General features: G+C 45.6%; 4 protein-coding genes across 4 annotated transcripts in view; 2 read left to right on the top strand and 2 right to left on the bottom strand.

Annotated features, from left to right (window-relative positions):
• The window catches only part of Fam53c (family with sequence similarity 53 member C), a 9733-nt gene extending 674 nt beyond the window's left edge, over nucleotides 1-9059 (bottom strand). Inside the window, exons 1-4 of the mRNA XM_051163183.1 lie at nucleotides 8977-9059; nucleotides 8589-8646; nucleotides 1642-2426; nucleotides 1-76 (exon numbers count right to left, since the gene is read on the bottom strand). The exon at nucleotides 1-76 is cut by the window's left edge and continues 674 nt beyond it. Of these exons, the coding sequence (XP_051019140.1) occupies nucleotides 1-76; nucleotides 1642-2426; nucleotides 8589-8646; nucleotides 8977-9054 (997 nt within the window). The 5' untranslated portion in view covers nucleotides 9055-9059. The remainder of the gene's footprint in view (nucleotides 77-1641; nucleotides 2427-8588; nucleotides 8647-8976) is intronic.
• A 4559-nt stretch (nucleotides 9060-13618) lies between these two features.
• Nucleotides 13619-17946, bottom strand: LOC127204232 (oocyte-specific histone RNA stem-loop-binding protein 2-like). Its single transcript, XM_051163184.1, has 5 exons — nucleotides 17906-17946; nucleotides 17711-17815; nucleotides 16382-16534; nucleotides 16112-16232; nucleotides 13619-13834 (listed from the first exon to the last, which is right to left on the bottom strand). The coding sequence occupies exons 1-5, from the start codon at nucleotides 17944-17946 to the stop codon at nucleotides 13784-13786; spliced, it is 471 nt and encodes a 156-aa protein (XP_051019141.1). The 3' UTR covers nucleotides 13619-13783.
• A 3422-nt stretch (nucleotides 17947-21368) lies between these two features.
• On the top strand, nucleotides 21369-33722 carry Cdc25c (cell division cycle 25C). The gene is given in 12 exon segments (XM_051163984.1): nucleotides 21369-21455; nucleotides 21457-21534; nucleotides 21536-21567; nucleotides 23555-23655; nucleotides 25155-25200; nucleotides 27709-27741; nucleotides 28006-28096; nucleotides 28628-28722; nucleotides 29546-29601; nucleotides 29604-29692; nucleotides 31178-31289; nucleotides 33604-33722. Coding segments are annotated over 12 exon segments (939 nt in total).
• A 106-nt stretch (nucleotides 33723-33828) lies between these two features.
• LOC127204763 (uncharacterized) lies at nucleotides 33829-38967 on the top strand. The gene is given in 6 exon segments (XM_051163983.1): nucleotides 33829-34209; nucleotides 34282-35411; nucleotides 35413-35815; nucleotides 35817-35871; nucleotides 35874-36950; nucleotides 36953-38967. Coding segments are annotated over 6 exon segments (5061 nt in total).
• Nucleotides 38968-70628: the final 31661 nt, after the last annotated feature.

The raw sequence follows: 70628 nt of genomic DNA, 5'->3' as shown, positions 1-70628 counted from the left end.
CCATGAACCACGGTGGGGAGATGCTGTTGCTTTCTCCAGCTGTTTCTTGGAGACAGAGACCTCCTGAGTACGGTTTCTGTCAACAAAGTTGAAACAAAGATATTGATTTCCCAAGTAACCTAAAAATATCATTTTAAAACATTTTATGTTTTCTAGTTTGTGTGTATGGGTGTTTTGCCTACATGTGTGTCTATGTAGCACATGCACAGTACAATGTCTGCAGAGAGCAGCAAATCCTCTGGAACTTACAGTTACCGAGTTACAGCTGTGCGCCACTATGGGGGTACTAGGAATCAAATTCAGGTCCTCTGGAAGAGCAGCCTGTGTGCTTAACCATTGACCCATCTCTCCTGGCTCTCCAAAAATAAATTTTAAAGTGGCCTTCTCAATTACACTTGAAAGCAGATATTCTGGTTGGTTGGTCTGTTTTTCTTTTTAAAACAGGGTTTCTCTGTGTAGCCTTGGGTGTCCTGGACTCGCTTCGTAGACCAGGCTGGCCTCGAATTCACAGAGATCCACCTGCCTCTGCCTCCCTGAGTGCTGGGATTAAAGGCGTGCTCTCCGACGCCATACTGAAAACTATTTTTTTAAATAATAATAAAAAAAGATTTATATACTTTATTTTGAGTGCTGGGATTACAGCCACCACAACCGGCTCAGAACTTCTAAGCTTTGGAGTGAAGTCCCAAGTCATAAACTTTGACACATGTGCATTCTCTGAGGACAGAACCCCGGTTCCCACTTTTAATCCTAGCACCTGGGAGGCAGAGGCAGGCAGATCTCTGCAAGTTCAAGGCCAGCTGGTCTACATAGTTCTGGGCTAGCTAGGGCTACAACAATGAGACCATGACTTGAAAAACTAAGCCAAACCAAACCAACAACCGAAGAACAGGAACTGGAGGGCTGAGCGTTCACTCAGCGGCAAAGCATTTACATAGCACGTCTAAAGACACAGGGTCACTCACAAGCACCACAAAAAAGAAAAGGAGCTGCGAATGATGCAGGCCATGGTGGGACCTGATATTTCATAGCTCAGGAAGCTGAAGCTAGCCTGGGCTAAACAGAAAGATGTCATCTAAAACAAAACAAAACTCTTTTATGAGCTTCATGCCGGCACCGCCACAATCTACTAATCTGGCCACTCTCACGTGCCAGTGCCTAAGCAGAACCAAGTCCACAGACTCCTGAGGGGCTGGATGGCCAAAGGAACCAATTCTCAGACACCTATGACCAAGTGATTTAGAAAGAAAAATAGGAAAAAGTGGACAAGTACATATGCAGCAACTGCTCGCAGATCAGGGCTTTAGAAAAGTGCTTGCTGAATTTGTGCAAGCCTCCAAAGGGTTACACAAAGCAAGAAGCCTGGGAGAAAAACCAACTCTGAGGACAAGCAGGCCCTGGTGACAGGAATTCTGTGCCTCTGGCAGGTCACTTAGATATCCCTGTCTGAAGGTTTACTGTCTCGGCCTAGTTTCCTTGAAACATCAGGGACTGATTTGACAGGGCAGAAAACCTGAAAGGTTAAAAAATAGTTCCAGAATGATCTTGTACAAACTCTATAGACAGACAAGTTCCCAGGGAGCCCCGCCAGGAAGGCATGGCGCTAGATGGTTAAACAGTCTTCCGGTTCACCAGTCCCACCTGATTCATCTTGTCAAAGTCCAAGGAAGGCCGCAGGCGCCGGGAGTCCTCTTCATGACGCCGCTTGACCCCAGTTTTGCGGGCGTCCAGATCACAAGGCTGAGAGCGGCTTCGGGGAAGGTTTCGGAGACCCCGGGGTCTCCAGGGCAGTTCTGGGGAAGATGCAGGGGAGCTCCGGGCAGAGGGCAGGAAGCGGCTTGCCTGTGGGCCCAGGCTGGGTGACAGGGAGAAGCGGCGCTGTGGTGGGCGGGGTGACAGGGACTCAGCATCACTCTCCCAAGAACCACTCTGAGGGGAGGTGGCACAGGGTTGAGAGGAATCCTGGGCCAGGGCCAGGCTGAAGAAAGGAGGGCTGTAGGGTCTGTGGGCTGGGGCACATTGAGAAGAGGCACTGGGAGCTTGGAGGAACCTGAGGCTGGAGACCCGCTTTGGGGGACTCTGGTGAGGCACCTGCGGCCCACCCCCTCCAGCATTGCCCCGGTGCTTGATGGGAGTCCACAGCTTGGAGGGGGCGGGCCGCCACACTGGCTGCCAGCGAGACAGGTCCACAGGCACCGAGAGTGAGCGGCAGTGCCTCTTGGATGGAGGGGCCGGGGGCACAGGAAGCTTCTCTGGGTCTGGGGGTTCAGGGCTCAGTACTTGGGAAAGGGGCTGCTCCTGTGGGGAGTTTCCCCGACTGGGTGGTCTGAGGTGCAGGCTTAGGCCTGAGGGATGGTAGCTGAAGTTGAGGCTGTCCTGGAACTCAGCACAGGAACAGTGGGGCAGGCCCCTCCAGGAAGCACCTTCTGAAAGGCATTCATAATAAAAAGTGTTAAGAGCTAACACTCTCTTAGAGCTTATGTACCACACGATATAGTGAAAATGCCTGCAGCTTCACAAAGGTCTCTATGAAGGAGGTACTATGATTTCCCTTTCCCAAGTGACCGTGGTCTGACTTGCTCCAAAGCATTGCTATTAAAGGAAGAAAAAGGATCCAAACTTTACTATGCTACCTTCATCCTAGGAACCCAACTGCAATAAAGAACATTTATACACTGTCTGCCACTTCCTCTCAAAGATGCAGTCGTCAAGAAACCTCTAAGAGCCAGGTGGTGGCCCACACCTCAAATCCCAGCACTCAGGAGGCAGAGGCGGGCAGATCTCTGGAGTTCCAGGCCAGACTGGTCTACTGAGAGAGTTCAAGCTTGGACTACACTGAGAAACCCTCTCTCAAAAAACAAAAAAACAAAGCCAAAACAAACAAACGAAAGAGAAGCCTGTATGTTTGTGGGCCCCAGTCTCCTAGACCAGCCCAATCTACAACCCAACCGCCCCTGCTCCCAGCCAGCTCCCAGCGGTCTTCCCTGGCCTCTCCCCCTTCCTATGCCGCACTGAGCAGAGGAAGTAATCAAGTAGGTAAGCAATCACTTTCATCCCTAGGAAAAGCAAACAAAATGGTATGTTTGTGGGTCTGACAGCACAACTGTGCTTGAGAAACCCTAAGATCCCGTGCTGCCTTTGTCCCTTCATATTTGTGTGCCCTTGGGCCTTCATTATAAATGTTTGAAAATTCTTTCTTTTTTTTTTTAGACAGGGTTTCTCTTCTAGTCCTGGCTATCCTAGAACTCAAAGCAATCCACCTACCTCTGCCTCCCCGAATGCTGGGATTAAAGGTGTACTCTACCACGTCCTACTGATAACTTTTTTTTTAATTAAAAAAAAAAAAGAAAGATGTATTTACTTTATGTATGAGTGCTCTATCTGCATGTACACATGCAGGCCAGAAAAGGGTATCAGATCCCAGTATAGATGGTTGTGAGCCACCATGTGGTTGCTAGGAATTGAACTCAGGACCTCTAGAAGAGCAGACAGTGCTCTTAACCATGGAGCCAACTCTCTATCCCTAAAAGTTATTTTTTGTTTATTTGTTTGTTGTTGTTTTTGGGTTTTCGAGACAGGGTTTCTCTGTGTAACAGCTCTAGCTGTCCTGGAACTTGCTCTGTAGACCAGGATGGTCTGGAACTCAGAGATCCGCCTGCCCCCTGCCTCCCAAGTGCTGGAGTTAAAGGTGTGTGCCACCATGCCTGGCCCTAAAACTTATTTTTTAAGACTAGGTTTTACAAGCTGGGTACATTGGTACATGCTGGTAATCCCAGCACTCTGAGAGACAGAAGCAAGCAGATCTCTGTGAGTTCAAGGCAGGACTGTTCAACAACGTGAGTCCAGGACAGCCAGGGCTACACAGAGAAACCCTGTCTCAAAACAAAACAAACCAAACAACAACAACAAAGAAGACTAGGTCTTACTATACAGCTTGTTGCCCTGAAACTTACTATGCAGACCAGGCTGGCCTGAAACTCACAGAGATCCATGTACCTATGCATAGCAAGTGCTGGGTTCAAAGGCGTGCACCGCCATGCCTATGCTTCTTTTAAAGCCAAACACACTGGAGGATCAAGATGGGCATAGTGGCTCAGGCCTATAAGCCAAGAATTCTGAAGATGAAGGTAGAAAAGCAGTTCACAGTAGCTGTCAATAACAGCTGAATTTGAGGCTGACCCAGGCTACATAAATAACGTGATGCAAAAAAAAAAAAAAAAAAAAAAAAAAAAAAAAAAAAAAAAAAAAATAACGTGATGCGCTCCCTGTGCCTGCCAAAGATAAAGAAACCAAAAGGAAAGGAAAAGGGCTAAACGGGTGGTCCTCACTGCCTGCATTCTAACCAAAATTGCAACTTTTGGTGAATGTTCATGTGTGTTTTCGTGTATGTGGGAACAGGCAAGAACCTACATGTTAAGCCCAGAGGTCAACATCTGATGTCTTGCTCAATCACTCTCTACCAAGTTTTATTTTATATTTTTTGGGGTTTTTTGTTTGTTTGTTTGTTTGTTTTGTTTTGTTTTTCGAGACAAGGTCTCTGTTAGCCTTGGCTGTCCTAGACTTGCTTTGTAGACCAGGTTGGCCTCAAACTCACAGAGATCCACCTGCCTTTGACTCCCGAGTGCTGGGATTAAAGGCATGCACCACCTTACTCGGCCAAAATTTTCTTTATTTGGTTTTTCGAGACAGGGTTTCTCTGTGTAATAGCTTTGGCTGTCATGAAACTCTCTTTGTAGACCAGGCTGGTCTTGAACTCACAGAGATCCACCTGCCTCTGCTTCCCAAGTGCTGGGATTAAAGGTGTGCACCACCATACCTGGCTAAAATTTTCCTTCTTTTTTTTTTTTTTTTTTTTTTTTTTTGGTTTTTTGAGACAGGGTTTCTCTGTGTAGTCTTGGCTGTCCTGGACTCGCTTTGTAGACCAGGCTGGCCTCGAACTCACAGTGATCCGCCTGCCTCTGCCTCCCGAGTGCTGGGATTAAAGGCGTGTGCCACCACGCCCGGCTAAATTTTCCTTCTTAAATTATATTTATTTATTGATATATGTGCACCAACACCACAATCACGCATGTGCTGGCAGTCAGAGCACAACTTGGGGAAGTCTCTCCTACCACGTGATCCAATGGATGAAACCGACGTCATCAAGTGTTTTGTGACAGCCCACCTACTCCCTCACATTTGTTTTGCATTTGTTGTTATGAGTAGGGGCTGTCAGTGAATCTGTTGCTCATCAATTTGGACAGGCTGACCGGCCAACCTATCTCTACCTCTCTAGGTACTACAATTATAGACTCTGCCACCACACCTAACTTTAATGGGGATGCTGGGGACCCTAACAGGTCCAAAGGCTTATAATGCAAGTACTTCACCACCTGAGCCATCTTCCTAGTCCCCTGAAATTGTGCCCTTTTTTGAGACAGGGTCTCATGTAATTCAAACTGGCCTCAAGCTTGCTATATAGCCAATGCTGATGTGGAACATCTTTTTATCCTCCTGCCTCTACCTCCCAAGTGCTGCTTCCACCTCTTGCCTCTATCTTTCCACATAAGACCAATTTAGGGGAAACAGCCTCAGGAGAATGGGCCTATTCCAAGTTTTTTTCAAGGATTCTCTAGAAAAGGCACAAATCCAAGTATATGAAGTCAGAAGTGATGACAGAAGTGTGTGGTCACCAGCTCCTCACCTACTAACCCTTCTAAAGCAGGGATTGTGGATCCTTATGGCACAACGCCTGGCTTTCAACAAGTGCTCCAGAGGAAGAGAATGAATGTAGCTGCTTTGCCCACTCACCTCCCTTGCCAGGCACCCCATGAAGGAAGCTGTGGAGCAGCCCAGCCATGCTTGTCTTAGCTGTGCTTGTGATCATAGGCCTTTGGGTTAAGTCATAATCAAGGGCTCTACATTTCCGAAGTCTTTTCACATATCAAAAGTGACCTAGGGACAAAGTGATTCACTATAGCTCTCCATAAATAAGAGAATTTGGGTCTGGAGAGGCGGCTAGAGAGGGAGGCAAGAAAACCTGCTGTGTAGACATAAGGACCCAACTTCGGATCCTAGCACAACCTGTCAGGCATCCATAGGTGAGTCTGCAAGGTGGAGACAGGGTGCTCACTGAGGTTTGCTGGCTGCCAGCTTATCTCCAGGTCCAGTGAAAGACTCTGCCTCAGAGGAACAAGGCAGAGGGACAGACCAGAGCACCAGGAGCATTCTCTGGCTTCAGTGCATGTTTTCATATCCACACATACAGGTGCATATATAATACATGCGCACACACCCCAAAGTTAGAAGCCTGCAACTGTCCGCACCCACACCAATAAGGATTTAAGTAAACTAACGTAGATCCAAAGTGCACTAAACTTTAATGAAACAGAGTAGCAGTGCCAAAGAGGTAACCATGAAAACAGACTTCTATCTGCTTCTACTTGTACATAGGTATCCAGGGTCTAGAGAGATGGCTGCCAAGCCTGATGACCCAGGTTCATCCCTGAGACCTGCACAGTAAAAGAATCAACCTGACCCCACAGGCCATGGCACACACACATCCCCACCCCTCCATAAGTATAATCTAAAGAACTAGAAATTCTGAGCTTGGCCTGGTGGCACAGACTTGTAATTCCAGAGGCTGAAGTAGGAGGTCACAAACTCAAAGCCAGTCTATGAAATTAAAAAACAAAACAAAAGAAAAAAACCCAACCCTATCTCAAAATAAAAAAACAGCTAAGCATGGTGGCACATGCCAGCACTCAGGAGGTGGAGGCAGAAGATCAGGAACTCAACACCAGCCTCAACTACATAACAAATTCAAAACAAAATAGAGTTGGAGATATAGTTCTGTAATAGAGTGCTTGCTTAGTATGTCTCAGGCCTAGGCGTAATCCCAAGCACTACCAAAAAAGGGGGAAACGTCTAGCTGGGTCTGTGGACAAGAAACTAGTTAGCAGGGCCTACGCAAGAAGGCACAACAGGCCGGGGTTAGTGCGGGATCTCTGTGAGTTCGAGGCCAGCCTGGTCTACAAAGTGAGTCCATGACAGCCAAGGCTACACAGAGACTCTGTCTCGAAAAAAAAGGAAAAAAAAAAAAAAAAGGTGCAACAGATAAATGTACTTGCTGCCAAGCCAGGTGCCCTGGGTTGGATCCCCAGTCCCCAGCTGCTACATGGTAGACAGAGAAAACTGCCTCCTGCAGGTTGTCCCCTATCTTCACATGTGTGTTGTGTACACAATTCCACCCCTCATGTGAAAAGGGGAACAAAAAACTTATAGGTCAACAAGATGGCTCAAGGGGTGAAGGTGCATCAGGCTGAACCTAATGACCTGAGTCCCAGGTGAGTCCCAATCATTCCTGGGACCCATGTGCTAGGAGAGAACCAATTGTTACAAATTGCCCTCTAAGCGCACACCTTTAATCCCAGCACTTGGGAGGCAGAGGCAGGCGGATCACTGTGAGTTCGAGGCCAGCCTGGTCTACAAAGTGAGAAACCCTGTCTCAAAAAACAAAAACACAGAGAAACCTTGTCTTGAAAAACCAAAAACCAAAACCAAAAAACAAATTGTCCTCTGACCTCCACATTCTGTAGCATACCTGTGCATGTTTTATATAATAAATGTAAGAAAACAAAGCAAAACAAAAAACCAGTAACAGAAGTCACCTCTCCATGCCTTACATAGTTCTGAGGGCGAAAGGAAGGGTCTCACAATGCCAGCCACATGCCCTATCACCGAGCCACAGCATTTCCAAGTTACTTTTAGGGAAGAGCTAGGAGCTAAGTGGGTTGGAAACAGGAGTGGATGATTTTTGTTCTTTTGTTTTTCGAGACAGGGTCTCTGTGTAGTCTTGGCTGTCCTGTCAAACTCACAGACATCTGCCTGCCTCTGGCCCCGAAGTGCTGAGATTAAAGGCATGCATCACATCGCCCAGGTAGGGAGGACAACTTTTTATCAACATGTCTTTGCTATTTTTAAACTATGTAAATGTATTACCTCTTCAAAGCAATTACATTAGAAAAGTTAAACTGATCTAGGCTCACACCTGTAACCTTGCACTTAGCAGCAATACTGTTAAGAGTTCTAGGTTAGCCTGGGCTACAAGATCCTGCCTTAAATACAAAAGAGCAAACTAAACATGATTTTCCTACAGGACAGTAAAACAGAGACAGAAGCTGTCTTTGACAAAACTCTCAGAAGCTGGCAGTGGCAAAAAATACACCAGAAACTGAGCTGGTGGTACGCACTGGTGATGCACACCTTTGATCCCAACACTTGGGAGGCAGAGGCAGTCCGGTCTACAGAGCAAGTTCTGGGACAGCCAAAGCAAGACAGCTTCTAGCACACAGAAAAACAAACAGACAAAACCCAAGCAACCCTGGAGGCAGAGGCAGGAGATCTCTGTAAGTTCAAGGCCAGCCTGCTTCTACATAGTCAGACACTGTCTCAAAAATAAATAAATAAATAAATAAATAAATAAATAAATAAAACAAAAAGACCACCACAAAAACTAGAGGTAGGCAAATCAGGTCAGGTCATCGAAAAATCAATGAAAGAAATGTACGGACAGAAGCACAAATAAACATATACACTAGATTCCTTACCAGACACAAGCTGGAAAGGGTTCCCACAGTTGGATATGTCTGCATGATCAGGCAAAGGCTAAGAGAGAGATTATCCATCATTATTTGGGTTCAGGAAAAGGACATTTCAAAAGACCTCTTATAGTCTTCCTATAATTCATAGGGTACCCAGACATTAGAGACCCCTTCCTATTGTCTTCCCAAAGTCGGTGAGAAACAATCCTCACCTTTAAACATCACAGAGCGCCCTTCACCCAGGCTTTAGTGTCTCTGCCCACTTCCTTTAGGCTGGGTTTTGCGCTTTTCCAGTATAAGCACATTTCATACAACACAGAACAAGGGTAAAAATTGTAGCAACCTCCGAAAAAAGGGGGAGGCTCAGGCAGAGGCACAAACCCTGGCCGTTTACCAGACTGACGCTGAAGCGCGTGCACTGCAGCTCGTCCAGACTCTGCTTCTGCAGCTGCTCCGTGATCAGGGTGATCATGTTTCTGCCCACGATCGGACCTGCACACTTCGGAGCAATTGACGGGTGTCGTCCCTGTCCTTCTTCCGGATCTCACTCGCAAGCCGTCTTCTGCCACTGCAGCACCGGTCTAGCACCATTGGGACGTCCCTCTCCAGTCATGCCTGCTGACTCTGCCAATTACAGAGGGATCAGGCCAAGGAGCATTAGAGATGTACCTGGTCCAGAGATGGAGAATGCATGGCACACCTACCACAGCGTCCCTGTGCTGGGCCCTGGGCAGACATTGGTCATTGGTCACAGCGCTTTCCTGGGAAGCTTAAAGATAGCCTCAGAAACACTCTGAACTTGGCCCTCCAGATACCTAGTAAAAGAAACTGGAGTTGGCAAACAAACTGAAACCTATTTACCATTCCTAACGTGGTTTAAACTCTGTTGTGTCTACCTAGAGTTATCAGCACCACTTAGAAAACAGATGAAATGAGAGAGATGCCCAAGTGGTTATTTCCATACTGAGTTAGCACAGCAATCTCTTTATCTTACAGCCAGAAGCCAAGAAAGGGACCGTTCTCCTAAAACACAGGGGTTAGTACAGAGAGAGCAGGGAGGCCTGGCTTTCTGCTTCAGATCAGAATGAATAGGATTTTCCATGAATAGCTGACCCATCATCCCCAGTAGATCCTGTGGGTTTTCTCTTATACAAGAGAAGGAATGGCCAGGTAGTCAGCTGGTTCTTATCACATAACAATTCTACAGACATTAGAAACAACTCAGTCGGGCCTGGTAGTCCACGCCTTTAATCCCAGCACTGGGAGGTAGAGGCAGGCGGATCTCTGAGTTTGAAGCCAGCCTGATCTACAAAGTGAGTCCCAGGACAGCCAGGTCTACACAGAGAAACCCTGTCTCGAAAAAACAAACCAAACCAAAACCTCACAACTCCATCCAACCAAGTTTTTTGTTTTCATGATCCCATTCAAAGACCATGGATATAATTAACCAAGACCGTTCCTCATGACGGAAGCAAACTGACTTTTATCAGCAAGCAGCTGCAAAACACCACACAATTACCCACCAGAGGGGCTGTGGCCTTGCTCAAAGGGAGAGTGGAGGCTACCAACGTCTTTTGTTCTACTTCTTCCCGTCAATAGCCAGCAGGCAGCCCACAGTGCGTGGAGCATTAACTAGCACAGCCAAGCAACCAAGAACTCTGTATCTTGAGCACACACCTGCAGTCTCGGCAAGTGGGAGGCGAAAGCAGGAACATGCAGTTCCTCACGGCCAGCCTGGGCTACAAACCCTGACCGAAAACAGAAAGGAAAAAGGCTGCCACCAGTGGCTTAGTCGTAATTCATTTTGCTCAGACAGTTTTGCCTAGCTTACCCATAAGTAAAATGGGTATAAGAGTCTTACTCCATCACACGAATGGAGGCCACATGGGCCATTAGACTGTACAACAGCTCACCAACCAACTAGCCTATATAAAATAGCTCCCGTAGACCATGGTTTCTTATCTCTCTAGCTTTCTCTTCAAGGAGCTGGTATGCCTGAAGGGGTGTTAGCCTTAGGATGAAGAAAGCAATGGGACCTATCCTATGGCTCGGTGCCATTCTGCCTCACTTGCTCACCATGTTAGAGCCTAAAGGCTCTTCCTCCTGTGACTTTGGGGAGGAGGGAGGGGGGTAACCCATCCCCTACAAAAAAAGAGGGCACCTCTTCAGAGGAAGGTGCCGAAGAAGAGCAAAGCTCCTCAGGCTGTATTTGGAGCTCTCTGAAAGAAAGGAGCAGGTGTCAATCATCACCACAGCTAACTGTGGTTTCCACGCATAGTTATTACCACCATTGGGAACTGAGTCCCCAGCTTCCTGAGCACTGCCTTCAGCGGCTTCCCCTGTGTTCTGGTGGGAGACGCTGAGGCTGGAATCCCTTCTGCTCCTACTCGCTTAACTCAGCCCATCAGGTATGGCCAAGGCTACACAGAGAAACCCTGTCTCGAAAAACCAAAAAAAAAAAAAAAAAAAAAAAAAAAAAAAAAAAAAAGAATCAACACGAAGGGAGCCTGAGTGGAGACTTTTACATTAGAGACTCTAGGCTCCAGGCTGACCAAGCGTGAGGAGCAGGGAGTGGGGGGAAAAAACAAAAAACAAAAAAACTTCAGGCTTTTCCTGAGGCATTTGGACACACAGCAAACTCCCAGCCCTCTCTAGGAGCAGCTGAAGAGAGGGATTTTCTATTTTTTTCTGCATTTTAATTGTTGGGATGTGGCCACACACAGCGGTAATTGGAACAATGCAACTACCACCACGCAACTGATACTCTCAGCCTAAGTTTCCTAAAACAGGCCAGGCTGAGAGGGGGAACAGAACGGAAGCCATAAGGAATCAAACCAGGACACAAAAGAAGGCAAACCAGCTCTGCAAGGGGCCTCCTCGTTTTCAAACAGGCATTACAAAAAGTGCGAGGAGCCCTCTCTGGCGGCCTTCCTTCCTTCCCCTTCCATTTTGTGTATCTGAAGGGTAGACAGCTCTCAACATTTCACTAAACAAGTTAAAACTTCTCAGTTTAACATTACTGGCACAAGGCTCAGTCCTTCACTGAGCAGCAGGCCGCTTGGCCCTCCCAGGAACCCCACCAGGCCTAACTCTCAGCCCAGGCTCTCCCTCCAGCACAAGCCTTCTAAGATAACGACCAAACCTTACCCCCCCCCCCCGCAACAAACAAACACACACACACACACACACACACACACACACACACACACACACACACACACTGCTATTGGATGAAAGCAAGCCCTGACACTTGTGTTTCAGGGATACTTAGGTTGTGTTGAAACCCGGACAAACTAGGATCCAGTCAGGCCAGGGGAAACGAAAGTCACAAATCCCCTGGGGGCATTCCCCCAGGTCTCCCAGTCCCACACCTCTGGGAGAAAGTGAAGAAAACACAAGCGAGCCAGGGGGGATGCAAGAAATGGTAAGTGGCTCTTAGACTGCTTTTCTTCCATATGGTTCTGGTGAACAGAGGGGTGACAAGTGGGGTACACCCATCCCCCCACCACGATGAAAAAGCAAACGGCGAGGCTCCCTCTAATCTTTAACCTCTCCTCTGTTGCCCTGCCTGTCCCTGCGGGGTGGGGCATGGGGTATCTACTGGACCCCAGGGGGGGCACTCCAGGGTTTGCTCAGGGGGACTGTCGCTCTCCTCTTTCCATTAGGATTTCCCATCTGACCGCGGGAAGCGAACTCAGGACGCAGGGGATGGGGAGGGTCTGGGACATGCACTCCGCCACCCCCTCCCCCACCGGGTCCCGTGCTCTCCCGCCGAGGCGGCCTGCGAGGCTCCGCCGCACTAGTGGCTGGACTGGGGGAGGGGAGAGAGGGAGGGACGGTCGCGGTGCCCGCCCCGAGGGCCCAGAACCACCTGCCCTCCGCTACCTACCGCGGCTCCTCCCGCTCCCAGGGCCGCGGCCGGAGCAGCTCTGAGCGCTCCGTTCGCCCCACGGTGCCCTTAAAAGGCGCTGGCACGAACCAACGGGCCTTTGAGGATAGTGGGGGGGATCGTTCCTGTTCGTTGAATCTCCCGGAACCACCCGAAGGGGCCCGAGCCCTATGTCGTTTCTCCCTCGATCTTTCTCAGAATAGTGCCGTCGGAAAGGAGCCTAGAGCTGTGATTTGTGGACCGGGATGGTTTTCTCACTAACTAATCACCCCCTCCAACATATCGCAGAAAGTGGACGGGCCCAGTTGGAAGCACATCCTGAAGCCCGTAGGGGAAGCCATGTCGGATAAAGGTAAACAAAGCCACTGTCCACTCCTTCCACTGTTCCATCCTCCCACCTGGACAGTCTCATTCAACTCACGCCATGAAACAGTATTAGTCACAGTCTTCTCACCTGGTCTCCTCTCCCTTCCGACCCAGCCACCTTTCTGTAGGCATCCCCCCCCTCCACCTTCCCCCGGCAAAGGACCGCTCTTCGGCGTGAAGGCTGCTGGGAAATGTAGTCCAATCGCCGATCAGGGCCTGCTCTGAGTCCCCGGAGCCCCTCTTCTAGCTGCCGGATATGCTGGAGCCTTTATAATCCTGAGATTTATAACGGTCGCGGGGCCGTGTCCTCTTGTTCTGTAATTTGTCCTCACCCAAAACACTTTGAAAGCTAAGTCGGGCCCGAGGCTGTTCACTCCCTCCTTTCCCCATCCGCCTCAACCCGCCTCCCCCCCCCCCCAGCAGGATGAGGTAATGGGATTGTGATTATGACATCATAGGCGGTTCAGTTGCGGGGTGTGTGTTGGGGGTGCGCGGTGGTTATGGCTGGACAATTTAAGACAGAGAAGGAGGGAGGAAGCTGGCATGTGAGGAGCCGAGGTCGACAGTACTGTATGTGCTCTTTAGGAATTGGAAATCGCCTTTTTATTAAGTCTCCACCACTACCACCACCTCCCACCTCAGCAAAAGTTTTAAGTCCTTTTTCAAGAGACTGAAGTTGATGTAAGCAGGGAAAGAAAACGCATAGAGGGTCCTTACTCTTGTCTTAGCTGACAAAGTTTTCAATAAATACTTTCATGCTGTGGTTACTTTGAAGGGCAGAGTTTTAGATTTCTTTTTTTAATTGGTTAGAAAGTAGAAATTCCAGTCATTTCACTATTTCAGTTGAAGTTGCATATCCCTAAAAAAAACATGTTTCCTCTAAATATTTACACCGTACTCTTCTGGGATAGGAAAACAGCTGAAGACTTAGTGATGAAGATCTTCCTCACTGAGCTGGCTGGGAAGGGGAGGCAGCAGAACCCTTCAAGTATGCAAACTGAAAAAAAAAAAAAAAAAAAAAAGAAAAGAAAAAGAAAAAGAAAGAAAGCAACCAAAGAATCAATGAGTGGAAGTAGAGAGTCAGGCATAGTGGCACACCTCTAAAATCCCAGCACTTGGGAGGCAGAGGCACGAAGACTGACTGCCTCGGTTCCAGGCCAGCCCTGTCAACATTCCAAGAGCAGAGGCCAATCAAGGGCTACAGTGTGAAACCTAAAAAAGGGAGTGCGTATGGAGATTTATCTTACGCTGAACATTTTCGTTTGACAAAGGGTATAGATGTGGCTTACTGCCATTGCACTGTGCTACATGCTTTATTTACTTGTTTTTGAGACGGTCTCATGTAGCTCAGGCTAGCCTCAAACTTACAATGTAGCTAAGGATGCCCTTGAAATCATTCTTCTTGCCTCAGCCTCCCAGGTGCTAGGAATACAGACACGGCCCACCATTACTAGTCACTCTATATACTTTAAGTAGACATATATATTATTGTTTTCTTTTCAATTGCCAATGGAAACTATCATTATCAACAAATCAAGTCCAAGACAGCCAAGGCTACACAGAGAAACCCTATCTCAAAAAAATCAAAACAAAAACCACCTGAGAGGTAAAATGACTGTCTGAGTAGAAGGTAAAATTCTATCAATGTCTTGAGACTCTTAACACCTTGGTTTTTTTTTTTGTTTTTTTTTTTTGAGACTGAGTCTTGCTGTTAACCTCTGGCTGTCCTGGAACTTACTATGTAGACTGGATTCACTTCCAGTTCATTGAAATCCTGACTCTGCCTCCCTAGTACTGAGATTATGGGTATGGACTATACCCAGAAACACCTTTTCCCCATCATCATCATCATCATCATCATTTATTATTATGTTTTTAGAGACAGGGTTTCTCTATGTAGCCTTGACTGTCCTGGACGTATTGTAGACCAGGCTGGCCTCGAACTCAAAAGATCTGCTTGCTTCTGCCTCCTCTAAGTGCTGGGATTACAGGTGTGCGTGCCTGGCTTTTTAAATTTTTCTTTCTTTCTTTCTCTCTCCCCCTCTCAAGATTTATTTCGAGGCTGGAGAGATGGCTCATTGGTTAAGAGTATTGGATGCTCTTTCAGAGGACCTGAGTTCAATTCTCAGCAACCACATAATGGCTCATAACCATCTGTAATAGAATCTGAGTCCCTCTTTTAGTGTACATGAAAACAGAACATTCATATACATAAAATAAATAAATCTTTTTTTTAAAAGATCTATTTCTTGATTTTTATTTGCATTTGATGTTTTGCCTGTATATATGTCTGTGTGAGAGTGCCAGATCGTCTGGAACTGGGGTTACAGACAGTTGTGAGCTGCCATGTGGGTGCTGGAAATTGACCCTGGGACCTCTGGAATAACAGCCAGTGCTCTTAACCACTAAGGGCCTCTCCAGGCCCCCACCTTTCCCTCCCCCCCTCTTTTTTACTAAAATTAAATGGTTGGGTGAAAGTTAAGTTGGCATTGGCTTATTTGAAAGACATTGAGTCACGCTTTGTGGCTCAAGCTTGCAATTCCAACACTTGAGAGACTGAAGCAGGAGGATTGCTATGAACTCAGGGCCAGCCTGGGTTACACAGTGCATTCTAGGCCAGCCTGGACTACAGAGAAAGATGCTATCTCACTCCTTACTCCCAGCACCACAATAAATAAATAAATAAATAATGGAAAGGAAGGAAGGAAAGGAGACAAAAATCAATGCTCCATTCTGAAAAACAAAATTTGAAAACACTGCAAGTCTGTGTAAGAACTCGCTTGAAAACGTCACACCAGGTTCCCTGAGTGTATTGGTGGTGGCTTACCAGGACAGTGCAGCACTGCCCATAATTACACGTCCTTCAATTTTCAAGGATGTTTGTGACTCCCTTGCTTTTTTGTTTATTTGTATGTTTGCAGGTCTTGTTTTTGTTTGGCAACAGGATTTCATGTAGCTGAGGCTGGCTTTAAACTCCTCTTCCTACTATTAATTTTTGTAATGAACTCTTGTTTTAATGCTTTATAATACGGTAAATCCTGATCCTCTTGTTTTCACCTTCCCAGTGTGGGGATTACAGGAATGTACAGCCATGCCCAACTCCCTTTGTTTTACTTGTGGTAAGAGAGAGCAGACTCAGAGATGGCCATGCGTTCGTAAGGCAAGCGCTCTGTCTCCAGCCCCTCATCTCTTTTGGACTGTGTCTTAACTGTGCCCTCATAGGTCAGATCCCATCCATTTCCCCGATCCAATGGTTCTTGGCAGAGGACACTACCTGGGCCTCTTTCTGGCCTCTGTCCCAATTCTCTGAGGATTCCGGGGCCTGGGGCAAGTTATCCAGGCGATCATCCAATGGAGTAGGCTCCACTGGCCTTGGGGGGTTCTTTGTTGCCTTCCTAGAGGGGCACACAGAATGAGAGAACATCCACTCATGCAGATACCACCCCCTCCACCCCCAAAAACCTAAATCTCTGCACCGTGGAGAAAGTGGGGCTTAGCCCACACCACTTCTAGAGGCGGCAGCCGGATTAGTGAACACACCCACCCCTCAGCCTCCCTGTCATGCAGAGGCTGGCTTGGGGGGTCCCAGGTATGCAGGGCTCTTCTCCACTGCCTGATCTGGGCATCCCAGGATCGGCGGCTGTACCTCCTGTTTTTGTTTGGTGTTTGAGGGTGAAAGCCTGGCTGTCGCTGTGCCCTGGCAACAACAAATACGGGTCAGATTGAGGTCAAAGGAAAAGGGACACTCCTCATTGCTTATCATGGTGAATCAGAAGCCAGACAGGGACTACCCATGGACAGGATAAGGCTCCAATCCAGCAAACACAGGGAAGCCGGTGGAGGTAGGAGGATCAGAAGGTTCAATGTCAATTCTTTTTTTTTTTTTTTGGTTTTTCAAGACAAGGTTTCTCTGTGATAGCTTTGGCTGTCCTAGACTCACTTTGTAGACCAGGCTGGCCTCGAACTCACAGCGATCCACCTGCCTCTGCCTCCCAAGTGCTGGGATTAAAGGCGTGCACCACCACACCCGGCTCAATGTCATTCTTGACTAGTGAATTGGAGGCTAGCTTAGCCTACCTGAGACAGTCTTAGGAGACACAGAGGGGGAGGGAAAGAGGGGACGGGGAATAATGTTCACTTCAGCAAACATAGGAACTAAAATTCTAAGGCTACAGAAGTTTAGACTGGCCCTTGAGTTAGGACGATACACAACTTTTTGATGCATTTCACATCTACATGTATGTGTCTGTATGTGTACGACATGGAAATAGAAAGGAACTATAAAAGCCAGGTGAGGTGGTGCATGCCTGTGATCCCAGCACTCAGGGAGGCAGAGGCAGGCTGATCTCTGTGAGTTCGAGGCCAGCCTGGTCTAGAAAGCAAGTCCAGGACAGCCAAGGCTACACAGAGAAACCCTGTCAAAAGGTGGGGGGGGGTTATAGAAGAAGAAGAAGAAGAAGAAGAGGTGAGGGGTCATAGGGAACAGGGAGAAGAGAGAGACTACTGGACTCTATGTGGTATGAAAACAAGAGGGGGCTGGAGCGATGGATCAGAGGACTGGGGTTTGATTCACAACATCCACGTGTTAGCTCACAACTGTCCGAAGTTCCAGTGAATCTGACATCCTCTTCTGGCATCCTGAGGCATGCATGTGGTGTATAGACACACATGCAAGAGAAACACCGTTAAGAAGTTAAATGAACCAATAATGATGAAATGCATCCATAGATGTCCTAGATATCGGGGGACTAGCCTGCAGGAAAATCAGCCATTCTTCACCTTCGCTAGAGCTCGCCGTCTCTTTCATCACGTGACAATGAGCTGCAGCCATTTGACTGACATCCTTGTTGTGACCACCCATAGCTTCACTCACTTGGGGACCTGCTGCAGAAAGCACTGGTAACCAGGTGTGCACTTGCCATAATCTATCTGCTTCTGCCGCCGCCGCAGGACCACTTCATCTGTCTCAACTTCCCACCTGCAGGCAAGTATACACGGCGCCTCAGAGGAAAGCAGAAATAACCACAGCTCACACTCCCTTAAACCCCAGCCTTATTTTCCATCTTACCTGGCGTGACAAGACTCTGTGATGACTCCCACACTTACCATCTCTATCCTGGAGGACAAAGACTTTTCACACACCTCCTTTCCCGAGAAGCATTTTCTGTAGACAAAAAGGTTATTAATATAGAAACGGGCGGAATATGTGCTTGTACCTTTCGGCCACTATAACTGCCAAGATCCTCAGAGCAGATAAAGGTTGTAGGGGTTTTGCTTTTTGAGACAGAGGCTTCTCCAGAACCCTGATTGGTGGTCTGAAACGAACTAGCATCCAAATTGTGGTGATTTTCCTACCTCAGCCTCCCAAGATCTGGGATTACAGGAGTGAGCTTTTTTTATTCCTGTTCATACGTGTGTGCTGTGTATGCGTGTGTCTGTTCACACCTATGGGTGCATTAGATCAGAGACTGAAGTCAGGTGTCTTTGGCTGGTCTAACTATCCAGCTTGCTTCTAGGTATCCATTGTGCTCGTCTCCTGAAGGCTAAGGTAACAGGCAGGCCATCATGCTGCCCAGCATTGATGTAGGGTCTAGGAATCCAAATCTGGTCCTTATACTTGCTTTGTAAATGCTTTACCCACGGAGCCATTTCTTTAGTCCCCAAGTCCAGCTTTAAAGGTTTTATTTTGCCTTGGTGGTGGCGGTGGCTCACCTTTAATTCCAGCACTTGGGAGGCAGAGGCAGATGGATCTCTAAGTTTGAGGCTAGCCTGGTCTACATGAGTTACAGGACAGCCAGGGCTACACTTGAACCGCCCCCCCCCCACACACACACAAAAAAGGTTTCAAAAAGCGATCTGCAAGCTGTTACCATGAGGAGCATCTGGCTGCTGTGATCATTCATGGGCCATACTCAAAAGATCTATTGGCATGCATTTCAAATAGTAGCTAAAGTTTTTAATTAAACCATTTCCTTTGTTTTTGAGGCAGGGTTTCGCAGGTAGCCTAGGTGGCAATGAACTTGTGGTCCTCCTCAGCTTCACAAGGACTTAGACAACAGCTCTCACCACTGAGTGCCCCATGTTTTCTTTGATTCTGGGTCTCATTGTGTAGCCCAGGCTGGTAATTACCTTCCCTCAGCCTCGGCAATGCTGGGATGACCAGTGGGATCTACTAGACTCAGCTTAACATTCTTAGTTATGAAAAATGTGAAGACGGCTGTGGTGACACATGCTTGGAATCCCAGAGTTTAGGTGGCTAGGACAGGAGAATCATGAGTTTGAGGCTAACAAGGGCTATATACCAAGACTCTGCCTCAACCAGTAAGAAAGTGGGGGGGGGGGTGCTGGAGAGAGCTTAATGGTTAAGAACACTGACTGCTCTTCCAGGGGACCTGGATTCAATTTCTAGCATTCACATGGCGGCTCATAACTGCCTGTAACTCCAGTTTTAAGGGATCTGACACCTTCACACAGAATATATGCAGACAAAACACATGAAATAAAAATAAATAAAAAATTTTCAGCTGGGCATGGTGGCATACGCCTTTAATCCCAGCAGAAACAGAGCCGAGTTCGAAGCCAGCCTGATCTACTAAGGGAGTCCAGGACAGCCATGGCTACACAGAGAAACCCTGTCTCAAAAACAAACAAACAAGCAAACAAGAATATGGTCTTGGGACCAGAGACATCATCATCAACGAAGAATTTGTTACAAATGTAGAATTTTGGGCCTAAATCCAGACCTCCTGAATCAGAAACCACAGGATCTCCCAGGTGGTGAGTATGTATGTTAATTAAAATTTCCCAGCCAGCCAGCACCCACACTCACTGCCAATTATCTCATCTATAGTCTCTAAAGCTTTGAAAACAATGTTTTGGGCTTGGGAGCTGGAGCCATAGGGTTCAGTGGTTAAGAGCACATTGTGCTCTTGCAGGGAAATTGCCTGTATTGGGCAGCTCACAACTGCCAGTAACTCTAGGCCTAAGGGATTGCCCCTGACCTCCCAACTGGCACACACACACAGACACACACACACACACACACACACTTAAAAATAATTGGTCTGGGGAGCAAGAGTTAAATGACAGTGGTGTCTAGCGTGCCCGAGGTTCTTGGGTTCCATTCCTATTGCCGCCGCCGCCACTATTAATACGCCCACCTCCTTCAAGCAGGGTCTCTAGACCAGGGTGACCTGGGACTCACACTGTTCTGCAGGTTGTCCTCAAACTCACGGCGATGCTATCTCAGTCTCCAGAGTGCTGGGATTATAGGCATGAACCCCTTCTAACCCACTACCAACATTGTCATAAGGATTACGTCAAAAGGTTCAATTCCTCTACTCTCCCTAAAAAGGAATTTCTACCCAGAAAACCTCTTGGAAGGGGCCAGTGGCGTCTCATCATCTACACACACCTGTCATGCCCCAACAACTGCCACACCGGGGGCAAATGCTCCATTTCCAGGCGAAAGCTAACAAAACTCGAGAGAAACGAGAAGAGAACACTTGCACTCAAAAGCAGCTCCTCCAGCCCGTCACCGTTAGCCGGGCTCGATTTAAATCACCCGGGGTTGCCGGGGGCGAAGGGCATTGAGTACAGGAAGGGTGTGGCGATTGGCCGGAGGGAGAGCCAATGTGCCCCAGGCTCTCTGTGTGGCGGAGCTGCCTAGCGCAAGAGATACAAGCCAAGCGATTGGTCGGGGCGGGGGCGTGGTTTGGTGCGATGATTGGCTGGCGCTGCTAGCAGGAGGACGCTGATAGGTTGTTGAGAGGGCGGAAGGTTTGAATGGGCAGGCCTCTGGCTGTTCCTCAGGCCAGTTCCCGAGAGAAAGCCGCGAAGTTGGACCTCGGGCTACGTAGATGCAATTTAAACTCGAAGAACCGCTCCTGTTCCTCAGATTCCTTGTCATTCAGTGGCCATCTTCGCTTCCGTCCAGTCCTGCGGGAGTTTCTTTCTCCAAATTCAAGTGTTAAGGTAAGTCGGGGGCGGTGTCCGTCCCGGAATTTCTGACGCACGATGGTCCCTGCAGGGTTCATTCGAGACCGGAGGTCCGAATAGCCTTGCCTTGTTAGTTAGATCCGTTTCTTCTAGTCAAGAGTGTGAAGCTGGGTGGTCCGGATCTAGCCGGTTTTCTCTTCGTTCCACCTTTTAAGTCTTCAGCTTGCCTGATGTCTGTAAGTTTTCTTTTTTTAGATTTATTTGTTATGTGTACAGTGTTCTGCCTGCATGTACACCTACAGGCCAGAAAGTGGCATTACATCACATTACAGATGGTTGTGAGCCATCATGTGGTTGCTGGGAATAGAACTCATGACCTCTGGAAGAAGCCAGTGCTTTTAACCTCTGAGCCCTCTCTCCAGGCCCGTCTGTAAGTTTTCGACCTGAGCAACAGCAATGTAACATTTTAGAGGGTTCAATTCATCCTATGGGGATGCTCCTGCACCCGGACTTAGCCAGGCACTGGAGAGGGCGGAGAGGAATTGTTGAACAACCCGAGTGTTCTCCTAGTCCTCGGTGAAGACTCTGAAGTCATGTCTACAGGACCCTTTCCATCTGTAAGTAAAGAGGGAAGTTCTGTTTCAGCACCCATTTTAAGGTCCAATCAAAGAAAGATGTTAGTTACACTTACTTTTGGAGAGAAACAGTTCTTTTACCATCCGTTCGGATGTCCCTCAATTTCCAGGAGATAAATAAACCCCTTTACTCGGCAAACCTAAGCATTTTGTCTGGGTAAATTCTTTTTTTTTTTTTTTTTGAGACAGGGTTTCTCTGTAGTCTTGGCTGTTCTGGACTCACTTTGTAGACCAGGCTGGCCTTGAACTCACAGCGATCCTCCAGCCTCTGCCTCGAGTGCTGGGATTAAAGGCGTGCACCACATGCCCGGCACGGTAAGTAAATTCATATTTATTTATTTATTTATTTATTTATTTTTTGGTTTTTTTCAAGACAGGGTTCTCTGTGTAGCCTTGGCCATCCTGGACTCACTTTGTAGACCAGGCTGGCCTTGAACTCACAGCGATCCGCCACCACGCCCGGCTTGTAAATTCATTTTTAAAGAGATTTATTTTTGATTATGTGTAGGTGTGTGTGTGTGTGTGTGTGTGTGTGTGTGTGTGTGTGTGTGTGTGTGTAGTCTGCATGTGGGTATATGTTTGTCATTATAGAGATTTATTTTTGATTATGTGTAGGGGTGTGTGTGTGTGTGTGTGTGTGTGTGTGTGTGTGTGTAGTCTGCATGTGGGTATATGTTTGTCATTATAGAGATTTATTTTTGATTATGTGTAGGGGTGTGTGTGTGTGTGTGTGTGTGTGTGTATGTGTGTGTGTGTAGTCTGCATGTGGGTATATGTTTGTGATTATAGAGCACAGGCATGGTACACCCTGAATACAGGTGGTTGTGGGCCACCCAAAGGGGATGCTGGGAACCTAACTGCAGTCTTCAGCAGGGATGACAGCAAGCTCTTAACCACTGAGCTATCTCTCTAGCCTTTTTATTTTTACACCTTGTCTTTGATTTTGTTCAGGGTTTGTCAGCTATCAGCCATGGCCTTAAACTATGTGCCTCTTTTGGCTCTTGGGCTTCCTTTCTATGTAACAAAGTAAAAAAAAAAAAAAAAAAGACTTTTTCTAAACGGGATTTGGCAGAGTATGTGATCTCACCATTCTGGAGGCTGAGACAAGGATGATTACAGGTTCAACACCAGCCTAGGCTACTAGTGAATGCCAGGAAAATTAGAGGGTTACAGAGTGAGACCCTATTGCAAACAAACAAATAATAATAAGAAAGGGGGAAAAAAAAGACATTTTCTATCTTACCAGGAATACTTGTTTTCCTGTCCTGTCAGAATCAATGTGCTGTCTAGGAAAAATTCTAAAAACTCTATGATTATGTTACATGAGTTGCCACTTTGGTTGTATTAATGTTAATGATGCACTTTTAATTTTGGTCATGCTATCTTTATAGCTCATTAGCAAACAAGTATTTGAGGAGGGGTAGAGGTTAGGGGGGGCGGGTGGGAGTAGAGTTAACATGTTCAGTATAAGCAAGATAGAGAATGTGGGGTCCAGATGGTCAGGAGCCTATTCACTGGGCAGGTGAGATGGCCCAGCGTGTAAGGCACCTGTCACCATGCCTGACCTGAGATGGATCCCCTGTCACCACGCCTGACCTGAGATAGATCCCCTGTCTACTACAGGTTGTCTTCTGACTTCCAAATACAAGTATGCACACACACAATAAGTAAAATGTAGCAAAAATTCTTTTTTAAAAAAGATTTATTTATTTATTTTATGTATATGAGTGTTCTATCTGCATGTACACCTGCAGGCCAGAAGAAAGCATCATGCCAGTATAGATGGTTGTAAGCCACCATGTGGTTGCTGGGAATTGAACTCAGGACCTCTAGAAGAGCGGACAGTGCTCTTAACTGCTGAGCCATCTCTCCAGTCCCATAGCAAAAATTCTTTTTAAAAAATGCTCCCTTTAGATTCTCATTAAATAATCCTATCTCAGTATGCTGGTGAGTAGAGACTGAGGCCCATAGTATTGAAATAGAGAAAGAAATGGATTGTTCTTCCTAACCCAGTCTGAGCAGGTGGACTTATTTGGATACTATTTAGATTTTTGTATTAGTAATTGAGAGAGATTTACAATGAAGACATGACCTCTACCTTTTAAGTTCAGTGGTAATCTTGATATATTCATATGTCTTAACAGAGGAACAGGAACCTGAAAATGTTGTCTTGACCTTTGAAATCTCAGCAATGGAGAAATGTCTGCCTCTCAGATGGCCACTTCTGCTGATTTTGAGGAAACTGGTAAGAGTACAGTCTTTAAAAGGAAATCCAACTCTAAAATTTTTGGTTTTACTATTTTTTATGTGTATAAATGTCTTTGCATGCCTGTGTGTATGTGTACCACATACATGCCTGGTGCTGTTAGAGGCCAGGAGAACTGGAGATATAGATATAGATATATTTTTTAATTTTTTTTTTTTTTTTGAGGCGGAGTTTCTCTGTGTAGCCCTGGCTGTCCTGAACTTGCTTTGTAGACCAGGCTGTCCTCAAACTCACAGCGATCCACCTGCCCCTGCCTCCCTTAGATGTCTTCTTGTTTTTTTCCTCACCATAGATTTCTCAAGTAAGTACTTTTCTATTTGTTTTCTTGGGGAAGGGAGAAGCTGGAAGCTTGAGACAGCATCTCATGTAGCTCAGACTGACCTCAAATTCATTGTGTATCCACCTGAATTTACCTCCCAAGTGCTGGAATGGCAGGCATATTTGTGCCACCATGACTGGCTTTTTTTTTTTTTTTTTTTTTTAAGATAGGGTTTCTCTGTGTGTAGCCTTGCCTGTCCTGAAATCACTTTGTAGACCAGGCTGGCCTCGAATTCAGAGATCTGCCTGTCTCTGCCTCCCAAGTGCTGTGATGAAAGCTGTGTACCACCACCTCCTGGCCCACAACTGGCTTTCCCCCCCCCCCCTGAGACAGGGTTTCTCTGTGTAGCCTGGGCTGTCCTGGAACTCACTCTTATTTATACTAGGCTGTCCTTGAACTCAGAGATCCGCCTGCATCTGCCTCCCTAGTGCTGGGATTACACACGTGCACCACCACGCCTGGCTCACAACTGGCTTTTAAACATTTTTTTAAAAGGCTCATTCATTCTTAAGTGTATGAGTGTTTTGCCTGCATGTATACTTAACGTGCGCTTGCACCCTGAGCTGGCTAGAAGAGATTACCAGATCCCTTGGAACTGGAGGTGAGAATGGTTATGGAGCACTATGTGGGTGCTGGAGACCAAACCTGGCTCCTGAAAGAACAGCAAGTGCTCTTAACCTCTGAGCCATTTCTCTAGCACAGTTGATGTTTTAAAAAAATTATTTGTTAGCCTGGTAGTGGTAGCACATGCCTTAATTTCAGCACTCGGGAGGCAGAGGCGGGCAGATCTCTCAGAGTATGAGGCCAGCCTGGTCTACAGAGCAGGACAGGTAGAGCTACAGGTAGAGAAACCCTGTCCTGATTTGTTTGTTTTGTTTTTTGAGACAGGGTTTCTCTCTGTAGCCACGGCTATTCTGGAACTTACTCTGTAGATCAGGCTGGCCTCGAACTCAGAAATCCTCTTGCCTCTGCCTCCTGAACGCTGGCATCAAAGGCATGGACCACCACTACCTGGCTGAAACCCTCTCTTGAAAAACCAAAAGGAACCACTATGGTTCTGTACAGAGGTGAGGATTGAACCTAGGACTCTGTGCATGCTGGACAAATACTACCAAGTAAACTACATCTCCAGCCCATGGTTCGTCATATCTGATTGCAGGTTCCTTGGATTCGTCAAGATCTCAGGATGTACAGTTAGCTGGGAGGTAAGTTCTGCTGTCAAATGGTCTGTATGCCCTAACCTTTCTGCATGAGTCATGGGATGTTATCCAATGTGGACTCTGCAGACCATAAAGTATTTCATGATGGATATTAGTGGGCTTGGAGGCCTAGATCTGACTTAACAAAATTTAAGTTTTCCAGTTCTAACTAGTGTTGCGCAATGCAGGCTATTTTAAGCCAGCATACACAGAAATATCTTGTTTTTACATGCGGGGAGATGGTGTACTGCGCTCATGTTATGGTCTCTCTTTGCATGTGAGAGGTGCTGTATTTCAGCAGCTAAGGATGCAGGCTCGGGAATGAGACTGGGTTCTGCTGGCTCACTACTTTACCAGCTGGGACCCACAGTTTCTTTTTTAAAAAATTTTTTATTATTAATTTATTCTTGTTACATCTCAATGGTTATCCCATCCCTTGTATCCTCCCATTCTTCCCTCCCTCCCCTTTTCCCCTTATTCCCATCCCCTATGACTATTTTTTTTTTTTTTTTTTTGGAGTGCTTGCAACAGCCTTCATTTTGCTGTGCTTCTTCACTCTGTTTTTTTTTTTTTTTAATTAATTTATTCTTGTTACATCTCAATGTTTATCCCATCCCTTGTATCCTCCCATTCCTCCCCCCCCCCCATGACTGTTCTTGAGGGGGATTACCTCCCCCTGTATATGCTCATAGGGTATCAAGTCTCTTCTCGGTTCTTTTTTTGTTTTGTTTCGTTCCCCCCCGCCCCCAGACAAGGTTTCTCTGAGTAACCTTGCCTGGACCCACAGTTTCTTAATTCACTGGATTGTACTTTCTCTACTCATAATATGAAGTAACAGTACTATTTTAAAGATTAAATAAAAATCAGAGGCTGGCCTACATGAGACATTGTCTCAAACAAAAAGAAGCATCACCCAAACCAAAGCTAACAACAAAGCCAAGAAGAGCCACATAATTCAGATTACATTTGTGATCCCAGAACTCAGGTGGTAGAGGCAGGAGAATCAGAAGTTCAAGGCCAGCCTCAGCTTCCTAGCAAGTCTGAGGCCAGTCTGGGCTGTGTGAGACACTATCTTAATACCATTTCCCACCTCCTTCCACCACACACACACACACACAAAGAAGGAAAGCAAAACAAAACATGTATGTGTCACATACAAAGCATTTTGTTTGTTGTTATAACTTTTATGAGTCTCTCCTGGAGATTTAAAAATATTTAGCCCAGGAGGTATACATGGAATAAAAACTGAATTCTTTTTTCTTTTTCTTTTCTTTGTTGTTGTTGGCTTTTTTTGTTTGTTTGTTTGTTTGTTTTTGTTTTTGCTTTTGGTTTTTCAAGACAGGGTTTCTCTGTGTGGCCTTGGCTGTCCTGGATCTCCCTTTGTAGACCAGGCTGGCCTCGAACTCACAGAGATCTACTTGCCTCTCCCAAGCACTGTGATTAAAGGTCTGCACTATCACTGCCTGGCTATGAAAATTGATTTCAATTCAATTCTTTCAAAACTTATTGTATTTTATATTGGTTTTTTTTGAGATGGTTTCTCTGTGTAGGCCTGGCTGGCCCTGAACTCACAGTAATCCAGCCGCCTCTTCCTCCTGGGTGCTGGGATCAAAGGCGTGCGCCACTGCTGCTGCCACCACCCAGCATTCTTTTTCTTTTTTACGCGTGTTTTGCAGGTAGGCCCTGCAGTATGACCTTGAGCTCATAGTGACCCTCCAACCTCCGCCTCCTGGGTACTGGCTTTATTGTGGTGGACTTCCGTGCTTGGCTTTGCATTGCTTTAACTAGCCTATCCTGTACAGACTGAGTGGAAATTTGGGAAGGAAGAAGAAGGGAAAAAAAGCTGTAAAACAAGAGGGGCCGGGGTGTCATATGCTGGCTGGCCGCTTACTTAGCTTGTAAAGCCTAGGTTCCGTCCCCAGCACCAAAGCTAGACTGAGAGATGTAAGACGGACTCTCCTGGGTGCATGCTTAACTTGTCTAGTTGTGCTGGTGTAGTGAGGCCCTTTCCCCAGGATGCCACTGAGTCTTGGTGTTGTGGTTAGTTTACCAGTATGGCCTAATAATGTTTATTATCAGGCCTATAATTCTTATTACGACAGTATTTTCTAACCTGCCAACAACCAATCAAGACACAGACACCTGTTATATTTTAAAATAGTCTTAGTTAACCTGGGGCAGGGAAGATACTAATCCCCTAAACTACCTCCCGTAGTGGGGCAGGTATGGGATCCCTGTCTCAATCCCATGCCATCTGCTTCTAATAATTTCTATCAAGCTACCTCCCATCCATAATCCCATATACTTGCTAATGTTCTTCATTTGGGCCAAGTCCTCCATCCACGCCGGCCATGTGCTTCTCCACCTACCCATGTCTTGGTATTTAATACCCTCCATATTATTGAAAGACTAGGGCTCCTGGAATAGAAGAGAATAAAGTTGGGCGCCCACCACTGCAGAAGCAAACTATGTGGGAGTTAGCTGACTGGTGTTTGCTTTCGATTTAATCTTCAGGAATTATCACCAGGACCTTATAAAAGGCATCTCATTAAGTAGGCCTCTCTCCCTTCTTCCCTCCTTCTCTCCCTCCCTCCCTCCCTCCCTCCTCCTTCCTTCCTTCCTTCCTCTCTCTCTCTCTTTTAAGAGAGGGCCTCTCTATGTGTGGCTAGTTAGCTGGAACACCTGTTGAGCAACTGAAACTAAAGGCATCGTTTTTTACTTTGTGCTTGTTTCTCAGGGTGGGAGGCAGAGGGTTTCCAGCAGTCATGTGGCTTATGGATGTTGGATGCTTTCTGTTTACAGTGTCTCTTAGGTACAGCTTCTTTGTAGTACCCCAAATGCTTTGGATCATGGCCACAGAAAGAAAGATGCAAAGTGTAGCATATCTGTAAATAAAGAAAATGTAGTTATTGGAAACCTAAGCTATCAGTTATGACCAATTTTTCAGTTTAAATATACAAATTGCTGTTACTGTCCATGTAAATAACTGTTTGAAATCATCATGTGTATGTGTAAGTACTGGTTCCTGTCAGGGGACTTCTTTCCTTTCCCAATGGGTCCTGGAATGGAATTTAAAGCATCAGGCGTTCCTGGCAGGTGCTGTTACCCACTAAACCCTCTTGCTAGCCATAAATAATTTTGCTCTGTGAGAACATATGTAACTTGTTCACAAATTCTTTGGCCTCTTTTTGTACTTTTTTTGCTAAGGACTGAGTTTGTTTTTGTTTTTAATTTAATTTAATTTAATTATTTTATTTTATTTTTTGGTTTTTTGAGACAGAATTTTTCTGTGTAGCCCTGGCTGTCCTGGACTCACTTTATAGACCAGGCTGGCCTCAAACTCACAGAGATCTGCCTGCCTCTGTCTCCCAACGGCTGGGATTAAAGGTGTGCATGTGCCACACCACCACCAGGGGCAGCTTTTCTTATGCAGATAAACACCAGTTTAAACACTTTGGAATGGGAGGCACCTAGGACCCAGAAGCTTCAAAAAATGAAGATCCTCTGGCTTCTCCCCTCTGGGTGCTGGTGAGTTATTGACTACCATCAAGTGAAGTATCCTGTGCTACAGAATAGCAGCTGGGACTTCTGGTCTGCTGACCTTTCCTAAGCTGGCTGAGGCGAGAAGAGGGGAGACAAGGAAATCCAAGCAGGACCAAGGAGGAGCTGTGTGTTGTCTGATCCTGTTAGTTGTTTAAACTGTGGAGTGAGAATTTTTCTTAGCCTTTGCTTACTTCCTTTCTCTTCCTTGCTTTTTGGCTTTTTGAGACAAGCTCCCATTCTGTAGTCTGACTGTGCTCAAACCCACAGCAATCCTGCTATCTCCGTCTAGGTGCCAGGACAGTAGGCACGCGCTACAACACACACCGGCCAGTTCTTGTCTCCGTTTTGAATGGGCTTTATCTGTGCTCTCAGGTCAGCCTTGAATGCTTTACTCAGGTGTTCCCCGCCTCAGCCTCTGGAGTCCTGATACTATAGGTCTCTGCTTCTGCAGACAGCTGCTTCTAAGAGTTGTGTAGTTTGGATTCTCACATTTATATTGCTGGTATATTCTGACTCAGTCTTTGTACATGATGTAAGCGTTCTGAATAAGGTAAGGGTTTCTGGTTTGTTTGTATTATTTTTACATTTGTTTTTGTTTTTTTGGTTTTCGAGACAGGGTTTCTCTTTGTAGCCTTGGCTGTCCTGGACTCCCTTTGTAGACCAGGCTGGCCTTGAACTCACAGTAATCCACCTGCCTCTGCCTCCCGAGTGCTGGGATTAAAAACGTGTGCCACCACTGCCTGGCTATAGGCATACACTTTCATACTTATCCTTAAATAGGCTTTAGTCTTGTCAATCTACTTGTCAGGAAAATGGCCTCGATGGAAAGTGAAATGAAGTATCTGGGCAGTCCCATCACTACACTGTCAAACTGAGTGAAAATCAGGAGCTAGAAGACCAAGAAGAGATTCCTGAAGACCCAGTGGCATTCTCCTTGGAAGACCAAGATACCAAGGTATGCCATCCTGTTACTTTTCATTTTTCATCTCTCCTTTCATTTTATTTACTGTGTGCATGTGTGTGTATGTTTCTGTGTGTGCATGCACATGCATGGCATATATGTGGTAGTCAGAGGACAACTTGTAAAAGTTAGCTCTCTCTATCATGTGGTACAGGCATCAAACTCAGGTCATCAGGGGTCACGAACTGAATCTTCTCAGCAGCTTCTGGTCTTTTTGTTATTGTTTTTGTTTTTTTATGTAGTCCTGGTTGTTGATATTGCAGTTTAGCCCAGAGTGGCTTTGAACTGGCAATCCTCCTGTCTTAACTCCTAAATACTAGGATTATAGTGTGCAATCCTGTGCTACAACACCAACTTTTCTTTTTCATTTTGTTTGTTTGAGACAGGGTCTCATTATGAGGCTCAAGCTGTCCTGGAACTCACCTGTAGTCAAAGCAGGTATAGAATTCACTGTATAGCCTAGGCTGCTTTGAAACTCCTTGAAATCCTCCTGCCTCAGTCTTGCATGTACTAGCATTACAGGCATGAGCTTCTACTTTTGATCTTAAGTGAAAAATATTGTTTATCTATTGTACTAGGACTGTGACAAAACAAAACGAACAAAAACCAGAGTCATACCCATAATTCACTGCTTCGTAGATAGAGGCAGGAGGGTAGTGAATTAAAGGCCAGCCTTGGTTACATTGTGAGACGTAGTCTCAAAAAAGGCAATTGGAGAGATAGCTCTGCAATTAAGAGCCCTGGGTACTCTTCTGGAGGATCAGGGTTTGAACCCCCTAAAATATTTTTAGTTAAAAAAAAAAAAAAAAGTCCGTAGACTCTAAGAGATACTTGACTCCCATCACAGTGTGGAGAGCATCCTAACACTGGGGAGAAATTGTAGTGAGTAATCTGCGTCACTGTCTACAGCAGTGGCCAGAACAGCCTCGCAGGATCTTGCAGACATCTTAAAGGTGCCTCCCACAGCACCAGGATATAATCTGAAGCTGCTTGTGCCTTGTAGGTGTGTGTTGACATCCAAGAGATAGTTTCTAAAGTGTCTGGCACTTCTGAATCAGCTTCATATGTTTGAAACCAATGTCAACAAAGATGGTTTTAAATTTATTCATTTAAATGGAGTAAAATTGTAGTAAATCTGTAGGGGGACAGAGCTGACAGAAGTGGGAAGGGCTCAGAAGAGCAGCATGGGAGGTGTGGGGAGGAATGCAGTAGCCATACAATGCACGTTTGTACAGAAGCTTTCAAAAGCTAAGCAAATGATTTGCCAAGCTTAGAGTTCATGCTTATAATTGTAGCACCTGGTACAGTGAGGCAGGAAAGTTTCCTCAAGCTTGAAGGCAGCCAGAGTAACAGGGATACCTTGTTTCAACAACTCAGAAAATGTAGTGACTTCCAGAGGGCAGACGCTGCCTGTGGAGTTAGGTGCCTGGGTTCCAGTTCTCGCCCATTCCTAGTGTTAGACCATTTGCCACACTGCAGCAGGCATCAGTCTTTGCTTACAAGTTAGAGAGCACGGCTGGGCACAAGGCTCGGCTCATCAGGTCCTCGCTGCCTAAGGATGAAGACTATAGTGGAAGTCCTCAGAGCCCACGTAAATGCTGGATGGGCCTGCAGGGAAGCCAGCAGATGGAGGGTGGAGCACACTGGCTAGCTAGAGCAGCCTCACCAGCATGCTCTGTTCAACCGACGGATGTCCCTTAGTGAATAATGAAGGGAGTGATTGAGCAGGACTCTTGAAATCCACCTAGGGCCTCCACACACACTTGCAAACACACACAGACAGACAGACAGACAGACAGACAGACGCACGTTACACAAATACACATGCAAGTAAAACAAAATGGAGCCCATAATAAGCCTTTCATAGAATTGCTGTCCATAAGATTAAGTATCAAAAACAGTTGTGTAATTTCTGCACTCAGGAAGCTGAAGGAAGAGACGTTCAAGGCCAGCCTGGATTATATAGTGATGGCCTGTCTTGGTCTCTGCTTCTCCTAAAATCAAGTATGTGTGTTCTCATCTCACACCTCTCCCTCCTTCCCTCCCTCCCTCCCTTGTCCCTCCCTCCCTCCCTCTTTCTTCCCTCCCTCTCTCTCCTCCCTCCCTCTCCCTCCCTCTCTCTTCTCCCTCTCTCTCCCTCCCTCTCTTTCCTCCCTCTCTCCTCCCTCCCTCTCCCTCCCTCCCTCTCCCTCCCTCTCTCTCCCTCCCTCCCTCTCCCTCCCTCTCTCTCCCTCCCTCTCTCTCCTCCCTCTCTCTCCCTCCCTCTCTCCCTCCCTCTCTCTCCCTCCTCTCCTCCTCCCTCCCCTCCCTCCCTCTCTCCTCCCTCTCTCTCCCTCCCTCTCTCTCTCTCCTTCCCTCTCTCTCCCGCTCTCTCTCCCCCCTCTCGCTCTCCTCCCTCTCTCTCCTCCCGCTCTCGCCCTCCTCCTCTCTCGCCTCCCTCCCTCTCTTCTTCCTATCTCTCCCTCCTCTCTCTTCGCTCCCTTCCCTCATCCCCTCTTCCCTCCCTCTCTCTCCCTCCTCCTTCTCCCTCCCTCTCCCTCCCCCTCTCTCCCTCCCTCTCTCTCCCTCCCTCCTTCTCCTACCCTCTCCCTCCCCCTCTCTCCCTCCCTCCTTCTCCCTCCCTTTCCCTCCCTCTCTCTCCCTCTCTTTCTTTCCTCCCTCTCTCTTCCTCCCCCTCTCTCCTCCCTCTCTCTTCTTCCCTCTCTCTCCCCTCCCTCTCTCCTCCCTCTCTCTTCTTCCCTCTCTCTCCCTCCCTCTCTCCTCCCTCTCTCTCCATCCGTCTTGAAGCTAGTCTAGTTTGCATCGTGAGTTCTAACCCAGCCAGGGATACATAGTAAAGCTTATCTCTCCCCTCCTTCACCCCTAACCCCCAAAAAAGAAGAAAAGGAACGGTGGTGCACGCCTTTGGTCCCAGCACTCAGGAGGCAGAGGCAGGTAGATCTCTGTGAGTTCAAGGCCAGCCAGGTTTACAAAGAGTCCAGGACAGCCAAGGATACACAGAGAAACTCTGTCTCAAAAAACAAACAAACAAAAGCCATTTATAATATTTTACATACATTATTATTTTTATTATTACTATTATTTTGGTTTTTCAAGACAGATTTTTTTCCTGTGTAATAGTTCTAGCTGTTCTGAACTCACTCTGTAGACCAGGCTATCTTCGAACTCAGAGATCCGCCTGCCTCTGCTTCCCAAGTACTGAAAGACCCCCGCCTCTGCTGAGCTGCTTGACTTGAGTAACGCCATTTTGCAAAGCAGAACTGGTGCAGGGTAACTGCCAACCCACCACACCCTAAGAGAGCCAGATGTCCCCCACTCCACCCTGCCGAACAGGATATCTGTGGTCAGCCACCTGGCCCCTAGCAAAAGTCCCTGATGTACCCAGATAGCGGTCGGGCCCGCCCCGACTTCCCCGTTCCGAGAAACGAGCCATGACCTCAGTTTGCCCTGGCCTCATTTAAATCAGCCAATCAGAACCCTGTAACCAAGCTTCTCGCTTCTGTGCCCGCGCTTCTGCTCTCAAACCCTATAAAAACCCAGTTCCCCAGCTCATGGTCGCGCCAGTCCTCCGAATGACTAGGACGCCCCGGGTACCTGTGTATCTGAATAAAGCCTCTTGCAGTGGCAACCGAACAACTTGGTCTCGCTGGTCCTTGGGGAGGGTCTCCCTGAAGAAGGACACCCACGGTTGGGGTCTTTCATTTGGAGGTCCCACCGAGATCGAGACCCCCGCCCAGGGACCACCGACCCAAATTCGGGAGGTGAGTTGCCGGCATTTCTTATTTGTCCGTTCCTGTCTGTGTGTACTTTCACTCTGTAATCCGTACGGCTCAGCTGGGTCGATCTGTATTTGGCGGAAACCAGAAGGAGCTGACGGGCTCGGACTTCTTTTCCGCGACTTTCAGGAGACGTCCTGAAAGTGTCTGGGGTCCATTGGACCCATCTGGTTGGAGCCCCTGACCGAGGGATACGTGCCTCATCTGGGAGACGAGGGATCCGGACCCTCTCTAAGTTCTCCACTTGAATTTTTACTTTCACTTTGGCGTCGTAGTCGTGCCGCGCGGCTTGTTTGTTTTAGTGTCATTCTGATATTTCTAGTTGTACTTGTGTGTCTATTTGTGTCCGAGAGAATGGGACAGTCCGTAACCACTCCCTTAAGTCTTACTTTACAGCATTGGAAAGATGTCCGGACTAAGGCTCACAACCTCTCGGTGGAAGTCCGGAAAGGAAAGTGGGAGACTTTTTGTTCCTCAGAGTGGCCTACCTTTGGTGTCCACTGGCCACGGGACGGCAGTTTTGACCTATCTCTTATCTTGCAGGTTAAATCAAAAGTGATGGACCCCAGACCCCATGGGCACCCGGACCAAGTCCCATACATTATCACCTGGGAGGAGCTGGCCCGGGATCCCCCTCCCTGGGTCAAGCCCTTTACCACTCCCACTCCCCCTCTCGTTCCCTCTGCTCCCGCTCTGCCCCCTCCCCTTACACCCTCCAGGTCCACCCTGTATCCGGCAGTGACCAAGCCTGTAGGAGACCGTCCTCCAAAGGACACAAAGACCCCGCCGGTCCTGCCGCCGGAGGAGGGTCCCCTCCTGGATCTCCTCACCGAGGAGCCCCCGCCCTATCGGGGACCAGACCCCCGGCAGGAGGCTCCGGCGCCTGACCATGCCCAAAGCCCGGGAGAGGCAGCGGCCGCCAGCCCTCCGGCGGAGCCGTCTCCGATGGCTGGGCGACTGAGGGGACGCCGAGAGCCCCCTCCAGACTCCACTTCGCAGGCTCTTCCCCTGCGTGCTGGGGCAGACGGTCGGCCCCAGTATTGGCCTTTCTCTGCCTCTGATCTTTACAATTGGAAAAACAATAACCCCTCCTTCTCTAAAGATCCCACTAAACTGACTGCTCTCATTGAGTCTATCCTGGTGACCCATCAGCCCACTTGGGATGACTGTCAGCAGCTGTTACAGGTTCTCCTGACCACGGAGGAGAAGCAGAGGGTTGTCCTAGAGGCCCGTAAGAACGTCCCGGGGGCCAACGAATAGCCCACCCAGCTGCCGAATGAAATTAACAGTGCCTTCCCCTTGGAGAGACCTGATTGGGACTTCGCCACCAAGGAGGGTAAGAACAACCTACGACTCTATCGCCAGTTGCTAATGGCAGGTCTCCACGGGGCTGCTAGACGCCCCACTAATTTGGCCCAGGTTAAATTAGTCACTCAGAAGCCTGATGAGTCTCCCTCTGCCTTTCTAGAGAGGTTAAAAGAGGCCTTCCGGGTGTACAGTCCTTATGACCCCGAAGACCCCACCCAGGCTACTAACCTAGCCATGTCTTTTATTTGGCAGTCAGCCCCAGACATTAAAAGGAAGTTAGAGAGACTTGAAGGATTAAGAGAAAGTTCCATGCAAGATTTGTTGAAAGAAGCTGAAAAGATTTTTAATAAGAGAGAGACTCCAGAGGAGAGGGATGAGAGATTAAGGAGAGAGGCTGAGGAAAGAGAGAGTGTGCAAGAACGTAAGCGAAATAAGGAATTTAGCAAACTATTGGCCACCGTAGTAACAGGACAGAGACAGAGTAGGCAGGACCAGGGAGAACGAAGGGGCCCCCGGGTGGACAAAGACCAATGCGCCTACTGCAAGGAAAAAGGTCATTGGGTTCGAGACTGCCCAAAGGGACCCCGGAGACCTAAACCCCAGAGCTCCCTACTCAATCTGGAAGAAGACTAGGGGGGGTCAGGGTCAGGAGCCTCCCCCTGAACCCCGGCTAACCCTAAACGTGGGGGGGCAACCGGTCACCTTCCTGGTGGACACTGGGGCCCAACACTCGGTCTTTACAACCGCACTGGGCGCTCTCTCCAATAAATCGGCCTGGGTCCAAGGAGCCACTGGAGGAAAACGGTACCGATGGACAACAGAACGGCAAGTGCACCTGGCTTCCGGTAAGGTGACTCATTCCTTCCTACATGTTTCTGACTGTCCTTACCCTCTACTAGGGAGGGACCTCCTGACAAAACTAAAGGCACAGATTTACTTTGAAGGGCCCAAGGCACGAGTTACGGGGCCTCAAGGACAACCCCTCCACGTGCTCGTCCTACATATGGAGGATGAAGGTATCCGCTTCAGATGAGTGGCTTAAAGGGTTCCCATTGGCCTGGGCAGAGACAGGAGGAATGGGATTGGCCTCTCGCCTTTGGTAGTTCCACTCAAAGCCACCGCCTCCCCTGTCTCCATCAAACAATATCCCATGTCTCAGGAGGCCTACCAAGGAATTAGACCCCATATTAAAAGACTCCTGGACCAAGGGATCCTAGTACCTTGCCAGTCGCCCTAGAATACCCCACTACTTCCAGTCAAAAAGCCGGGCACCGGGGACTATCGCCCAGTACAAGATCTGAGGGAGGTCAATAAACGGGTGGAAGACATACATCCCACCGTGCCCAACCCATACAACCTGTTGACTGGATTGGCCCCAACACATACTTGGTACACGGTGCTGGATTTGAAAGATGTGTTCTTTTGCTTGAGGCTCCATCCCAAGAGCCAGCAGATATTTGCTTTTGAATGGAAAGATGCTGAATTAGGGATTTCTGGACAATTGACCTGGACCCGACTCCCTCAGGGGTTCAAAAATAGCCCCACTCTGTTTGATGAGGCGTTGCACAGAGACTTGGCTGACTTCAGGGTTCAACACCCGACGTTAATCCTGCTCCAGTATGTAGATGACCTGCTCTTGGCCTCCAAGACTAGGGAAGGCTGCCAGGAAGGGACAGCGGCTCTGCTGAAAGCCCTTGGTGAATTGGGGTACCGAGCCTCGGCCAAGAAGGCACAGATATGTCAACAACAGGTGACTTATCTGGGGTACCAGATTAGAGAAGGGAAGAGGTGGTTGACAGAAGCCCGGAAGCAGGCTATCCTGCAAATCCCTGCCCCTAGGAATCCTAGACAACTAAGAGAATTCCTGGGCACCGCCGGGTTCTGTTGCCTCTGGATTCCAGGGTTGGCAGAAATGGCTGCGCCGCTCTATCCCCTCACCAAACAAGGGACACTCTTTACTTGGGGAGAAGAACAGCAGCAGGCGCACACAGCCATAAAAGAGGCCCTGCTGTCCGCTCCCGCGCTAGGCCTCCCAGACCTGACCAAGCCCTTTGAGCTGTTCGTGGATGAAAAAAAGGGATACGCCAAGGGGGTACTGACCCAGAAACTTGGACCGTGGAGGCGGCCTATAGCATACCTATCCAAGAAATTGGACCCGGTGGCCTCGGGGTAGCCGCCATTGCCCTCTTGACCAAAGACTCTGGCAAGCTCACCATGGGACAGCCAATAACCATCCTGGCTCCCCACGCAGTAGAGGCCCTGGTTAAGCAACCCCCGGATAGGTGGCTCTCCAACGCCCGCATGACCCATTACCAGGCCCTACTGTTAGATACCGACAGAATCCAGTTCAGACCAACAGTGGTTTTAAATCCTGCCTCCTTGCTCCCCCTGCCGGAGAGCCCAGAAACTCACGACTGCCTCCAGATTCTGGCAGAAGCCCATGGGACCAGGCCTGACCTGACTGATCAGCCCCTCCTGAATGCTGATCATACCTGGTATACAGATGGGAGCAGCTTTCTGGAAGACGGGGAACGCAGAGCAGGGGCTGCCATCACCACCACAACTAAGGTGATCTGGACCACTGCATTGCCTCCAGGAACATCGGCCCAGAGGGCAGAGCTCATCGCCCTGACTCAGGCGCTCCGGCTGGCAGAAGGTAAGAGGCTGAATGTGTATACTGACAGCCATTATGCCTTTGCCACCGCCCATGTACACGGAGAAATCTATAGAAGGAGAGGCCTCCTAACCTCAGAGGGCAAGGAAATCAAGAACAAACCAGAGATACTGGCTTTGTTACAAGCTCTTTTCCTCCCCAAAGAGGTCAGCATCATGCACTGTCCGGGGCATCAGAAGGGCAACAGTCCAGAAGCAATGGGAAATCAGTTGGCGGATAAGACTGCCAGAGAGGCTGCCCTTGGTCCACAGAGCCACCTCATAATCACCCAGGTTCTCACAGAAGGAGAATCCCCAGCCCCCTGCCCAGGTTGGAAGTACGAGGAGAAGGACCTGGAGGTGCTCTAGAAAATGGGGGCCTTCCACGACACAGTAAAGGATCAATGGGTGTATCAGGACAAGACCGTGGTCCCTCATAAGGCCACAGCATATCTCATTGACTATTTCCATAAGCTGACCCACTTAAGTGCCAAGAAAATGAAGACTCTCTTGGACAGGGAAGAAACTGGACTGTACCTCTTGGGCAAAAGGCAGGCCCTGCAGGAAGCCGTGGCTTCCTGTAAAGCCTGCACCCAGGTAAATTCAAATAAGGCAAGGTCAACACCTGGAACCTGTCAGAGGGGCCACCGTCCAGGGATTCATTGGGAAATTGACTTCACAGAAATCAAGCCCGGCATGTATGGTTACAAGTACTTACTAGTTTTTATAGACACCTTTTCAGGATGGGTAGAGGCCTATCCCACCAAGCATGAGACTGCAAAAGTTGTGACCAAGAAGTTCCTGGAAGAGATCTTCCCCAGGTATGGCATGCCCCAGGTGCTGGGGTCTGACAATGGGCCCGCGTTCGTCTCCCAGGTAAGTCAGCAGGTGGCCACTCTACTGGGGATAAATTGGAAACTTCATTGTGCTTATCGGCCCCAGAGTTCAGGACAGGTGGAGAGTATAAATAGGACCATTAAGGAGACCTTGACTAAATTAGCGCTTGCAACTGACACTAGAGACTGGGTGATCCTCCTCCCGTTGGCCCTATATCAGGAGCGGAATACACCTGGCCCCCACGGACTCACGCCTTTTGAGATTCTGTATGGAGCTCCCCCTCCTGTTGTCAACTTCCTTGACTCCAACATTGCCTCGTTTGCTAACAGTCCTTCTTTGCAAGCCCACTTGCAGGCCCTGCAGATCGTCCAGCGAGAAGTCTGGAAGCCCCTGGTGGCTGCCTACCAAGACCAGCTGGACAGGCCCGTGGTGCCCCACCCTTTCCAGATTGGAGACTCCGTGTGGGTGCGCCGCCACCAGACGAAGAACCTAGAGCCTCGCTGGAAGGGACCGTATACTGTGCTGTTGACCACTCCTACTGCCCTGAAAGTGGACGGCATTGCTGCCTGGGTACACGCTTCCCACGTCAAGGCCGCCCACGAGACATCGAACACTCGGGAATCAGATCAACAACGGTCTTCATGGAAACTCCATCGCACTCCAAACCCTTTAAAGATAAGACTCACCCGCAGCTAATTCCTACCCTTCTCCTAATGATTCTTAATAGTTCAAGGGGTGGAGCATCCCCTCACCAGGTCCATAACTATACCTGGGTTGTGTGGGATGGTGAGGGCAATGCTCTCACTTCAGTGAGTCGGGTGACACGCCCGGCCTCATGGTTTCCTGAGTTACATCTCGACCTCGCTCGCGCTATGCCCCTAGGGTCCTACGCTAGAATGTGGACTGAACAGCATAGAATACACTTCTATATGTGTCCCTCCCCGGTCGGGGCAACTCAGCAAGGAAAATGTGGGTCCGTGATTGACCTTTACTGTAAGTCCTGGGGATGTGAGGAATTTGCCACCCAATGGAAGCCCACCTCCACCGGGCTTATCCAACTGGTTTGTGACCCCCTCCCCCGCGGTTGCGGATGGGCTGTCAATCCGGACACTAGGAAAGACCCTCCCAAGACATGCAACACACTTAAGCTTTCCTTCACAAGCAGAGGAAAAGAATATCCGGGGTGGCTAAAGGGTAAATATTATGGGCTCCGTCTGTGGAAAACAGGGACCCACGGGGGAATAATACACCTACAGTTACTTCGTCAAGAAAAACCCCCTCTCCCTGTCGGGCCCAACCTCGTATTGGCAGAAAGGAGACGCCCATCCAAGACACGCCTACCCCAGCCCTATGTACCCCCAGTGAAGCCCCTGGCCCCCACCATTGCTAGTTCCCTTGACCCAAGTTCCCCGGCGCAAGTCTCTAGGCCCAGTACTGGAGATAGGCTCCTCGACCTAATAAGTGGGGCCTACCAGGCTCTTAATTACACCAAACCAGAGAAAACTCAGGAGTGTTGGCTTTGTCTGGTCTCTACTCCGCCCTATTATGAGGGGGTAGCCATCACTGGAAATCTCACCAATTTAACCAACCCCTCTACCCCATGTGATTCCCCCTCCCCACACGGACTAACCTTGTCCGAGGTTACGGGCCAGGGAATTTGCGTTGGGTCTGTTCCACCGACCCATCAGGCCCTCTGCAACTTCACCCTTAAGGTCTACCCTGGGCCCTATTATCTCAAAGGACCCAGCGGAACTTATTGGGTTTGCAAGACCGGTCTGACACCATGCGTGTCCGCTCAGGTTCTCAAAAATGTTTCAGATTTCTGTGTCCTTATAGAATTATGGCCTAAAGTGGTGTATCATGAGTCAGAGCAAATTTACCGGCATTTTGAAGGGATCCTTAGACACCCGAGAGAGCCGGTTTCAGTCACCTTGGCACTCATCCTAGGAGGGCTAACAGTAGGAGGAATAGCTGCCGGAGTGGGGACTGGGGCCACCGCTTTAGTACAAACTCATCAGTTTTACCAATTACAACAGGCCATGCACGTCGATTTACAGGCCCTTGAAGAGGCAGTAAGTAATTTAGAAAAATCCTTAACCTCCCTTTCTGAGGTTGTCCTCCAGAATAGAAGAGGACTAGATCTCCTCTATTTACAAGAGGGAGGGCTCTGTGCTGCCCTAAAAGAAGAATGTTGCTTCTATGCAGACCATACTGGACTAGTAAGAGATAGCATGGCCAAACTTAGAGAGAGGCTCAGACAGCGACAGCAGATGTTCGAGGCTGGACAAAGTTGGTACGAAAGCTGGTTCAGTAGGTCCCCTTGGCTAACTACTTTGATTTCCACCATCATTGGTCCTCTGCTAATTGTCCTGTTAATCCTCCTGTTTGGACCCTGCATCCTGAACAGGATAATGCAGTTCGTCAAAGATCGGTTGTCAGTAGTGCAGGCCCTAGTCCTCACACAACAATACCAACAACTCAGGCAAACCGAAGAAAGGCTAGGAACCGTCGAATGAAAGATTCCATTCAAAGTTAAAAGAGAAATGGGGGAATGAAAGACCCCCGCCTCTGCTGAGCTGCTTGACTTGAGTAACGCCATTTTGCAAAGCAGAACTGGTGCAGGGTAACCGCCAACCCACCACACCCTAAGAGAGCCAGATGTCCCCCACTCCACCCTGCCGAACAGGATATCTGTGGTCAGCCACCTGGCCCCTAGCAAAAGTCCCTGATGTACCCAGATAGCGGTTGGGCCCGCCCCGACTTCCCCGTTCCGAGAAACGAGCCATGACCTCAGTTTGCCCTGGCCTCATTTAAATCAGCCAATCAGAACCCTGTAACCAAGCTTCTCGCTTCTGTGCCCGCGCTTCTGCTCTCAAACCCTATAAAAACCCAGTTCCCTAGCTCATGGTCGCGCCAGTCCTCCGAATGACTAGGACGCCCCGGGTACCTGTGTATCTGAATAAAGCCTCTTGCAGTTGCAACCGAACAACTTGGTCTCGCTGGTCCTTGGGGAGGGTCTCCCTGAAGGAGGACACCCACGGTTGGGGTCTTTCAGTACTAGGATTATAGGTGTACGTCACCTCCACCTGGCTATATTTTAGTATTTTTAAAGGTTGATTTTATTTTTATTCATATTTGTCAGGATATCTGTAGGCCAGAAAAATGTGTCAGATCTGCTGGAGCTCCAGTTACAGGTTGTGGTGTGGCACCATGTGAGTGTCAGGAACCACACTCTGGTCCTCTGAAAAAGCAGAAGTGTTCTTAACCATTGAGCCATTTCTTTAGCCTACTTTATTTTTGTTAATAAAAACTGAAGTAGCCAGTGTCATGGACCCTTTTAGTCGAGTATAAGTCCTCGGGGGTCGGGAGTTTTTGAAGCGTCGGTGGGCAAAAGATAGGCAAGTGATAAACAGAGACAAACTCAGGATTGAGTCTGTGTCTGAGTGTATTTTGGAGACAAGCAAGCCAGGTTTAGATACACATCTCTTGAAATGGGGGTGTTCTCTCGTGGTTACATTGTTTTTTTTTTAATATATTTTAAAAATACAAGATGTAGTGTAATTATGTTGTCATCAATCTTGAACAATCATTTATAAGTCATTAGATTGGTATTAGTGTATATGTCCTCTTTATCAAATGTCAATGTTTTCTCATTATGTCAAACATTTGTGAGTCAAGACAGTTTGTTTTTTTAGTTCATCTGCCACTATCTGAAGTTTTGTTCAAACACTCCTATTTGTAAGTCATAATATGAACTATTTACTGGTGACTAATTTTTAGTCATGTTTTTATTAACAAGAGTAATGGAACTTAGTAAACTTGACTGAATGACCGTTGGCTGCAGTTTTAAGTCAAGGGTCGCCTAGCAACACAGTTATGTCTGAAAAGTTCTTTGATAAGAAAAGTAAAAACAAAACCAGCCAAAGCATATGAGAAGAGAGGAGGGGGGCTGCAATTAGTCACTCTTGGCAGGAACGTCAGACCTGTTTTCCAGGAGGCTCTCCCTTGGACAGGGGTCGTCATCTCAGGTTTTGTGGTAATGTTTGTCACACAGACTCCACTGGAGGAGTTGTGACAGTTTTCTCTTTTTTATTTTTTAACTGTAGCTCGTAAATGTTTTGTTTGACCATGGATATAGACTTGGATAGGTTTCCTGTTTTTGAAAGAGACTGAAGACAATAGAAGCCCCCACCCCCACCCCAACACACATTGGGTCAAGTAGTTCAAGCTGTTTCCATTATGTAATGCCTATTCATAGCTCAGCGCCTGTCACCTCGTCAAGCGCAGAACTCTTTTTTTCTGATATTTTTTCTGATCTGGATGGACATGGGCATGGTAGCAAGTTCTATCTTTACAAATGTACAAAAAAGAAAAGGACAAAGGTGTGTAGGGAACACCCTTAGTCCAGTGCCACAAGGCATTAGGGCCCAGTTTAAGGATTTTAGACCTAATTTACCTCTGATGGTTTTAGAAATGTTTAGAGATCTCCTCCCCCTCCCCCACCCCATCCCATCATTTAGCACTTTGGGGAGTTGTTGTTGTTTTGGAGGTTTTGTTTTGGGGGGTGGGTTTGTTTTTTGTTTTTCAAGAAAGGGTATCTCTATGTAGCCCCAGAACTTGCTCTGTAGACCAGGCTGGCCTTGAACTCACAGAGATCCACCTGTGTCTGCCTCCCAAGTGCTGGGATTAAAGGTGTGAACCACTACTTAGCACTTCTTATTTCATTTGCTTTTAAAGGACTGCACTAAGCTTATTAACAATAAATCATTGATTACTTTCAGAACACAATTATGTAAAACTTCAAGCTAAATAACCAAACTGAATTAAAAACACAGTGACCTTTGTATATGATTAAATAAACTTTTATATGTAAGATTCTCTGATTGCTACATTTTATAGAGTTCTCTGATAGTGTATTATAAATCTCCAGCCATTTTTATTCCATATGAATTAATTTTAAATAAATAATTAAATGGCTTATTCAATAAATGTCGAGGCTAGACACTTACACAGGTGTGGTGCTCCCAGCCGACTGTGTGTTACCAAGAATCTTAGTTGCCCTGCATAATCCAAAGCCAAGGAAAACAGTTGTCTTCTCATAGTTCTTTTAAGAGATCATTTATTTTATTGGTACCATTTAAAAGCAAATTGTAGTTTTTTGGCCTGGGTTCCTGGCTGTCATGGATGCAACCCTGACCCAGAACTTAGTCTGACATTCTGAAATTTCCAGGGTGCATATGATACAATCTAAAGGCCAGACACTCTTTCCAGCTACGGAGGAGGGTGGGGTAAGTAAGGGCTAATGTAGTGTGGGAGGGACTGTGGGCATGATCAGGAGTTCTTGCTCAGAGACAGAGTCAGGGATGAGCCCCATGATAGCTTATCTAACCCCAAGTGGTCAGCACTAAGCACCTGTACATACAAGCAATACTAAGTGGATACATACATACATACACACATACACACACACAGAAACACATATGTAACAATAATAAAGAAGCAATTATGGATTTGATAGGGAGTAGGGGGAATGGAGGGGGAATGGGGTAGAAATGATCAGAATACTTGTGTAGAAAAATCATAGATAAGGAGACAGAAGCTGAAAGAAAGAAAGGGGTATATAGAAATATATAGGGATGATAGGGGGGGGAAAGTAGATTATTGAATTTACTCAACGTAAGGCCTTAATTGTTGCTTACAAATAAGGTTACTTTTAATTAATTGATATAGAATTTTGTATATCGGTGCAAAATAAGTGTAATTTTGATACATTGGTAAAGAATTCTAATTTAAGATTGTTCTTTATATATATTATATATATATTTCTACTCTAATATGAGGTATTGCACCCATCCAACTCAATTATAAAAGGTTTACTTCCAATATCTTGAAAGTGGTGCTACAGGCTATTTTAGATAATTACATAATACAGGCTAATTGTTAGTTGAGCAAATCATGGTCATGCCAATTACTAGTCTATATCAAAAGAATATATAGCCTAGGTCTAACAGATAGATATGATTTTATAGCTATATAAGTAAAATAGATACGGTCTTCAAAAGCCTCAGAGACAGAATTCTGCCTAAAAATGGGCAAGCTTGGATGCAGGCAGAGTTGACGACCAAACTGCCAAGACGGGGTAAGCAAGTCCTCAATAGTTCCTGCCTCACAAATATGTCTGTCAGGTATATTGGGCTGGAAGGCTAAAAATGATGCTCCAACGTCATAGAGAGTTTTGGGTGACTATTCAGGCAGTAAACTATCTCTATCTTTTTTTTTTTTTTTTTTTTTTTTCATTTTGGAAACTGCTAACCTGCACTTCTGGTTCACTTGGGTAATTAAGTTTTATACCTTCTCAAGTCTCTGATGGGGTTAAAGACCAGATGAATTAAGCTTAGTTGGTGAAGGGTTAAGATGTTTTATTTATTTATTTTAATATTTATTTATTATTATGTATACAGTGCTCTATCCACATGTACACGTGCCAGCCAGAAGAGGGCATCAGATCACATTACAGGTGGTTGTGAGCCACCATGTAGTTGCTGGGAATTGAACTCAGGACCTCTGGAAGAGCAGTCAGTGCTCTTAACCTCTGTGCTATCTTTCCAGCCCTTAAGATGTTTTTAGATCTAGGTAGTTGTTTTAAGTTAATATAGATGAGATATGATAGATACTGATTTTCATTCAGAATTTTAGACTCAACAAGATAGGAAAGATGTTTGCTTCAAGTTTGTCAAATACAGATAGCCAAATCACTATGAATGTAACATTTGTATAAATCCTGATTGTTTCGTGGTTCTTCCTGCTGTATGTAGTTTATTTAATTTATGTGTAATAGCATAAATGTTTATGTTAAAAAAGCATAATAAAAATGAAAAAAATTCTCAATTTTTTAATGAAAGATTCTTGCTATCGGCCAGGTGTGAGGCGCACGCCTTTAATCCCAGCACTCGGGAGGCAGAGGCAGGTGACCACTGTGAATTCGAGGTCAGCCTTGTCTACAAAGTGAGTCCAGGACAACCAAGGCTATACAGAGAAACCCTGTCTCCAAAAAAAAAAAAAAATTCTTGCTATTACAGCAGTGCCCTTCCCATGAAATGTGAGAATTTTTATGTATGAATGCTTGAATCTCTTACTGTAACAAAAACATATTTGATTGGCTTATGTAAGGCAACTAGAATGATTGTGCCCACTGTGTTCAGTTAAGAACAGAATCTAGGGGCTGGAGAGATGGCTCGGCGGTTAAGAGCACTGACTGCTCCACTAGAGGTCCTGAGTTCAATTCCCAGCAACCACATGGTGGCTCACAGCTATTTATAATGTGATCTGATGCCCTCTTCTGGCCTGCAGGTGTACATGCAGGCAGAACACTATACATAATAATAAATAAATAAATCTTAAAAAAACAAAAAACAAAAAACCAGAATCTAGTTCAAAATGTTCACACCGGGACACGTTGGAAACATGAATGTCTGTGAAGAGAGGCTTTGTCAGTAACCATATTCTTTTTTTTCTATGAAGACCCAAATGGATAAGCATGTCTATATGCATATAATGTTTATAAACACATTGACATATGTATGTGTGATGTATACTTGGGGGGGGCTTGGTTATCAGTGTGTAAATAAGTTGAGTTTATGATAAGCTTTGGATATGGTATTGTTACATAGACAAAAACCTAATTGGTATGGAGAGAAAATAATGTTTTATATTGATAGATAATTTAGATTTTAATATATTTTATTGTATTTATTTATTTATTTATTTATTTTTGGTTATTCGAGACAGGGTCTTTCTGTGTAGCCCTGGCTGTCCTGGACTCACTTTTGTAAACCAGGCTGGCCTTGAACTCACAGTGATTCACCTGCCTCTGCCTCCCGAATGCTGGGATTAAAGGCGTGCGCCACCACACCTAGCAAAATATACAATTTTATGTGTGTTTTCTATTAGATGCCTTAAGACCTCTTTATCGTGTTTCTAATATGAAGTCACTAAACTCTAGTATATTATCACAGGTGCTCTGGAGTCTGGATGGAGCAGGGGTAAGGCCCTTGAGATGGTCTTGTTTATTTCCTTCATAGCACTGTTTCTGACACACCTGTCCCTGGGTGTGCTTTGTCAGTTCTACCAGCTCTTTGTCAACCCTCTGTCCTCCTGCACTTGAGTTCATTACACTTTGAACAGAATATCCTATTCTGTTTTCAGGATCACCAAAATACTTTGAATAGATTTGACTAGTGAGCAAAGGACCCAGAATCTCAAGTGGCTACACACTCACGAGCAGTGTGGCTGACTTTTTCCCTTACAATAAGAGCTGTGTGGTTGGTATTTTGAGTGAGATTGTCTCCTAACAGTACGTTACCTCTATACTCTTTACAAAAGTGGATGACCTGTGAATTACACATAAAGATCACGCGACCATACATTTAAAAGGGTAGTTATGAAAACTCATGTTTAGACATTCCTGGGGAAAAAATTACTAGAACCTTTGAGATATACTCAAATATCTTAAACTTGTTCTCCTTCATGATAAAAATGTGAATAAAACTAGCTAAAATATTATGCATATTAACATTAATATTTTTAAAATTTATTTTTTGTATTTATTGTATATGATATGCCTTATCTGCAGAAGAGGGTATCAGATAACATTATAGATGGTTATGAGCCACCATGTGGTTGCTGGGAATTGAACTCAGGACCTCTGGAAGAGCAGGCATTGCTCTTAACCACTGAGCCATTTCTCTAGCCCTTAACATTAATATTTAAAATCATCATTAAAACTAATGTTGGAAAAAGCCGGGCGTGGTGGCGCACGCCTTTAATCCCGGCACTCGGGAGGCAGAGGCAGGCGGATCGCTGTGAGTTCGAGGCCAGCCTGGACTACAAAGCGAGTCCAGGGCAGCCAAGGCTACACAGAGAGACCCTGTCTCGAAAAACCAAAAAAAAAAAAAAAAAAAAACAAAACAAAAAACTAATGTTGGTATGTTAACTTTAGAAGTACTAACTGGAGTTGATTTAAAAATCCCAGCTTCTGAATTGTCTTTCTACAGAATGAAAAGTTATCTAAGTTTAATTTTTATAAAGTTTTTATTCTAGCCAAATTTTTTTCCAAGTCCTGAATGCTTGCAGGTAGTTGTTTAGAGTTTTTTCTAATAAAACACTGTGAGTCAGAATTGTGACTCAATTGTTTTATAAGTGTGAACGTTTAGCACAGGTGAAGAAATGTAATTGCTGCGCAGTGCTAAGGACTCGGAAGGAGCGCCTGCACTTTACCCTCTTCCCTCTTACATGGGGGGGGGGGGAGGCGGGGAGAGGGAGAGAGGGAGAGACGTGTGACTGCAAGAAAAAAAAAATTGGAGTGTATCCCAAGATTGCTACCCAGATGCTGAAGTCGCACTAAAATCCCGTCTCCGGCTTCCCTGCAGCATTGCTAAGGATTTCTCCGGGCACGCGTCACGTGATAGTCCTCAAAGGGCAATTTCAGTAGCACTTTAAAAGACTGGACTTAGATTGTTCATCATGGAGGGTTCACATTCACACAGTTGGGGGGAGCAGTGAGATGTGACATTAACTGTTCTTTTCGCTAGTATCAAAATAGTGCCTTCTCTGTACATTTTCTATTTTACATGTCAAGGAAAAGTACGGAGATTCATGTAGTAAATAAAGCCAGCAAAGATCATCTTAGATACAGATGGTTTTTTTTGTGTGTGTGTACCACACAGGAGGGCCTTGCATCACTTAATTTCTTAAAATTGCATTTATTGTATGTGTGTTTGCGTATGTTTGGACATATGTATGCTACAACGCAGACGTGTGGAGAGCAACAGACAACCTGTAGGAATGCGTTTCCTCCTTGCACTATGTGAATTCCAGGAATGGAACCCAAGCTCTCGGACTTGGAGGGTTGTATTTTGACTCCATGAGCCATTTCACCAGCCTTTGCATCACTTTAAAAATGCATTTTGAGATGTGTACCTGCCCTAGGTCCATCCCGTTGTGTAGATGATCATAGGATCGGGCTTTATTGTCACATATAGGTGCATGCATGTGCATATTGTTTTTATATAAAAATGACATATATGCTTATTACTGCTAATCCTTTTATTTGCACTTAATTGTTGGTGTTTATGTAGTGCATCTTTCATCTGGTGACATTCTGCTGACCTCAAGGCTTCCTTAAAATTCCTCAGCTGTTGCCACAAATCTGCTCAGATTTGATTAAAAAGCAGCTTTTGCTGTTAGGCAAACCTCACCCTGGGGTCAGCGCAACCTGGCTTGCATTTGATCTCCTCTTCAGTCCTCTCCATCCTCTGAAACTACAGATGACAGTAGCCCGTGGCGCTGCATGGGGCTCCTTACGGCAGAGCCTGACTCAGCAGAGCATCTATGAGAGGAGGCAGCCATTAGGCTTTGCTCAGAGAAATGCTGGCATGAGCTCAGTTTGCACAGTACAGTATTAAAATGTTCCTGGCAGGTCCTTGTACGTAACTGCTAAAATGGTGGAAATGCAGTATCTGGTATCGTTTTTAAATAGGGCAGAAGACCAGCCGGACAAAATAACTTCCAATAGTCCATTGACTTGGTGAATACCCATGATGCCAGTTGGAGAGACTCAGGATTGACTTCAGCCAACATGGATCGGAGTATGTGAGGTACAGCAAACATTTGTCTAAATGAATCAGCGGCTGTCTGAATAAACTGCAACTCATACAAGCAATAAACATTTATGAGCCAACCATAGAAAGTGCAATACAGGTCAAATACTTAGTAACCGATAACGGGTAGACTGTGGGTTTTGTCTTTAAACGTATAGACATAGACAAAATGTTGAACATATCTACTGAAAAGTAAATTTATTCCATTAAGTTATTTAACTGTTCTCCTGACTCTATCAAGAATGCTTGTTTGTTTTGAATTCTGGGGTGGTGACAGGGACTGAGCAGGAACTACCAATGACAGTGAATATACAGGAAGTTCTTCTGGTGCTGCTCTCTGATTGGCAGATCAGGACACTGCCCCTGTACCACGCCCCCACCCCCAGCACCAACTACAGGCACAGGCTATGACTCCAATTGTCCCCGAGTCTGTCAGTTTTGTGATCACATCTAGGAGAGAACCTCAGAAGAAAAGCCTTTCCTGCAAAGCATCCATGGAGTGGACATCTGTCTGTCCTAAGTAGTGACGTTGGCCTTTCCCAATTCTAAAATTATCACATTTTGCGAAATAATGTTATTTCTCTTAGTGGTGAGGAGTCAGAAGACCACCTAGTCTACCCCTTTCATGGAATGAAGGTTTGAAGACAGTGAATAAACAGGCTGAGATCCCAGTTACTGAGGCACTAAATCACAGTATCGCTCACTAGCACTTCTGTCAGTTGTTGCACTGTCATGTTCACACTGTAAAGTATAAAACTGCAATCACCTACTGACTTTATTTATTTATTTATTTATTTGGTTTTTCGAGACAGGGTTTCTCTGTGTAGCCTTGGCCGTCCTGGACTCACTTTGTAGACCCCGAACTCACAGTGATCCGCCTGCCTCTGCCTCCCGAGTGCTGGGATTACAGGCGTGCGCCACCACGCCCGGCTTTACCTACTGACTTTAAAAAAAAAAAAAAAGATTTATTTATTTATCATGTACAGTGTTGTGCCTGCATGTGTGCCTGCAGGCCAGAAGAGGGCACCAGATCTCCATTTAGATGGTTGTGAGCCAGCATGTAGTTGTTGGGAATTGAACTCAGGTCTTCTGGAAGAGCAGCCAGTGCTCTTAACCTCTGAGCCATCTCTCCAGCCCTACTTACTAACTTCTTATCATCTACATCTGTATACTTAATGTTAGGAGCAAGTGCGGAGGTATGCATATTGATTCATTAATGTGCCTTTACTTACCTACACAAGCCTCTTTATCTAGTATAGTCTTAAGTTCAACACAGGTTTATTTTGTATCTCATAAAATAATTTTCTGAGAACACTATAAAAAGATTCATCAAGCCATGAGAGGGGGAAACCAGGTCTCTGAGAAGATAAGGAGAATTATACAGTGACCATGGCCCTCCAGCAAGGGTCACTTTCTTGGGTCAATTTGCTCCTTGAAAATAAGCAGTAAACCTGAAATCTGTATGTAAATAAATAATCATGAGATATATCTTTGCTTACAAGTTCAATTAACATGTTTCAGGGCATGTAGGGTCTTGGCCTGTGTACTTGACAGATAAAAACTCTCTTCCATACTTAGTGCCAATCAAGACATTAGTCTGAGGGGCTGGAGAGATGGCTCAGAGGTTAAGAGCACCGTCTGCTCTTCCGAAGGTCCCGAGTTCAATTCCCAGCAACCACATGGTGGCTCACATCCACCTGTAATGAGATCTGGTGCCTTCTTGTGGTGGGCAGGCACACGTGTGAGCAAATATTGTATAAATAATAAATAAATCTTAAAAAAAAAAAAGACATTAGTCTGAGGGCAAGAAACAGAGAGAGCTGGCTGTCAGAGGGGTGAGGAAAGTCCAGAGGGAGAGTGGCTTACTGTGGACAAGGCTGTGAGGTCCTTTCTTCCTGGTCTTCATGATTAAATGGAGGGGACAGATAACAAGTGAAGATATAAATTCAGGAACTGACATGAGCATCATGGATCTCATTAGCCAAAGCATGTCAGTTTCCTAGGACTGCTGTGACAAAGGACAACTGTTGTTAATTTACCACTACGGCCTAATAATGTTTATTATTGGGCCTACAGTTATTATTATGGCAGTATAACTGGCTAGCAATCAATCACGACACAGACACCTGTTATATTTTAAAATAGGCGTAGTTAACCTGGGGCAGGGCAGATGTTAATCCTCTAAACTACCCATAGTGGGGCAGGTACGGAATACTTGCCCCAATCCCATGCTATCTGCTTCTAATAATATCTATCAAGCTACCTCCCATCCCTAATCCCAAAAACTTGCTAATGTTCTTCATCTGGGCCATCCACACCAGCCCTGTGCTTCTCTTTCATCTAACCCGTGGCTGCCTTCTTCTCCCTTCTCCTCGGGTCTCCTTTCTTCTCAAAATTCTCTCTGTCTCAAGGCCGGGAGCCGTAGCCACGCCTATCCCATTTGCCCTGCCTAGGGTGATGGTTTTATTAATTAGCATCAAATTACATCAGATTAACAGACAAGATGACAATCACTCTCAAAAATTCTTGGGAACAGAAGTGTGTCAGGCCAGCATTTTTTTTTCTTCAGATTTTTGGAGTGTTTGCATAACATAATCAAGTTTCTTGGGTGTGGGCCTAGAGACTACGCATGAAGCTCGCTTGTGTTGTGTCTTTCTCCTATACATATATAATCTGAAGGTGATTTTAGACATATTTATGTACCCACATTATGACTGAAATGTAACATGAGGTTGAATGTGGCATTTTCCACTTGTGGGGTCAAATTGGTACTCACAATGTTTTGGATTTTAAAACTTTTTGTACCCCCAGATTAGGGATACTCAGTGGACATTAGAAATAAGGTGGCTTAAAGCAATGGAAGTCTATTCTTGCTGCCCCAGCGGCTCTGGGAAGAACTCTACAGCCTCTTGATAGTTTTTGGAAGTGTTCTACAATCTTTGGTATTTCTTGGTGTTCTGGGTAGATTCGTTTGTTTGTTCATTCGTTTGTTTGTTTTGTTTTATGTCAAATTGACACAAGCTAGTGTTATCTAAAAGAAGGGAATCTCAATTGAGAAAATGCCTCTGTAAGATCCAGCTGAGGGCATTTTCTTAATTAGTAATTGATGTGGGAGGGCTAAACTCATTGTGGGTGTGGCCACCCTGGCCTATTCGCCCTGTGTTCTATAAGAAAGCAGGCCTGTAATCCCAGCAGGGCAGAGGCAGGCCTGGTCTACAAAGTGAGTCCAGGACAGCCAAGGTTACACAGAGAAACCTTGTTTCAGGGGGAAAAAAAAAAAGCAAGTAAGAAAGAAAGCGGGCTGAGCAAGTCAGCAAGCAGCATTCCTCAGTGGCCTCTGCACCAGCTCTTGTGTCCACGTTCCTGCCCTGCTTCAATTCCTGCTCTGACTTCCGCCAGTGATGAGCTGTTACCTGCACATGTACCTGAAATAAACCCTTTCCTCCCCTAGTTGCTTTTGGTCATGGTGTCGCACCACAGCAATGGAAACTCTAAGACAGACATTGGTGTCTGGATCGTTGGGTATTACTGTGACAGACATGACCGTGCTGGTGCTTTGGGGGAGTGTGGGGGCAGGGGCAGTTGTGGAAGGACTTTGGACCTTTGGGCTTGAACAGCCATTCATTGAGTTGTGAGAGCTCAGTGGCCTGTTCTGTTGGATCGTGTCAGAGGATGGAGGGCTGCCTTCCAAAGTTCAAAGGAAAGTTTAGACTCTTTCGGGGCTGTTTGCTGTTTTGAATTAAGCATCAGTGAGTGGTTCTGGTCAGATGAGGCTGAAGAATCAGCTGTGATTTCTAAGAGCTCAGCATCTCTGAAGCGAAACCATCCCTTTATTTACTCAATTGATACTGGTCAGCTGGAGCTGAGGCATTAGTGATGATTAAGAAGATACCAACATCACTGGTATCCATCAGTTCGTGCCAGAGACAGCCAAGGTTATACTTCATGCTGGCAGTATCCAGGTGAGACTAATTTTGAAGGCAAGAAGAAGTTACGGAGAGGAGTTGAGGCTTGGCACTGTGACACAAGCCTGAAGTCACTGAAGAAGAAGCTGTTAGTGAAAGTCTAGCCCAGGTACACCAGGAGACCCCAAATTTTGGAGACCCCACTACCGTAGAAGGACCGCTAAGGGTAGGAGCAGCCGTGGATTGTGGGTCTGAGCCCAGAAGACAAGCCAGGTGCTGTGGAAAGGCTTGGAGACCGTGAGTGAATTTCAGACATTGGACTCCGATTTAGTTACTCTGTTGGAGTTGCTTTAGCTTTGTGACTCTGCCCTGGTTCTTCTCTCTTGGAAATAAGCATTGAATTTATTTTTTATTTTATAGGATCCCACAGAGAGAGAGAGAGAGATCTTTTAAAGTACTTAAATTTGTAAAGGCTGTGGAACTTTTAAGTTCGTAATATGTTTTATATTGTGATATTTATTAAAATGAGATCTTGAGGATGAACAAAAAAAGGGAAAGGTTATTTATTGGTAAATAGTGCTGTATAGGTCAATTGTCCTGGCTAGTTTTTATGTCACTTTGACACAAACTAGTGTCATCTGAGAGGAGGGAGCCTCTTTTGCGAAAACGCCTGCATAAGACCCCATTCTCTCCAAGCTGCTTTCGATCATGGCGTTTCACCACAGCAATAGAAATCCTAACTAAGACACTTGCCTTAAGTGGCACCACTCAAGTCTCTGCTGTTGCTGTCCCACGTCTGTCATCTGTGTGCCTTTCCGTACAGTATTTCCCCATCTCTGTGGGACTCTTCTTCTAAGGCTTTCTGTCCTCCTCTCAAGAGGATTACATCTGTAAAGATGACTATTTCCAGGTACCCAGGACAAGACTTTAATGTATCTGCTTCGGGCACACAAATCAACAAGCAGCCCAGGTGGGATGTGAGAGCACTGGGGGGAGGGGTGTGGGATAAGGAGAAGCCTGCCTGAGCTAAGGAGGCAACACCTGCAAGTGCCACAGAGCTATTTCCAGTACCTAGGGTGGCTGAAGCACCCTAAAATGGGACACAAAAGAGTGCAACTTTAACCCCTTGTAGACCATGGTAGGACAGTGCTTTCTTTCCAGTTAGGCTAAGAGCACGGGAGGCACCGGAATGGAAGCCAAGCACCTTCTTTTTTTTTTTTTTTTTTTTCTTAATATTTATTTATTTATTTATTTATTATTTATACATACTCTGCTCACATGTGTGCCTGCCTGTCAGAAGAGGGCACCAGATCTCATTGTAGATGGTTGTGAGCCACCATGTGGTTGCTGAGAATTGAACTCAGGACCTTTGAAGAACAGACAGTGCTCTTAACCTCTGAGCCATCTCACTAGCCCCACCAAGCACCTTCTTTAGTGTAGGTCTGAGAGCAGGTGGCCAGGAACGCTGGCAGTAGACGTGAAAAGAGACTGTCTTCGGGGTCTTCTGTGGAGATGAAGCCAAAGGATTTGCCGCTGCTGGAATACACATGGCCTGGGAGAGAATGAAAAGGATGAATGGAGTCTGAGGTGTTTGTCCTGAGCAGCCAGGTGGAGGGAGTTCCTGCTTATAGATAAAGGGAACTCTGGGGGAGGAGGAGGTCTGAGTGGCATCCAGAGTTCAGTCTGGGACTGTTAAATTTAAGATGACCGCTGGTCTTCCAAGTGACAGGGCTGAGTAATGAATGGAATATTTGGAGCAGGAATTTTGAGGCAAAGGGAGGGCGGGGTGAGGCCACGTTCAACACACAAACGCAGCTAAGCGCCTCAGAACAGGCACGGCTAAGCCCTGGGGCTCAGATCAGGCATGAAAAGAAGAAAAGGAAGAAGAGCAGCTGAGGCGATGGTAGAGGAGTTACTCTACTGGATGCCCTGAGCAAGGCCAAAGGAGGAAAGGTTTTAAGAAACCATTAACCAGCCGAGCGTGGTGGCGCACGCCTTTAATCGCAGCACTTGGGAGGCAGAGGCAGGCGGATCGCTGTGAGTTCGAGGCCAGCCTGGACTACAAAGTGAGTCCAGGACAGTCAAGGCTACACAGAGAAACCCTGTCTCAGAAAACCAAAAAAAAAAAACCAAAAAACAAAAAAACAAAAAAAACCAGAAACCATTAACCATGGTGATCTCTAAGTGACACAGAGGCAGTGCTGTGGGCCTGGATTAGGAGACAAGGGATCTAGCTGTTTCCCTATCTTCTTCATGACCTGGAGTGAGCTACATGGTGTCTAGAAATTAATAAAAAATAGTCTGCTTTGCCTCCACCACCAGCTCATAAGGAGTACACGAGACAGCTATACACTTAGCACTTAGTGGACACTTGATTGGGCTTCAGACACTGTTCTCAGCATTTAAAATACATCAACTCAAATACCACAAAAATCAACAAGGTGGGGGCTGGAAAGATGGACCAGCAATTAAGAGCACTTGATGTTGCTTTTGCGGAGGACCTGGGTTCAGTTCACAACACCCACATGATGGCCAACAGCTTTCTATACCTCCAGTTCCAGAGGGTGGTACAGTCTCCTCTTCTACCTCCACGGGCACCAGACATGCACGCAGAGGACTTATGTACATGCACTTGTACACACTGAATTAAAAACAAATATTTTTAAGTCCATGAATGGTTATTACCATTATTCTCACACTGCACCTACATATCAGGGAGCTACAAAACTGGTGAGTGATTTTCAGGGCTGGTCAGCCAGGAAGTGGCAAACTGGGACCCGAAGTCAGTAATATTTCATAGTCTGAAATTTTTGCTACCTGTTTTTCTACACAATATATTATACAGCTGCCTCTAAGATGCAGTAGTGATCATTTCCACTTAGCTTAAAATATAAATTCTTACTTTTTTTTTTGGTTTTTCGAGACAGGGTCTCTCTGTGTAGCCTTGTCTGTCCTGGACTCACTTTGTAGACCAGGCTGGCCTTGAACTCACAGCAATCCGCCTGTCTCTGCCTCCCAAGTGCTGGGATTAAAGGCGTGCGCCACCACGCCCAGCTAAATTCTTACATCTTTAAGGCATTTAGAATCTAACTATTCACACAGTTCATTAGAAGTCATTTATTTCCCCCTTTGAGATTATAACGTGATTACATTCCTCCCTCCCCTTTCGTCATATGCCCCTACTTGCTTTTTCAAATTCATGGCCTCCATTTTTCAGAAAGCCTTTTCCTACACCTATGTCATGTAGAACATTTCTCATGTTCTCTTCTAGCAGGTCCTGTGTTTCAGATTCTGCTCTGGCCTGCGGGGTTCGACTAAAACTTGGGAGGAAGGTCACCTGTTGAAAATGCAAGACACAAAGAAGGAGAGCAAGTCTGATTGATCAAACTCTCAAACTTTATTAGTCAGGCAGCAGCTTTTATAAGTCAGAAGGCAGGGGAGCATATTGCTATAGCAACCCAGCTGCAGACTTTTCTCAAAACACAGGGAATTCCAGGCAAGGTCATAATGTCCTGCCACACAGGGTATCTGGCTCCATCTTTGTCTAGTCTAACTGCTAAACCATAACAGGGTTGCTCCATCTCTATCTGTCTTTATTCTAACTGGGGACCCACAACAGGGTCAGCTAGTTTCTGGTAAAAGGCAAGCTCTAGGAAAAACAGAGACTTAAAGGTGCACACTCTGAGAAGATGGCTGAACATTGGCCATATGGCCTATTGTCCCCAACAAGGTTCCACACTTAGATGTCAGATCTATATAGAGTTAGCTTTTGTGCAAGATGATGGAATTGTGTCTCCACACCAGCATCTGCTCCTAGCATGTGTATTTAGCAACCTTGTCAAGCATTAGGTGGCTGAGGTTATGTGTACTTACACTAGGGTGTTTGGTTTTGTCTCATTGGTCTATCTGTCAGTGTTGTGCTAGTAACATATGGTGTTTATTACTATGGCTCGGTGATGCATCGTAAGGTCTGGAATTGTCAGCCCTCCAGCATAGTTCTTTTTGCTCAGGATTGTTACAGCTACCTAGGATCTTTTGTGGCTTCATTTGAAGTTTACAGAACCCTTTTCCCCTTCTGTGAAGAACGAGATGGGGATTTTGGTTGAGATTGCATTGGGCCTGTAAGTAGCTTTTGGTAAAATGGTCATTGTCGCAGTGTGCTATTTCTATCAATCCATGAGCATGGGGCGTCTTCCTATTTTCTAGTGTCTTTCTGTATCTTTTTGTTCAGAGGCTTAGGTTTTTCATGGTAGAAGTCTTTCCCTCTCTGTTTGGTTTCTTCCTAGATGTTTTATTTTCTTTGTGGCTGCCATGAATGGGACTGAGTCTGTGATCTCTGTATGTTAGTGGTGAGTAGGAAAGCTTCTTTTGTGCAAGTTGATCCTGTACCCTGCCGTGCTTCTGAATTTGTTTATTCTTTTTCTCCTAGATGTTTTCAGGTAGATTTTTTTTGTGATCTCTGATGTACCATGTCATCTGCAAACAGAGATGGTTTGACCTCTTTATTTGTATCACTTCCCTTCTCCTGCCTATTGATCCAGCTAGGGTTTATAGAATGAGCCTGAAAAGCAGCGGGGACAGTAGACATCTCTGTCTCATTCCTGCCATGAGTGTGGTTGCTTCAAGTTTTTCCCCATTTAGGATTATTTTGGCTGTGGGTTTCTCATATTTAGTTTTTATCGTGTTGAAGTATATTCCCTTTTGCCATACATTCTAGGAATTTTATCATGAAAGCAGATTGGATTTTATCAAAAGTTTTTTCCCCCTGTATCTATTGTCATAATCAAGTGATTTTTTTCTTCAAGACCATTTATGTGGCTTATTACATTTATTGACGTGTGTATGTCGAACCATCCCTGAATTTGGAGGATAAAACCAACTTGGTCATGGTGGATAATCTTTTTGATGGATGTCTGTATTCTTTTTGCAAATATCTTATTGAATATTTTGAATCTGTGCTTATCAGAGATGTTGGCCTGTGCTTTTCTTTTGTTGTATTTACCTGGTTTGAATGATACTGGCTTTGCAGGAGTTTGGGTTGTTCCTTTAGTTTCTTCCTGCTTTGTTTTGTTTTGAGATAGGGTTTCTTGGTGTAAGCTTAGCTGTCCTAGAAGTTGCTCTGCAGACTTGGCTGGCCTCGAACTCACAGAGATCTCATAGGCCTGCCTCTGCCTCCCATGTGTTGTGATTAAAGGCATATGGCACCACCACCCCTGTTTCAATTACTTGGATAAAGGATTGGCTGTGTGTCTTCTTTGAATGTCTGGTAGAATTCTGCTGTGAACCCATCTGGTCCTGGACTTATTCCTGGTAGGCTTTTTATTACTATTTAAAAAAAAAAAAACTACTTCTTGTTTTAATTTTGGCGGTTTGGCTGAATCTAGAAATTTACCCATTTCTTTTAGGATTTTTAGCTTAATAGAGTACATAAGTTATATGGCCATTCCCATATACTGATTTTTTTGATGTCTGTTGGAATGTTTCCCTGTTAATTTCTGATTCTGTTAATTTGGGCCCTCTGTTTCTTTTGGTTAGTAGGGACAAAGATATGTCCATTTGGTTTGTCTTCTCAAAGAACTAGCTTTAAATTTGTTGATTCTTTGTATTGTTCTGTTTCTATTTCATTGATTTATGCTCTCATTTTGTATTAATTCTTGCCACCAACTGGATTTGAATTTGGTTTGTTCTTATTTTTCCAACTTTTTGAGTTGCATCATTAAGCCATTTGTTTGTACTCTTTCTGATTTTTAATGAAGCTGCTTAGAACTATAAATTTCCCTCACAAGACTACTTTCAATATGTCCTAGAAGGTTTATTGTGTTATGTTTTTATTTTCATTTAGTTCTAAGAATTTTTAACCCATTCATCCTTTGATAATGAGTTGTTTAATCTCCATGAGATTATTTACTAGAGGTTTTTTCGCTGTAGATTTTAAGTTTTACTGCACTGTGGTCAGATAGGATACAAAGTGCTATGTCAATTTTTTTTTGAATTTACAAGGATGTGTTGTGTGTCCCAGTCTGTTTTAGAGAAGCTCCCAAGTGATGCTGTGTAGACTATGTATTCTTTGGTGTTTGGATGGAATGTTCTGTAGACATCCGTTAATTCTATTTGATGCATGATGTCAACAAAGTCTGATGTTTCTCTTGACCTTTTTGCGCTTATGACTGTTTATTAGAGAGAGTGGGATATTTAAATCAACTACTAACAATGGATTGGTGTTCATTTTTGTCTTTAAGTATGGTGGTTGATATTTTATGAAATTTGAAGCTCCTGAGTTTGTTCCATATATATTTAGGATAGCAGTGGATAGTACTGTTTCCTTGATTAGAAGAAAGTGTTCTTATCTCTTTTGAGTAGTTTCAATTAGAAGCCTTTCTCATCAGAAATCCATGCCTGCTTGCTTTCTGGTCCCATTTGATTGGAGTGCTTTTGTCCAGCCATTTACTCTACAGTGGTGTCTTTCTTTAAAAATAAGATTTTTTTTTTTCTTGAGGTCTACAGATAAATGGATTTTTTTTGATCCATTCATTCAGCTGGTGTTTTTTAATTGAAGAATTGAGGCCACTGACATTTAAGGTTATTATTGAAATGTTTATGTTAATTGTCATCATGTTGTTGAGTTTGAGGTATCACTATTTGTTTTCTCAGTGGTGTTTTTGTGTTTTAATAATTATGCCCTCATATTTCTTTCCAAAGACTCTCTTCTAAGCCCATGAGTCTCTATAATGCTCCCTGTAGTTTACTTATGTTTGGTTTCTTGGGTATAAATTTTTTTTTGGCCAGTTATTCTGTGCAAAGTTTTCTTTTCCCTTTGATTATGGGAGATAGTTTTGTTGGGTATGTTAATCTAGGTTAGTAGACATAACCTTTTAGGACTTGTAATGCATTGTTCCAGGCGCTTTTGACTTTGGAAGTTTCCATTGAGAAACTTTTCTCAATGTTTTTCAACTGTTATCTGATGGGGTTTTCCTCTATATGTGACTTGTGATTTTGTTCTTGTAGCTTTCCATATACTTTCTTTGTCCTATATACTTAGTGTTTTAATTTTAGTATGACATGGGGATTTATTTTCTGGTCTTGTCTATTTGGTGCTCTGTGTGCTTCTGGTGTTTGCTTTGTTTTGTTTTAAAGATTTATTTATTTAGGTATACTGTGTTTTGCCTACATTACATGTACACCTGCATGCCAGAAGAGTGCACCAGATCTCTTTATAGATGGTTTTGAGCCACCATGTGGTTGCTGGAAATTGAACTCAGGACCTTTGGAAGAGCAGCCAGTGCTCTCTTAACCTTTGAGCCATCTCTCCAGCCCACTTCTGGTATTTGTATGGGTGTGTCTTCCCTAGGTTTGGGGAAGTTTTCTATGATCTTGTTGAAGATCTGGTCTATGTCATTGACTTGGTATTCTTCTCCGTCATCTATGCCTATAATTTGAAGGTTATCCCAACATTTTCTATGAGTTCCTTACTGTGTGTGTGTGTGTGTGTGTGTGTGTGTGCGCGCACACACGCGCTTTGTTTTTATAGTCCTTTCTTACTTGGTCTAGATCCTCTGCTTTATCTTCAAAGCCTGAATTTCTAACTTCTGCTTGATGCACTGTACTTTTAAAGCTTTCCTTTGAGTTTATAGTTAATCTATTGGGGCTTATAATTCTGTCTTCATTTCAGCTTGATTCCTTTCAATGTTTCTATCTTCTTATTGAATTATGTTTTGCAGTCCTGGATTGCCTTTTTGTCATTTCTGTCAACATTGTGCTTGTGTTTTCTTGGGCATCACTCAGGCATTTATTCTACTTAAACACTTTCTCCTTAATTTCATTAAGCTATTTCTCTGTGTCGTTAAGTTTATTTTAAGTTATGATTCTTCTTCTAAAGTCTATGTCTCATAGTTCATTGAAGTTTGGCAAACATTTCTACAGGACCAGTAGGTTTTAGAGAAAAGATACTGGCTTGATCCTTCATATTGTTGGCGTTTTTACAATGAAATGGGGGGGAGGGACATCCGAACTTCTTTTGTTCTAAGTCTGTTATGGGCAGAGGAGGTTGGATGTGTGAGAGGGTTGGCTCTACTGATTGGAAATGGCTTGGGTGGAATGAAATCAAGTGGACAGAGGGGACTAGGGTGTGCAGGATGTGCTTCCTGTTATAAGCCTGGAGTATGGGAGTAAATCTAGCTAGGTGGAAAGATTGAGTATGGTGTGAGAGGGTCCTGTAGGTGGGGAATGGGAAGAAATGGTCCCAGCCAAAGCTTAGAGCTTCTTTTCATTGTAGGCAGGGGAGGTCAGACTAGGCTGGCTGTTTGTGGGACTGATGGGTTCCAGGAAAAGGCATGGAGATTCATTGAGCTAGATCCTGGAAGAGGGCCTGGGAGCTCTGAGTACTGAGCCAGGTGGTTGAAGGCAGCTCAGAAGGGACCTGTGGGTTGTTTCCAATAGGATGGATTCTGTTGGAAGTCCAGAGATTGGCTGCAGTGCAGGCCGATGTGAGAAGTGATGGTGTTTTAGAACTTTGGACACGGAACTTAGGTATCATTCAGTCCCAGAGTGCTGGGTACCTGTGAAGCTACTAAAATGGCTTTTTGATGAGGAAGTTGCTGGGGACTGAAATGAATGCCTCATGCGCACTAGATATGTGCTTCATCATTGAGGTACACCTATGGCGCCTTGGTTTCCTTTAACTCTTTCCCATTAAACTCAGGGGTTATTCTCATAGTCAGGCAGGCCAATAATACAGCTAGAGTGACGAGGGTCTATTGGCCAAAAGGATGGCCTTATTCTCCATGGAGAATAACAACTCTTTGTATGGGTAATAACCAGAGTAAACCGCTGTTGTGGAGCAGTATAGCCACACAGGACGTGAGAGCTCAAAAGTCAAGTAGATAGATGGCTGTTCTTGGTTGTCAACTTGACTGTGCCTGGAATTAGCTGAAACCCCAGTGGCTGGGTACACCTGTGAGGGGTTTTCTTCTTAGAATCATTCTGTAAGTTCTGTCCCTTCAGAGGACACTGGCTAATCCAGATTTTGCCACCAGAAGTGGTTCTAGAGCAACATACTTATAAGCATGAATTTTGGTGGTATCTGGAACAGGCTTGCTGATTTGCTAACACCTACAGTTACTAAAGTCTCTCCAGTTACTGAAGCCTCATCCAGAAGCTCAAAGGAGTACAAAAAGTCCATGGTGTGACCTATTTACAAGCCGAAGGATACAAATACATTTGATTATACTGAGCCAAATGGATTTGGTGATTCCACATATAAAACTTTGGACAATTTGTGGAAAAATAAGGAAAATGCTGCTGCTGGTTGGTTGCTCCTAGCATCTGTGGCTAAAATGACAAAGGAAAAGAATGAGTTCTGTGGTAAAATTAACCAACCTCGAGCACCTCAGAAGATGGTGAAGGACAACAAAGGGCTCAGTGATGGGGCTGAGAAGTTCCAGATGCTCATCAACCGACTAGAGATTTCAAAGTGTGCCCTGGAAGAGAACCTTCTCTCCAGCAGCCACGGAGCTCAGGGAAAAGCAACACAAAGCCCTCGGTATCATAAGGCTGGATGAAGTACAGCCAAAATTCAAGTCCCAGCCTTGGAGGGTATCAGCAATCAAAGTAAGCGCAATTATTGGTAACAAATGGGGTCTTGTGACTTGGGGTGGAGATGCGTGGGAGGACCATACTGCTACGGAGACCTCTGAACCCTCAAATTCTCAAGTGTTTATCTCACTAGAGGAAGCAGTCTCCTCACCACTAGCAAAAGATGTACTCACGCCCCCACCTTTTAAACTATCACCGTGCTGGCTAGTTTTATGTCATCTTGACACAAGCCAGAGTCCTCTAAGAGGAGGAAATCTCAATTAAGAAAATGCCTCCCGCCAGGTGGTGTGATGCACGCCTTTAATCCCAGTACTCGGGAGGTAGAGGCAGGCAGATCCCTGTGAGAGTCCAGGACAGCCAGGGCTCTGTTACACAGAGAAACCGTGTCTTGAAAAAACAAACCAAAACAAACTAACAAAAGAAAGTGCCTCCATAAGATCAGGCTGTAGGAAAGCCTATAAGGTATATTCTTAATTAGTGATTGATGGGGGAGGGCCCAGTCCATTGTGGGTGGTGCCATCTCTGGGCTGGTGGCCCTGGGTTCTATAAGAATCCAGGCTGAGCAAACCAGGGAGGAAAGCCAGTAAGCACCCCTCCTCCATGGCCTGTGCACCAGCTCCTGACCAGGTTCCTGCCCTCATTGCTTTCAAGGATGAACTGTTATATGGAACTGTGAGTGAAATAAACCCTTTCCTCCCCAATTTGCTTTTGGTTATATTGTTTCATCATCATAATTAAGACAATTGCCTCCTCCTCTTTTGACTGAGGAAGTTAACTCTTGCCATCAATGGCCTTCTCTGAAGGAGATCAAGCAAGAAAGTACTGATGCCCCTCAAGGCTCATCACTAGTTGCCTCTCAACCTACAACCAGGCTTAAGGCTCATGGATAGAAAGTCCATGAAGAAATAAACTATACTACTAAAGAACTTAATGGGTTTACTAATCCACTCAAGTAGAAGTCCAGGGACTATGTGTGGGAATGGGTTCTAAGGATATAGGATAATGGTGAAAGGACATTAAACTGGACCTGGCTGAGTTTATTGCTATGGGTTCACTAAGTAGAAGGTCAGGGTTAATATGGAAGTTCACACAGTTTAAGAATGTGTCAAAAGTTTGCTTGAATGCTTGGCTGAAGCATTTGTCAAAAGATGGCCTACGGGAAAGGGGTTAGAGATGCCTGCTATCCCTTGGCTTAGTGTAGAAGTAATTTTAAGGCTCAGGGAAATGATATATTTGCAATGCTATAGTGGGCATGCTGTGTACAACCTAACCTTCCACACTGGAAGGCCCAGAAAACATGCTCTTCACTAGACACAAAATGGTGAGGGGGGGCACTAACACATTTAAAGAGCTCTGATCTCACTTTTTCTTTGCGCCAGACTTTATGGTTGGAGATGCTGCTTTTTTAGCCGGATTAACAAAATGCAGTGAGTTTAATTGGACCCCAAAGTAACAGGTGCCAGGTAGCAGCACTGAGTCTATAAAGGCAAGGTGATTGTTGTCCTGAAGGTAGCATTGGCAAAGTAATGTTGATAATGGCCTAGCCCATAATAGTCGGCACAGGCAAAGTGAATTTTATGGTGGCATGACTCATAAAGACCCTTAGTAGATGCCTATTCCAGGCATGGAATAGATAAGAAGCCTACTGTGCTTTTGTTTGGTCTGCATACGTGGAAAACTTCTAAAATGAAAGAATGGCTACATTGGATGGTGGCAAAAGGGAATCTCTGCCCACGAACCAGTTTCCAAACTTGAGCCAGTTTGCAGACCCAGAACCCATATCCAGAAGGAATGGCCAGGTTCCCCTTGGTAAAATACCTAAGAGTTTTACTGTTAGCCTTTCTCCAGTCTTCCGTAGAGGGGAAGAGCCTTTTATACAAGTAACTGTACACTGGGGGAAAGGAAACAGTCGGACTTTCTGGAGACCCCTGGATACTGATTCTAACTTGATGCTGATTCTGGGAGACCCCAAAAAACACTGTGGCCCTCCTGTTAAAGTAGGAGTTTATGAAGGTCAAGCAATTGAGTTTTGGCTGATGGCTGATGAACAGTGGGTCCAGTGGGTCCCAAGTTACCCGTGGTTATTTCCTCAATCCTAGAATGTATATTTGGGATGGATAGACTTAGAAGTTGGCAGGATCCTCACATTGGTCCCCTGATGTGTACAGTGAGGACCATTGTGGTTGGACAGGCTGAATGAGCGCCTTTAGAGTTGCCTCTGCCAAGGAAAACAGTGGACCAAAGGCAAAATTGCATCACTGGATGACCTGCAGAAATTGGTGCCTACACTAGGAACCTGAAAGGTGCAAGGGTGGTAGTTTCCGCCACATCTCCCTTTTACTCTCCCATCTGGTCAGTGCAGAAGACAGATGGATCGTGGAGAATGACAAGTGACTACTGAAAACTCAATCAAGTAGTGACCCCAATTGAACTGCCGAACCAGGTGTGGTATTTTTACTTGAGCAGATTAACTTATCTCCTCGTACATGTATATAACTATTGATTTAGCAAATGCCCTTTTCTCGGTACCGGTCCATAAGGACCACCAGAAGCAATGTGCTTTCAGTTGGCAAGGCCGGCAGTGTCCTTCTACAGTTTCACCTCAAGGATATATTAACATTCCAGATCTGTGTCATAACTTTTTCTTTTTTTTTTTTTTTTTTTTTTTTTTTTTAAAGACTTATTTATTTATTTATTTATTATGTATACAGTGTTCTACCTGCATGTACTCCTGCAGGCCAGAAGAAGGCACCAGATCTCATCATGAATGGTTGTGAGCCATGATGTGGTTGCCAGGAGTTGAACTCAGGACCTTCGGAAGACCAGGCAGTGCTCTTAACCTCTAAGCCGTCTCTCCAGCCCCATAACTTTTTCTTAATTAATTAATTTATTTATTCACTTTATATCTCAGTCATAGCCCCCTCCTTTCTCTCCTCCCAGTTCCACCCTCCCTCTCCCATCCCCCTTCCCTATTCCTCAGAAAAGGGGAGCCCCCACCCCAACCCCAGCTCATCAAGTCACTTCAGGATGGAGTGCATCCTCTTCCCCTGTGGCCTGGCAGGGCAGTCCCACCAAGGGGAAGGATAAAAAAGCAGGCCACAGAGTCCTTATCAGAGACAGCCCCCACTCCCCTTACTAGAGGACCCACATGAAGTCTGAGCTGCCCATCAGCTACATCTGTATAGGGGGCCTAGGACCTTGGTGCTTCAGACTCCACAGGCCCATTTGGGCTCTGGTTAGTTGGCACTGTTGGTCTTCCTGTGGAGCTCCTGTCCCCTCTATGTTCTTTTATTCCCCCTCCCTCTTTTCCACCTAGATTCCCTATGCTTTGCTCAGTGTTTGGCTGTGAGTCTCAGCATCTGTCTTGAACCACTGCGAGGTGGAGCCTCTCAGAGGACAGCTCTGCTGGGCTCTTGTCTGTAAGCATAGCATAACTTTGTTCGGAGGAATCTGATTCTCTCTTCCACAAAATATCACACTGGTCTGCTATATTGACAACATTATACTAATTAAAAAATATTTAATTAATTTATTCAGATTACATCTCAATTGTTATCCCATCCCTTGTATCCTCCTGTTCCTCCCTCCCTCCCGTTTTCACCCTATTCCCCTCCCCTATGTCTGTGACGGAGGAGGACCTCCTCCCCCACTATATGGTCATAGGCTATCAAGTCTCATCTTGGTAGCCTGCTTATTCTTTCTCTGAGTGCCATCAGGCCTCCCCACCAAGGGGAAGTGGTCAAATATGAGACACCAGAGTTCATGTCAGAGTCAGTCCCCACTCTCCACTCAGCTGTGGAGAATGTCCTGTCCATTGGCTACATTATGCTAATTGAACCAAGTGAGCAGGAGGTAGCAGCCACTCTGGACTTGTTGGTAACACACATCCATATCAAAGGATAAGTAATAGATCGAACCAAAAATAAATGGCCTTCTGCCTCTGCGAAACTCTTAGGAGTCAGTGCTATGGGACATGCAGAGTTATTCGTTCTAAGGTCAACAATAACTTATTGCACCTGTCTCTTGCACCAGGAAAGAAGCACAAAGTTTAGTGAACGCATTTGGATTCCAGAGAGAGCCCATTCCTTACCGGGGTTTTTATTCCAGGCCATCTACCAAGTGTCTTAGAAAGCTGCTGGCTTTGAGTAGGGCCTGGGACAGGAGAAGGCTCTTCAACAGGTCCCAGTTCTGGTGCAGGATGCTCTACCATTTGGACCACATGATCCAGTAGACCCTTTGGTACCTGAGATGTCAGTGGCAGATAGGGATACTGACTGGAGCCGATAGGCGAATCACAGAAGAGACATTCGGGATTGTGGAGAAAGGATCTACCATCATATGTAGACATTTAGTCTCCCTTTGAGAGATGGCTTTACTTTGTTATTGGGCCTTAATGGAAATGAACATCTGACAGTAGGCCACCAAGTTGCCATGTAACCTATGTTCCTCATGAGCCTGGCGTTATCTGACCTACCAAGCTATAAAGTATCTGCACAGCGGCAATCTATTATCAAATGGAAGTGGTGTGTATGTGATGGGTCCTGAGCAGGGCCTGGCGGCACAAGCAAGTTACACGAAGTTGCCCAAATGCTTATGGGTTCTACTCCCATTAGGATGCTGTCCACTGCCAGGGATGCACCTATAGGATATAGGGTGTTCCCTGTGATTGGTTGACTGAGCGGAAAGACTAGGGCCTGGTTTACTGGTGGTTCTGCATATTCTACAGGCATCAGCCCCAACTGGAAAGGCACAGCATTGCAACAACCCCTTTCCGGGACAACCCTGAAAGGCATCAGTGAAGGGAAAGCTTCACAGTGGCCAGAACTTCAGGCAGTTCACATGTGTGTGTATTTGGAAGGAGAAATGGCTAGATGGACAACTGTTCACAGATTCATGGGCTGTAGCCGATGGATGGATTGGATGGTCCAGGACTTGGAAAGAATATGACTGGAGAATTGGTGAGAAAGGCATTGGAGAAGACACATGTGAACAGATCTCTCCAAATGGGGGAAGAGTGTAAAGATTTGTGTCCCATGTAAGTGACTTCAGCAGAGGAAGATATCAATCATCAGGTATATTTGGACAGTCAGCCTCGTCCCCAGCCATCCCTGTCATTGTCCGATGGGCCCATGGACAAAGTGGCCATGGTGGCAGAGGTGGAAATTATGTATGGGCTTAACTACACGGACTTCTGTACACCCAGACTGGCCTGGCTACAGCTACTGCTGAGTGCCAGATCTGCCAACAGCAGATGCCAACACTGAGCAGCCCCGGGTATGGCACCATTCCTTGGGGTCACCTGCCAGCAGGTTGACCACACTGGACCACTTTCTCCATGGAAAGGACAACACTTCATGTGGCTGCTGGGAATTGAACTTAAGACCGTTGGAAGAACAGCCACTGCTCTTAACCTCTGATCCATCTCTCCAGCCCTGGAATACATTTGAAAGCATCTTGAAGGTTCAAATATAAGTGGACCTGAGGCTGAATCAAAGATGAACGTCCAAAGTCAAGATGGGGTGTGATGTTGACTTTATACCATTAAATACCGTTTGTTTCATGAACAGTGGGGACCTTATTTAAAGGAAAAAAAAAAAAAACCAGATGTGGCCCCTAAGGGCCTATAAAACACAACAAATGTGGAAACATCTAGTCATAACCTTGTATCAAACAATCACAGAAAACTATGACTTATTTGACACCAGAATTCTAAGAAACAGACTCTTGAAATTGTTCTCAGAATGCAGCTCCTGCAGCCAGTAGGACACCTGGCCTGTGTTCTCTTTCCTGTGAACCGGGTTCTCTGCAGCCTTCTGCAGCTATGAGGCTAGGTGTCTCTCGGGTGTGCTTCTGCGGAACCAGGTCAACATCAGGAACTTCCTGGAACAAAGTTCAAGTGTTAACACTTCTGCCCACATTTAATCTTTGGGCTACTTCATTTCTTCTACTGAACAGTGGGCTGTCCTTGTCTCTAGTTGTAAACGTGGGGAATTATGAAGAAGAAAGGACTCCAGCCTGCAGAGGCCCCGCTATGTGAAATAGAATCCAAGTGGAAACCCTGCACGTGTTTGTTTTTCCCACTTGCTGGGAGTGTCACAAGTCACTCATTAAATATGAAGTGAGTTAATGTGTCTGGCTGTACTCATTGAAACACAACATTTTTGACAAAATAATACCAACATGGAAAAAAAAAAACCCTACCCACCCTCTCTTTAGGACTGGAGGTTACAAAGTCCTTTGCTGCCCACTGGTTTTCCAAAGGGTATTTGTTTTGGCATAGATATTGCCTGCAAGAACTCTCTCAACGGTGAGCCCTGGATTTGAGAAAGTTAGTTTTTAAACCAACATTTCGATATATTGTCACAATGAGTTTTTAACTAGCAAAAGTTTCACATTTCCATTTTCAGAGGCTGCCTACTTGTTGTTTTAATAGGAAAACAATGTTACATTGATGAACTGTAGCATCATTTCTCACCTGGCCCTAGTTTGTGGCTGTTTGGTACATTTCACTAAGAATAGGGTAAATGAACACTCTATGCAGTTTACCTGCCAAGGTTGCTTATTTGTCTCCACTGAGAGATGCTTTCAGGTCATATCTTTCCTGCTATGAGAACAGTAATGAAAACTGTTCTGGAGAGTGGCAGCAGGTGAGGCACAGCTGGAACTGAGACCTGCCTTAACCAGGTACCAGCAAAGTGATCTTCAGTTAGTAATTCCCGGAGACCCAGTGTCCTCTTGTAGGTCATGAAGATGGAGATGGTGTTATGGACAGGTGTTGCCAATAAAAGGTCTGACCCAGGAAGGATGCTTTCTAAGAAGACAAAAAAAAAAAAAAAAAAAAAAATCACTATTATAATAAACTCACAAATCAAAACATCACATAGCTAGACTCAGGTAGCCACTCAAACACTTGCCCAGTCCCAAACTCGATGTACCTCAGTGAACGTCTATGTGGTTAGAATGGCCATTCTAAAGCATGGAGCTTCATTTAGGGTTTTACACTTTCACCGTCAATTACACTTATATACACTTACCCACCACAGAAAGAAAAACCATGAGCATTGAAACTAGAAAGACAATTCCCTTTATATCTCCTTTCATAATTCATACGTCCTTTTGCCTGCGCTCGGTCCTTGCTACAACCCGTCCTTGGTCTCCTTTCTAAGTATTATTCTATACCCACACATAGAGCTGTTTTCATATATGCATGCATATATTATAGGCTAGGATCTGCATCTGAGGGAGACCATGCAAGGTTTTTTCTTCCTTTTTGCATTTAAGTGACCTCATTTAATAGCATATATTCTAAGTCCTTCCACCTCATTGCAGATTTCATGGTTTCATCGGTGTTTATAGTTTAGTAGTAGTATTCCATTTTGTACATGTACCACATTTTCATTATGCATTCATGTATTGATGGACAACTAGGCTGGTTTATTCTTTAGTGAACCCCACAATGGCTGTATTGATTTGCACTCCCACCAACAGCGAGTAAGGCTTCTTTGCCCACATCCTTGCTAACATTTGTCAGATTTCTCGATGATAGCCATTTTAACTGGGGTAAGGCAGTATCTCATGATGGCTGATGTCTAGGACTGTTGAATACTATTATTACTGGCCTGTGGTGGTTTGAGTTGGTATGGCTCCCAAGATTCCTGTGTTTGAGTGCTTGGGCCATAGAGAGTGACACTATTAGGAGGTGTGGCCTTGTTGGAGGAAGTGTGTCACTATGGGGGGGGGGCGGGCTTTGGGGTCTCATATGCTCAAGCTATACCCAGTGTGGCACACAGTCTCCTGCTGCTGCCTGTGAGTCAAGATGTGGAACTCTCAGCTCCTCCAGCACGGCGTCTGTCTGCACACCACCATGCTACCGCCATGATGATAATGAACTAAGCCTCTGAAACTGGAAGCCAGCCCCAGCTAAGTGTCTTCCTTTATGAGAGTTGTTGTGGTCATGGTGTCTCTTCACAACAGCGAAACCCTGCCTAAGACATGACCATTTGCGTTTCTTGCTTTGAAAACTGTTCATTAGGCCATTTGTTGATTTGTACCCATGGTGTTTATTTTAGGCAATTCTTTTGTCAGTGATGAGAGTTGTCTAATGTAAATTGTATGTTTCCCAAGCACACAGATCTTTTGGAATAGTCAATTATGACAAAGACTAAAATGAGCAAGAGAGCTTGACCAAGCCAATCTCCTGATG

The sequence above is a fragment of the Acomys russatus genome, chromosome 20 (assembly GCF_903995435.1).
Source record: "Acomys russatus chromosome 20, mAcoRus1.1, whole genome shotgun sequence".
In the NCBI taxonomy this organism is placed as follows: Eukaryota; Metazoa; Chordata; class Mammalia; order Rodentia; family Muridae; genus Acomys; species Acomys russatus.
This window is presented reverse-complemented; position numbering and strand designations above follow the sequence as displayed.

Excerpts from the sequence above, each read along its gene's own strand:
- LOC127204232 (XM_051163184.1), bottom strand. The coding sequence starts at position 17,946 with ATGGTAAGTGTGGGAGTCATCACAGAGTCTTGTCACGCCAG. Across the intron at positions 17,816-17,905 it reads ACAGAGTCTTGTCACGCCAG|GTGGGAAGTTGAGACAGATG; the intron begins GTAAGATGGAAA and ends ACTTGCCTGCAG. Across the intron at positions 13,835-16,111 it reads GAGGCCAGAAAGAGGCCCAG|TTTGCATACTTGAAGGGTTC; the intron begins GTAGTGTCCTCT and ends TTTTTTTTTCAG.